General features: G+C 37.7%; 2 protein-coding genes across 2 annotated transcripts; both read left to right on the top strand.

The window, feature by feature from the left end:
• The first annotated feature begins 7,739 nt into the window (after nt 1–7,739).
• Nucleotides 7,740–17,585, top strand: LOC136266541 (protocadherin Fat 4-like). Its single transcript, XM_066061548.1, has 5 exons — nt 7,740–10,314; nt 10,725–10,847; nt 10,899–13,681; nt 13,734–13,889; nt 13,951–17,585. Exons 1-5 carry the CDS (start codon nt 7,740–7,742, stop codon nt 17,407–17,409), a joined length of 9,096 nt encoding a protein of 3,031 aa, XP_065917620.1. The 3' UTR covers nt 17,410–17,585.
• Nucleotides 17,586–20,982: 3,397 nt separating this feature from the next.
• LOC136265830 (11-beta-hydroxysteroid dehydrogenase 1-like) lies at nt 20,983–33,160 on the top strand. Its single transcript, XM_066060768.1, has 9 exons — nt 20,983–21,173; nt 24,429–24,519; nt 24,570–24,686; nt 24,738–24,840; nt 27,917–27,942; nt 27,991–28,085; nt 31,907–31,963; nt 32,018–32,172; nt 32,901–33,160. Exons 1-9 carry the CDS (start codon nt 21,080–21,082, stop codon nt 33,036–33,038), a joined length of 876 nt encoding a protein of 291 aa, XP_065916840.1. The 5' UTR covers nt 20,983–21,079; the 3' UTR covers nt 33,039–33,160.
• Nucleotides 33,161–60,948: the final 27,788 nt, after the last annotated feature.

Raw genomic sequence — 60,948 nt, 5'->3', positions numbered from 1 at the left:
AATTTAATGATTTATTGATCATCACCTTCCAATGAACACACCATATTTTAAACTGCATGCTACTAGAAGTACCTTATTAGTATGGTCAAAAACACTGGTTTCGTGACCAACCTTTGGCTAACAAAGTTTGATGGTTTAATATTGTACTTTAGGGTATTTTAAACAAAATGAGCTCCCACGCCGCTTTCAAAACCCCGGGGAAAGTTTGGTAGAGCCAAAAATCCAAAATAGCCACTGACCGACATCCGCAAAAATAAAGTATCAACAAAAATTCAAATGAAGGTTCTTTTTAGGCTAATTTGGGGTCAAGGAATCCATTTTTGATGTTATTTTGGTGACTAGATGTTCTGTTAATATAACATATTCTTAATAAGTGATATAATGCACATACGTAAAATAGTGTGTTTAGTCTAATTCAAGATTCATCTGATGACTCCAGCTCATTTGATGATTCAGATTCAGCATCAAAATCAGATTCAGATGCAGCTTCAGACTCTGAATTAGCCTCAGAGTTATAGCCATCCTGTTGCATTGATGAAACTGGAAGTGAAATTGGAAGGGCAGGCTTTGTGTGGCGCACTGGTCTGCAATAGCCATTCACCGATTCCCAACCATGACCTATAGGAGAGGGGTGTCTCCTCAGGTCAGGGTGACGCTGAATGTAGGCCAAAAAGTTGGCACGTTTGATATGCTGCTCAAGACTGTCATCATCAGGAAGCAAACGCATCAAAGATTTCTTCTTTAGTCTTTTCCACTTGGTTGCACGGGCTAGATTCAGAGAGGAACTTTGCGTGTCTCCATAAATGTAGCGGATAACAAATGACTTGAGGTCATTTAAGACATCATCACTCAGTGGAAGGCCTTCACCACACTTTGAGATGAGGCTACAGGCCTCAGTACTTTTCAGCAATTTCTCATGGAGTGATATCTTGCCGTGCCCAAAAAAACAGCTGTTGGAATCACAGCCAGTCAAGACATGAAAAGGTATAAGACATTTCGCAACATCTTCAGTACACATGCCTCTGCAGAAGAAAAGCTGCTTCTTCTTTTTTATGCAGAGAATGCCTGGAATGTCATGTGAAATGGCTGCAGCCTGAATGTATACATCTGTGTCTTCTGCATCAATTACTACGGGATTGTTGTAACCAGATGATCTTAAAGCTGCATAAACAGATAGCATAATAGTGTCAGCCTCACCCTGGCTAAAGCTCAGGCTGTCTTTGGTGTCCCCAGTTGACAGGTTCACACAATCCTCACCCACTGAGTAGACCAGTTCCAGACTGATGGACTTAGATCGTTCTGAGAGCTGAGTTTTGATTAGAGCCTGGAGGCGTTTCTTGTTGCCAGCACTGCAGAGAATTGTCTTAAATTTGCAGGCTGTGGGAAACAGGTCAGCCGGCTTCATATATACATTGGGTATGGGACCTTGACCCTGAATACGCAACTCACGCTCATCATCTTTGATGGACTCAGCATAGTCGTAGGGATCATTGATGCAAATGATGGTGGTAGCATTGACATGTCGTGCCAGGATTGCAGACACTATTTTGTTGGCATAGTCGCCCCAAGTGTATCGAGACCCATCACTCTTGACCCTTTCCTCTGCTGTAGGAGATGCTAGGCGCCACATCATGCCCATGTCCACCAATGCTGTATAGGAGTTGACATCAAGGGGCTGTAATGCCAACTTCTGCAAAAGTTTGCTCTTTTGAGTCTTTCTGAAAGTACCATTGGCATTGAACAGTGTTAGGCATTCTTCAGATATACGATGTTTCATGAGCTCAGGGAGAGACAGCAGACCACTGAAATCAACAAGGTTGACAACGGATGCTAGCGCCCTGCTTTCCATTTCTCCTTGTTTCATTTTTAGTGCTTCTCCAGAGGCTTTCCGTAATGGAATTTCTGTAAAGGCGAGACGTGAATTACGTTTTATACGATCGTGGATGGATTTTTCTTTTGAATAGATGCGCTCATCCATGAAAATTTTTAACTGAGTTTCCCCATCTTGCTTGGCCTTTTTGAAGTCTTGAATGAGCTCGGGTGTAGCTGAAATAGCTGATTGCAAGGTTCGTAGAGCAGGTGATGCTGGGTCAAATGGAAAGCAATCAAACTCTTTGAAACATGATATTAGATCTTGTACAGCTTGCTCATCTCTGCACAAACGTGCTGGAGCACATTCTTTGTGCTTTTGAGAGAGTTGCTTTCTATTCACCTGAATGTGAAGAGCAGCTCGAATTCGACTAATATTGTTGACATTTTTGGTGTCAGCCATTAATTGTTTCTCATTGCGAAGAATTGACAGCCAGCCAGCCTTCATTTTAGAACCCTTATTCATTGTCATCTCTATCCACATGTCCCAAGGGATGGATGAGTATGGTTTACCTGTCATAGACTGAGCAAAGTTTGAGCTGAAAAATTGTTTCTGCTCAGTATTTAATGACGAAAACTTTGCCCAAAAATCTGGTAACCAACGCGCATAGTTGGTCTGGTCATAGGCGACAAGCCAGGGCATCATTTCCCGCAGTGAGATGAGATACTCTTCCCAATTACATGTGTGTATAGCATATACATTCATCATCAGTATCTCTATAAAATCAATCCAGTAGTTGGCCATATCTGATACTTCCAGATCCTGAAACATGCTGCAGATCAGACTATCTATGGCAGGATCATTCTCAAGCTTTTCTAGAGCAGAAGCAAGACACTCTTGGGAGGTTGACATTGGCTCACGGAGAACAGCAAGCTGCGTCTTTGTAAAAGCATCAAGCTCTAAACCAGCAAGATTCTTATTCAGTATAAGATGCATGAGTGTTTCATACATTAAAGAAAGGCAACGCAGGGCACGCCTATAGTGCTTTCCTCTCAAGGCTTGATCAACTGAACCCTCAGCTATAACTCCAGCAGCTACCAAAACGTCAGCAATACCGCTTCCCTTGTAGCGCTTGTAGATAGCATAAATCATGCAGCTTTGAGTGTGAAAAGGACCAAGAAATGGAATAACTTTTTCATACTCTTGTGGATGCTCATTCTTGATCTCAACAAGCAGTGTGTAAACTGGCTGATCACCAACAACTACTGCAAAGGGCATGCTTTTTCTTTGAATGGCTTTCTTTATTTTCATCATGACATCATTAAGGACAGGCTTCTTGGGTGGCTCGGGGTAGGTCATGAAGTAGTAGGCCTTACTCTTCTCCACAGGAGCTGAGATCAAGGCTTGAAAGCCAGCAAACCCTGGAACTTTCTGATTGGTAGTTGCAGGTCGCTCACCAGTAACATCTGCGCGTGCCAGTACATGAATAGCACATCGCTTCCTGTGAGGTTCAGTACTTCCAACACAAGCCTGTATTCTGTTACTGACTGCTGGTTCTCCTCGTTTTGAAGTGATATATTGACCATGTGACTGCATCCCTGTTGCCAACTCCTTCAGGGTGGATGATAAGGTTTTGGCATCTTTAACTCGCTCATCACACTGAGGACCATGGATTTCAATGGAAACTTGCTGCAAATACATTACATTGGTACGATGTGATGTGTTACCCCCTGTCAGGGTATCATTCTGAAAATCATCATTGTCAACAATGATGACACCAGGCTTGTTCTCAGCAATTTCATTGGGACAGTCAGAGCAGAGCTGGAGTTCATGCACTGCCCATGCATCCTTCAGGAGAAGCACTGAGGCATAACTAATGCAAACTCCCACTTTATGAAAAACATCAACTAGCTCTTTGCTACGACTAAGTCCATGCAAATGCATGCCCAAATTGACAGAAGTTGTGGTTGCATTGCTAGTAGCATAGTATGTGAGCATTGAAGCTAGTGCAAGTACCTTCGCATCAGGCGTGACTTGACCAGGTTTTCTTAGTGAAGATATCAGCTGAACTAGAAGAGGAGAAGCATCTTCCTCCTGCTCAAGCTCTCTAACCTGTGGGGGCCAGGGAAGTATTCTTGCCTTTCTGATCTCCTCTCTCAACATACTGGCAACATTCTGTACTAGCTGATCATTGTCAATACCCAGTAATGTAATGACAGCCTCAATGTATGAGCTACTGTCACTAGTGTCATATACAATTTCACTTTGATTCTTCCTTGGGGGGGCATGAAAGCCAATGCCATCACCAAACTCAGGAACCAACATCTCCTTTAGGTAGCTTGACTTGACCCCCAAATTTGGTAAGCCATATGTTCCCATAATGTTTTTGTACTCACGCAACATCCCTTGAAGTGTGATGATCTCATGATCAACAAACACAACCTGACGAACGTGGTCTATGAACATAGTCTGTGCCTCACGGTAAGTCACATCATGCATAAGAGGTAGCTTTTCTTCAGCTGACATCTTCTGATACTGCCCTATGTACTTTAGCCAACACTTGTGGTGGTATCTAATCTCAGTTGAAAAAGGGTCAGTAATAGAATCAATGAGGCAGTTGATACGATCCCTCATAGCGTCATCTTGCAATATTACAGTGTGACTTCTAAAAACATTCCAAGCCGAGGTGTAAGAAAGGAGAACCCACCTACCAGTTCGTTCAGGGTGCCTTTCATCTTCAGGTTTCATGCACCAAACACACAAGCTTTTGTTATGCACTATACCTGTGCTTGATCTCAGATGCTTCGGTGTAGGTGATTCAAAGTCCAGATCATGATGACAGGCTTCTTCATGAAATGCTGATTCTCTATCTTGCTTCTGCTGCCTAACCTTGGATCTCTTCAGCTTGTCTGAACTTGATATGTCAAGTCGACAGGTTGCATGCAGATGTTTGCCTTGTGGTCCAAGCTCCCAATCCACACTATCATACACATTTCCAAACCTATCACACCCCTTCCAGTTTAGTGACTTTAATTTCATGCACCTCGAGTCATATTGTCAATAGAATCAGCTGACTCACATGGCTTTCCACATTGAAGAAGACACCCAAAGTGTGTAGAAGACATAGTCCTGAAAATAATAATGTCTAATAGGTTATAATTATGCAACATTTAAGAGCAACTAACCAGCATTGACATTGAAGCCAAATTTGCGGCCCTGTGATGTACACTTGTTGGAGACTTGAAGTGAAGGTAATTTTTAGTGAAGATTTAAAATAGAGCAAAAGTCTTTGTCTTATATAGGCCTTACAGTGATGAGTCAGCATTGCAAGTCTGTGCAGGTTTATGCAGCTAATGCATGAATCAGCAGTTCAAGTCTGTGCAGGTTTGTGCAAGTTTAGTTAAGTCAGCTAATTCATGAACCAGCAGGGCAAGTCTGTGCAGGTTTGTGCAAGCATAAGTAAGCTAACTCTGTCAGGAGGTGTGCACTGTCAAGAAAGGTACTACTGGCTGTGCAGCTAAAAGAAAGGTTTCCGTGAACAGTATTTACATAGCTGCCTGTTCCGATAGCTACCAAACTTGAATTTCTTGGTTAATGAAATATCCAATCACCAAAATAACATCATAAATGGATTCCTTGACCCCAAATTAATCTAAAAAGAACCATCATTTGAATTTTTTTATTACTTTATTTTTGCGGATGTCGGTCAGTGGCCATTTTGGATTTTTGGCTCTACCAAACTTTCCCCGGGGTTTTGAAAGCGGCGTGGGAGCTCATTTTGTTTAAAATACCCTAAAGTACAATATTAAACCATCAAACTTTGTTAGCCAAAGGTTGGTCACGAAACCAGTGTTTTTGACCCTACTATAACAAATCTTACTAGCTGCTCGACATTGAACAACTTCAAGTTTATTGATGATCCTCTGAGTGTGAGGAACCCTCACACTCACTGTGTATTCTACTATAGGTCTTACATAGTTTAATAAGATTCTATTTTGACCTTCCTTTGGCAATGGTACAAATTTTGTCCGAGGAATGATAAAGTACTATTAGTTTTTTTATAAGTCATGTCAACATGTTTAGTATTTACATGTTGAGTTGAGCCCTCCAATACATTAAATAATTCAAGAATGGAATTACAGCAGTTCTTGATATTTGGCTCATTTGTAGTACTGCTTGACTTGCCAAAAGTCTTTTTTTATTTGACACATTATTGATACATTTTCATTTGTTGACAACTTGACATATTATTTATGACCAATCAACAACGGGGAAGCCATGAAGTGCATAGTCTGTTACAACCCTTTTCCAAACTTGTAATAGAGCCAAACCACACACATCTCAGCAAAAATTTATGTACCGGATTCGTACAGAGGTATCTTGTTCACTCACAAAATTTGATTGATTTTTGAACTTTGAAACTTCACATTATCATTGCTTTTAATTGTCAGTAATTTTCCATGAGTGAGGCTACAATATTTGGCTACAATTTCATAAAAGAGAAAGCACTTAATCAGTGCAAGGAGTCAACTGCTGTAACCTTCAGTTTACTGGCATGTAAGATTTGTGGAAAAGGGACATTTTTGCAAATCTGGTCTCAAATTATTAATATTGTCCCATATGTACGCCTATTAGACACTATAACACAATGCCTTGTACGTGTTTATTTTGCAAGCATATTCTCACATAATAATATGTATACAAGAAGTAGTCAGGGAGTTAATGGACAATAGCCACATTATGAGCCCCATCAATTCTCTGCACCAGTGTATATTCAAAGAGTTGTTTACAAATAGTTATTTAGAGTTGTTTGTCATGTGCTGGTAAGATGCTTGTCAAGTCACATGCAAAAAATGTTTTGCATTGATAAATATCCATTGAAAACTGATAGTTCATTGAGAGATGCACAAACTTGTATTTACACTGTTGAATAGCATGTATGACTACTTACTTGTCTGTTGTTAATATTTCACTTTCAAGTTTTGTACACAGTATTTCACATCAACAATGACTTGGCTTAACTTACAATTGTGGCCAGCGATTAAAATTCTTCGTGGGTCTTACTTAATATGTGCATTGTGTTCACAAGCAATGTATGCATAATTAATTGTGTATGTTGGTAGGAGGTTGATATTCAAGTAGAATAATTTCAATCACAAATGGCTACAAAACGACTGTCTAGTTATATACTTCTAAATGTAGTAATAAGATACCCAGGCCAGTTAGCACCCAGCAAACTTAGTTATTCATTTTACTAAAAACATCTTCAGCATTGCTCAGAAAAGCAGACAAAACATAATGACAGCGCAGAAAATGAGATGGGTAGTGAAAGCAACGAGCATGCATGAAGCTATAATCTAGGAGAGCTAATTTAACAAAACTATGTATGTACACACAGCATTGTTGTTTGCAATAATGTTAAGTGATAAAGACTTGAAAAGGCAAACCTGATACAGCACTTTGCATTATCAACTAGAAAAAAATGGCCATGTTTTGTGACGGTTTGAGTCCAATAATCATTTAGACCATGTCAATAAAATCATACACCTTTAAAATGATGTGAGTGAACTCACTGTATGTTGAGTAGCTAAACATAAACATTTTAAAATCAAACTGTTGGCTATCACAAAACTGCTCAGATTTTAGTGGTGGTCATTATTACATTAAGTTTAGTATAAAAAAATGATACGTAGGTGTTGTTTGCCAATTAATACAATCTGTGGTTGTACAATGAATAAACTGCACACAATAGCAGTTTACCATATGCAAAAATAAACCTCAAACTGTGACAACAAATGTGGGAAACTTAACACGTTATTTCAAGCATAATAGGCTTAAACTTGCATAACATCCTGTATGAATACTATAAAAGTGTTGTTGGAAGCTTTCAGTTCTCACCATGATGTGTATAAGTCCTGTGCTGGCAAGCATGATTATTTTTGCAAAACCCTTAATATCACTCCTGATACTGTTTACCTTCCAAGAAATCAGAAGTGTTGAAGGAGTTGTGGTTGCTACTGATTTATGTGTTTACCTGGTCTATGATAATGGAAATATTGTTGATAATAATCAAGATGTGCTTTCATGTTGTTCCTCTGGAAACTGTGTCTTTAATTCTTTATCCGATGCACTGCTAGCTGCTACTGATAACATACTTATCAACTTAACAACTAACATTGACTTAACATCAAACGTAACTATAAACCATGTTGCTAACATTGTAATAGATGGGGTTAACAGCCCCACTGTACACTGTACCAATACTGGAGGTGTTCATTTCATCTCCTGCAGTAATGTTACCATTACAGGAATCATTTGGGAAGGATGTGGTTTCAATGGTGGAAACACTGCCATTACCTACACCAGTCCAGCTATGCAGTTTTACAACTCATCCAGTGTTACAATTCAAAACTGTTCTTTCCATAACTCAACAGGACAAGCTGTTGTATTGTCAATAGTGTCAGATGTATGGATTACCAGTTGTCATTTCACATACAACAACCAATATAGCGGTCATGGGGCTGCTATACATTACTCGTGTGGCACTGAAAATCATCACCAACTATCATTGATAGTTAATAACTGCAGCTTCACCTTAAATGGACCAGCTGAAAGCGTTCTATATTTTAATGGGTCAACTAGTGAAGTGTATGAAAATGTATCAGTACAAAATTCTGAGTTTTTTGATAACCAAGGGGTACCCATTAATATTTCACATATTCATCTACATCTTGGTGGTGATGTGTTGTTTGAACAAAACACAGCAGATAATGGTGGGGCAATTTGTGGTGCTGTCTCCACTATAGAAGTTGATAACGATGCTACTGTGTACTTCAACAACAATTCAGCTAACACCAATGGTGGGGCTGTGTACTTGCATAATTCCATCTTCTTGTTTAATGCAAGCTCATCTGTACAGTTTAAAGGCAACACTGCTAATACAAATGGTGGAAGCATATTTTCTGAGAGTAGATCACTAATCTCATTCAGTGAAAATTCAACAGCAACATTTACTAGCAATAATGCCACACAACAAGGAGGTGCTGTATATTTACATTATTCTGACATTTCAATCAACAACAACTCCAGTGTAACATTTAACAACAATAGTGCTCGGTACGGTGGTGCTGTGTGTTTATACTATTCTGATCTTTCGGCTAATAGCTCAGTGATAACGTTCACTAGAAATACTGCCATATATGTACCTTATCAATATAGTGGTACATATGGAGGCGCTATTTATGCAATTCAATACTCTGGTATAACATTTAATGATGCAGTGGCAACATTTGATGGTAATACTGCACATTTTGCTGGAGCTGTTTATGTCTACTACCGTAGTTTGATCTCATTTAATGGACACTCAATGGTCACATTTAGTAGGAATAATGCAAGACATTATGGTGCTGTCTCTGCATGGCAATACTCTTACATATCATTTAACAGGCACTCAATGGTGGAGTTTAACAACAACAATGTTGAATTTTATGGAAGTGCTGTCTATGCAAGTTGGTACAGCCAAATTACATTTAGTGGTGCATCAGTAGTAACATTCAATAACAATTATATTAGATATTGGGATGGTGGTGCTGTTCATTTAACATACTACTCTGACATGTCAATCAGTAATACCTCAGTAGTAACATTTAATAACAACAGTGTTAGATATGATGATGGAGGTGCTATTTATGCTTCTTCCTCCTGTCATATCTCTTTTAGTGGTGCATCAGTGGTAACATTTAATAACAACATTGCTAGAGATAGGGGAGGTGCTATTTTTGCTTCTTCCTGTCATGTCTCCCTCAGTGGTGCTTCAGTAGTAACCTTTAATAACAACATTGCTGGAGACTATGGAGGTGCTATTTATGCTTCTTCCTGTCACATCTCCTTTAGCGGTGCTTCAGTAATAACATTTAATAACAACAGTGCTAGATATGATGGAGGTGCTGTTTATACACAGTCCTATACTGACATCTCATTTAATGATACCTCAATGGTAACATTTGTTAGTAATCATGCTAGATCTGGAGGTGCAATTTGTGCAGTTCGTGTTGATTCTGACATCACATTTAATGGTACTTCAGTGATAACATTTCTCAACAATACTGCTACTCAATATGGAGGTGCTGTGTATATTAAAGATCACTCAAAAATATTCTTTGATGAACACACATCAGTAACATTTCACACTAACCATGCTACAAGAGGAAGTGCCTTGTATTCTATAAATGATTGCAGTTTGTGGTTTGAGGGAAATTCAATGGTCATGTTTACTGAGAACAGAGCTGGAGCACCTGTCTACATTAGTGATTCTAATGCATATTTTCAGAGCAACACATCTGTGCAATTTATCAGTAACAATTCAGAGACGGGTCACATAGCACATTGCACTGGCAATTCTCTTGTGTTGTTTATAGGAAACACAACAAACTTTCATATCAACAGTACCACAGGTGAAGAAATATTTCACACTCAACATCAATGCAGAATTATACACGTGGAAGGTATGTACCATATAATATACATAATGTACAGAACTTTAAAGGCTATGTTCCAGACTTCAACATTGTTTGTGAGGCATAGAACATGCATTGTACTAGTAGTGAAATGACATAAGTCAATTCTTGGACATTTTTATATAGCTTTAGTTGGCTGCATTGTCCATTCCTATACATAGTCACTACTACTACTTGTCTGAAATAGTCTGTAAGGCTTGTAGTCAGAAACTGCATGGCTTAAATCTATAACTGTACTTCAGTGATAATTTTGAAACTGTATGTACAATTGATGCAGAAAATCAAATGCCACCCACTCTTATAGAACAGTCAAATACTTTAATACAGCAATTATTTTAGAGTACCAGAAATTTGGGTGGTTTGGATTACTAATTCTGTAAATGTAATTTCTTTCACAGGAATTGATGAGTGCTTATCAAACAATGGAGGCTGTTCTCAAATATGTAGAAATACTGTCAATAGCTTTAAATGTGCTTGTTTTACCGGTTATACTCTTGCTTCTGATCAACATACATGTAATGGTAAGAACTAGTTAATCTAGAGTAGTGTTTTAGATCATTTTGTTCAAACAGACATTGATGAATGTGAAGATGGTAATGGAAGGTGCCAACAAACATGCACAAACACTGAAGGCTCTTATTTCTGCTCCTGTTCAACTGGTTACAGTCTCAATTCAGACCAGCTAACCTGTGATGACATCAATGAATGTGTAGTGGGTCATCCATGCACAGGAGACTGTGCTAACACGATTGGATCATTTCAGTGTTTATGTGGTGGTGATCAGACATATGATAACACCACCAATAGGTGTATCTCTCCGGATTATTGTGAGAGTGATCCATGCCAGCATCAGTGTGTAAGTGGTAGCACTTCTTACCAATGTTACTGCCTGTCAGGGTATAACATATCATCAAATGGTAGGAATTGTATTGATATTAATGAATGTCAGTCAAATAATGGAGAGTGTGATCAAGTGTGTGTCAACCAACCAGGATCTTATCAGTGTTCCTGCAATTCTGGATACGCCCTTAATGGTAATGGCCGCAATTGTAGTCATATACAATGCCCAGATCCACCAGCCATAGATGGATTTGTGTTTGCATGTTCCCCACCTCACCATGTTGGGGATACCTGTAATGTATCATGTTCACAGGGTCTTACTAATCTTGCTGGTAATGATACAATCCATTGTTTGATAACTGGGCATTGGGAAGCTGCTAGTGCTGCATGTTTCATTCCAATACCAAATGAACCACCATCAGGACTAGTGTTATCCACTAGTTGTATATTGGAGAATGTTCCAGTAGGAACTGCTATTGGTACTTTAATAGTTACTGATTATAATATTGATCAAAATCACACCTTCACTTTGGTAGATAGTGCTGGAGGGCTGTTTAGAATAAGTAGCACTAACTTGCTTGTTAATGGTCAGCTGAACTATGAAGCATTTAGACTTTACACAATACAAGTGAAAGTAACTGATAATGGGGTCCCTCAACTGAGCACTACATTTAGCCTCAACATTACAGTATTAAATGAGAATGAACCACCCTCTATTGCTACCATTTCAAACAGTGTAATAGCTGAAAATGCAGCTGTTAACACTATAGTAGGATCACTGAGTGCCACTGATCCTGACGATGGACAAAATGTGTACTTCAATTTGTTGACAACAGGTGGAGGTAAGTTTGGATTGTATAATTATTCTCAACTAATTACAACATCCAGTTTAAACTATGAAAGGCAAACTCAATTCACACTTGCCATTCAGGTGTCTGATTCAGCATCACCATCTTTAAGCACTATTAGTACCATCACTATAACAGTGCAGGATCACAATGATGCACCAACTAGGATTACTCCATTATACCTATCAGTTGCAGAAAACCCTTCGATTGGACAAACCTTGACTACTATAAGAATTGCGGATGAAGATACAAGTGGTACTTATTCAATAGAATTAACTCCAAGCCTTGGTTTAGCAGTCAATAATAATGTTCAGTTGATTGTTATCAATCCTAGTATGCTAGATTTCGAGGCTTACCTTAGTCACAGTGTAACGATTTCAATGCAGCTGACTGATATTGAGTTTACTCTGACTCAACAACTGACTATTCAGCTTACAAATATCAATGAAGCTCCCAATGGAATTTCACTGTCATCATATTCAGTCCATGAACACAATCCTGTGAGTAGTGTAATAGGAAGTTTGTTTGCTACTGATCCTGACATAAATGACACACATACATTTACACTGGAAGAAGGTTTACAAAACAACTTGGTAAGGATTAACGGAATATCTCTTCTTGTTAACAATGATATTAATTATGAAACTATCTCATCATTTTCCATAATGGTAACAGTTTCAGATAAAGGTGGATTAAACTATACACAAAGTCTAACTATATTTGTTATCAATAAAAATGAAGCCCCTGATTCATTTTCCTTTATTCCCTATTCATTGTACACTTGTTCACCAAGTAGAGCTAATACAGCTTGTCTACCAGAAAACACACAACCTCCTCAATCAATTGGTCAACTATTTGCAGCTGATCCAGATGGTGACCATATAGCATACACTTTCACGAATTTCACAGAACTTGTCTCGTACTTTAGTTTGAATGATACAACCGATCCTCCCCAACTAATGCTTTACAGGAATGCATTCAATTATGAAAGCAGCTCATATAGTAATGAAATTACAATCAGCATAGAGACTGCTGATGCATTTGGTCTGTCCTCGATACATACCATAACAGTTGAGATATTGAATGTCAATGATCCACCTACCACAATCACATTATCAAATACAGTGATCAGTGAGAATGTTGCAGTTGGTCAAATTATCGGAACACTTCTAGGGATGGATGAGGATGAAGAAGATCAGTTAACTTACAGGTTGGGTTATAGTCCTAATGGACTGTTTAGGATAGATGGAAATCATTTGATTGTTGCCCAAACTTTAAATCATGAAAGTGCCGTGAATGTTCACAACATTAGTGTAATCTGTAGTGATGGGATGGCTGAAAGTGGTCAGATTTGGTTTATAATTGAAATTAGTGATGCTAATGAACCACCCATTAACATAACACTTGACAGAAATACAATACCAGAGAACAGTCTACTGTATACTAATATTGGAGTCATCACCGCTCATGATGAGGATGTCAATGAGATTTTATTGTATCAGTTAGATGATGATGCAAGAGGAAATTTCAGACTTGTACAAGAAGGAAGCAATCAAGTATTGCAGTCTCTTGCAAGCTTTGATTATGAGAGGAGGAATACATATAGCATTACAGTGAGAGTGACTGACAGTGCAAGCCACTTCAAATTGCAAGTGTTTACAGTCCTGGTAAGCTATAGTGCATCCTAAAGTTTTCATATACAGTATATTTTTATTTTAGATCACTGATGTAGATGAACCTCCAGAGAACATTGTGTTACATTACAATCCAGTACGTGAAAGATTGAGTAATATTAGCATTGGAGTTTTTACTGCCATCGATCCTGAAAGAAGACCATTGATATTCCAAATCAATGACACCTCAAACACATTCAGGGTAGGTCAAATATTTTCATTAACAGCATTATTCATTAGGTTTTGTCATTTGTCTCCTGCAGGTCAACCAAGCTGCTCACGATGATATATTTACTTTACAACTCTTGAGACCTCTGGACTTTGAGGAAGCTGAGACACAGATATTGACAGTTACTATCACTGATGGTACAACTACACCAGTCACTCAAACCATAATGATAACAGTTTTAGATCAGAATGAACCACCAACTAATATTATAATAAACAACCAGACAGTTGAAGAGAATGTCCTTAGGGGTTTTAACGTCAGCTCTATTACTGTCACAGATCCTGATTTTACAGAAACATCTACTTGTACATTAATTGATGACAGCAATGGAATATTTCATATAAATGACCAATCTCTGATAGTACATGGTAGCCTTAACTATGAATGGCAATCATTGCACACTATTACAGTAGAGTGTGCAGACAAAGGAGAACTCACGTATACCAAAGTATTAAATATAACCATCTTGAATGTCAACGATCCTCCAACTGACATTGAGTCTGACACAGGATTCCACATTACTGAGAATTTGCCAACGGGTAGTCAATTTGCAGTCCTGACTACAACAGATGAAGATTTAACAGATTCATTTGAGTATCTACTTCTTAACCACACTGATAAATTTACTATTGCAGGAAATGTGATATCTACACTCGCTGCACTTAACTTTGAAGAACAATCCCTGTACCAAGTTGATATAGAGAGTACTGATTCAGCAGGTGCTAGCATTGTTGTAACCATCACCATCACTGTAGTAGATACTAATGATGCACCAGATTATATATTCTTCTCTACTGTCCCATTAGTCCCAGAAAATGTTACTATTAATACAACAGTCGGTCAGTTAATGGTCCATGATGAAGATGCCAATGACAATCACACATTTACAACAGTGGGCAGATCACAGTATTTCAGGATAGATCATCGTGGAATTGTTTACACTTCAGCATTGTTTGACTTTGAACAGTCATCAGAACTAGTACTAGATGTTGTGGCAATTGATAACGGAAATCTGAATAGTATTGAAAGTCTTGTAGTACAAGTGGTAGATGTAAATGAGGCCCCGTATGAAATAATTCTTTCAGACTACGAAGTTGCTGAAAACCTACCTGCTGGAATAACTGTGGCTACCATTACTGTGGAAGATCAAGACTATAATGAAACATTCAGTTGTCAATTGATCCAACCATCACCTTTCTTCTTTAAAGTGATACAAAATGGAACACACATTACTCTAGTAACTACTGACTCTGCAATTAATTATGAAACAACTCCATCATTTTTGGTGACACTGAGCTGTTATGATCATGGTGGACTAGAACATAGTGAAAATATTTCTATAACTATAATCGACAGCAATGATCCTCCTACTAAAATCATATTTGAGAATGCACAATACCCCACTCTAATGGATGATGAACAGTTTTCAACTGTACCAACTGTACAGATATTTGAAAATGCTTATGTTGGTCAAACTGTAACAGACATCATGGTTGTGGATGAAGATGTTAATGATATACACACTTGTATACTAATCAACAGCACCTATCCTAATGCATTTCACATCAGTGGACTCACACTTCAAACAAATAAGTCACTGAAATTCGAAGAAATCAATACAGTGCACCTACAAATCAACTGCTCAGATGGTTCAGAAATGATCATTGCAGATTTGTGGGTAGTCATTCTTGATGTAAATGATCCCATCAACAGCATCAGTTTGGTACCTAATGTTGTGTCTGAAAATTCTCCTTCAGGAACACCAGTTGGTGTATTCAACTTTGTAGACCCTGATAACTCTAACTCTCAGTCAGTGTATATCTTGACTTTAAATTCTACAAATGCTCCATTTGTGATTTCCCGTAACTCTTCTCATTGGTATCTGTCTGTAAGTAGACAACAAGCACTAAACTATGAGATATTTCCATCATTCACTCTTTCTATTCTGGTACAGGAGATCAACCCATATGCTAACTTTTCATATGTCCAAGTTATTGAAGTGTTTTTACAAGATGTAAATGAGTCACCAATGCATTTGACATTTCATGGTGGCTATACCTACATGGTTGTACCCAGTAGAACACACCCTGGAATTGTCATAGAAAACTTTACTGTATCTGATGAAGATTTAAACGACTTTCATACATTTGAAATAATTGGTGGAACAGTTGAAGACTACTTTGAAATCTCTGGTCCAAGCCTTGTACTCTCTAAACAGCTAACACCTGGAAGGTATGACTTGCTACTTGATGTAATAGCTACTGATCTGGGAGATTTGACAACAATACGACACTTCGTTGTGTCAGTTATAGATAACTCAACCTGCAACGTGACCAGTAATCCATGTCATGAAAATGCAATTTGTTTTATACAGCATCCTGATCAAGTATCTTGTGTGTGTGAACTGGGGTACTCAGGAGATGGACATTTATTGTGTATTGACATTGACTACTGTGAGAGTAGTCCTTGCCACCCCAACAACACCATCGGAGGTTGCATTGATGAAGAAGGAGATATTGATAGCTACACATGTGATTGCATAGCAGGTTATGATCCACCCAATTGTTTCAATGAAATTGACGAATGTGCAGCAATGCCTTGTAATCCTGTAGGCAGTTCAGGCTGTATTGATCTGTTGAATGATTTCAACTGTATTTGTCAAAGAGGCTACACTGGTGAAATGTGTGAAGTGTATATTGACAATTGTGCTAATAGTCCATGTTCAAATAATGGATCATGTACAGATCATCTTGATGGATTCACATGTACATGCATGGCTCCATACTGGGGTTTGAACTGTGAGCAAATTGATACAGTTTGTGATGCTGATAAAACTTGTCCTCACAATGGAGAATGTAATGCTGGGACAAATACCTGTCAGTGTACCATACCATACGTTGAGAATTGTCAATATTGTGTAGAAGGTTGTGTTGTTGACTCTATAACAGGTGGATGTGTTGACTATGATGAGTGTGACAATGATCCTCACCCTTGTGGTAAAAACTCAAGTTTGACATGTGTAAATTTTAAAAGCCGTCCTTGTAGTTATTGCTGCTTGGATGACAGTGGAGATGTACAGTTCTGTGGTCCAAAAGAAAGTGATAATCATAATAATGATCGTACCCATCAGGATACAAATCATTCAGACCCCTCATCAACAAGCACAATTGCAATATTATCTGGTTTATTTAGTGGTATTACTGGTATAGTCATTGTTCTACTAATTTTGTTTTGTATAGCATATGTAAGGCATCGCTATGCTAGTAAGCGGTTTGGACTTAGCAACAGTACCAGTCAAAACCAAGTAAAAATTTCTCAGACTTGCCACAGTTTTGAAAACCACACTTACATTGAACCCAACCCTAACCTGCAAAAAGAAGAAGAATATGTCAACACATTTCCACGTTCTGATCATCAGACTTCAGCTGCTACCATTGTATCATCGAAAATGGATGATGAAGTTGAAGAAGATGACATTTATACATACATTTAGCTTTTGAAACCGCATTTAGCCCTTGTGTTACTTTGTATATAATTCCTGACAGCAGCCAGTGCATTATATGCACCTAGGGCATAAGGTGGCATTTAACTGTACTCTTTGTAAAATGTTTGTAGGAAATTACCATGATTCGCTTTATTTTCGTGCAAAAAAATTCTTAATAAAAATTTCCGTGTAAAAATTTTTCATATGATTTACGTGAACGACTGCTCTATTAGAGTAGTTCGATCTTATCAAATTTTCGTGTTAGAAATTTTCAAACAAGCTTTGCATACAAACATTATTTTACAACAACAATTACAGTATATCATATTTGAATGGATGTAAGCAGTATTTATAAAATGAAGGATAAGAGCCAAGTCCAGTGATGTTTGTGTGGTCTTGAATTTTGGATTTGGACTGCAAAAGACAGCTGTATGCATATGAGGCTGATACAGCTCAGGGGTGTGCAACCCAGGCAATCACAAACTCATACAAATCAATAATTACTTCATATGATATTGGGTACATTCTCTAAATTTTTGGTCTAACCCAGCAGTGATCATATCTTGCACTGCAAACTAGATCAGCACGCAAAGGCATAAATCCAAAGCATGCAGGCATAACTACCCCCAAACAAAATTTCAAGTGTGTAAGACAACAGATCTCTGTGACTTAAACATATTTGAGTAGTCACTTATTTTAATAGAACAATCTCTCAATACATGTAATTCTAACAAGGTAGCTATTTATTACCATGAAAAATTAAAAGAGAGAGAGAGACGTCTTACTGTGTTAAGACAATTACAACATAAGTACAGGGGTCTATATTCACGGGTACCATGCACTGGGTGGACAGTGCAGGAGCCCTGGCAAGACTCACACTATTAAATTACAATACAAAACCTCTTATTAGTCAAGTAAATCAGGTTTCAGAAATAATAAAAGAAGTGAATCCACCCTACCATCTGTGGTATATAGATAGAGCACAAAGTTAGCAATTTTATTTTAATTCATGACTATAGCTATGACAGTCTGGTTGATTATCCAAAACCAGCTGCACAATTGATTCTACCTTAACTTTTAAACTTTCTGGTTCCCAAACCTTCTAGCATTGTTTCTGCAAGAATCTTTACTTTTTTGTTGAGCCTATGCAGTACATAGCAGCTGTACAGTATTGATCCCTACCATCAACTATGTATTACCTCAATAGCAGCATAGAAGAAAGATGTGCACTCATCTTACACTATCAGGGATGTGGCGATTATACTGGCATAATTTTGAGCATAATATTATAGGTATGTATGTGTGGGAATCAGATTATGCTTGCATTTTGTGGTGATCATAAAGTTTTAACAGAATGTGGATTGCACAATTCTGTAAAAAAAAGGTTGAGGTATCTAATAGAACAGTCACTGAATGAGTGGTGAATCCAAGGAGGGACATGCCCCTCCCTTCTCCCACCATCCTCCCAAAAAACATTATACCAGATCGAGATACAGCATTCAGTCAATTACTCTAATAGAACAGTCACCACACAAAACACTATTAAGAATTTTCCATAGTTGCTGGGTATGAAAAACTAACATCTGCAGCACTATCTCATGCATGCATGGACACACTTAATCTGGCAAAGATATTTTATCAATGAGTCTTGTGTATGCCATTCTTTAGGTCCATAGCTGTAGCTATATATACTCATGACTGTCTATCCCTACACAACTCTTGATCAATGAAATCCACTTACAAAGTAGTATGACTTAGACATTTGTACATAAACCACAAATCTTTAGTCCTAAAACATATGAAATAGCTAAATCTTCTTGCAGGCTGCACCTCCCAGACCCCCTGCTCCAGCTCCATATACCTACTACCCTAACGTACTCCTCCCCTGGATCCGTCTCTGTGACCATTATTACTCTAATGAAAGAGATCTAATACAGCAACCAGCTTAAAAAATAGAAAACCGTCTGAAGCTGAAACATCAATGTAAGTGCTCTAATACAGGAATTATTGGTCAAAGATAGTGCACAATTTTGGACAACGGGCATTTCTCATAAGCATAATAGGTGATTTTTTTGAGTGTTACTCAAGAGCATAATGCTCAGTATAATAGTCTCATGCCTATAGAAATATGCAGTAACTTGTGTTCTCAAGTTCTTCTTAGGCTTCTCTGTTCTAACAGTTATTAATAATTAATCTCCACAATCCCTTGATATTCTCCCTCCACCTTGATAACATCTATACTTTATATAAGCCACAAAATTGACTTGCTTCAATTAAGTATTTTCACTTTATTGCCATGTGACTTCTTCACAGCAAAAGAAATCCCACCGGGATTTCCTAAACTTGCTCTATAACAAGGATATATTTGCTAGTTAACAGGTACCACTGTTCAACTCAACACACACTTCTAGAAATCAACAAACATGCAAGAGCATTTTTGCACCATGTGAAGAAAATCAAGTCAGAAACAGCTATGACAATGGGGTACAGAAGTTGAATCAATTATTGCTATAAACAGACTTATATAGCTACTGAGCAGCTGAATAGCTATATATCTGCATGTGATGTGCCTTATTAATTTTTAATAATGCACCTATCAATATTAAGCCCCACTACCCCCCTGCCAGGTGTACATGGAGAATAGTGATCTGATTTGACCTTAAAATCGCCCTACTAGTGGGGCATATGATTGTTCAAAAATTTGTAGTACTTACTTGAATTTAATGGCTATGCACCTCCCACAAGAATAACCTGTTTCCCACAGTACACTAGATGGGAATTTGATGACTTAATTGTCATACCCCACGGGTGGGGAATTTGATTTTTGAAAAAGTTAAATGTCAAATTCCCACTTTTCCCCTCACTGTTTCCTGGGGGGGTTAACCGGATAACATTGAAAGTGCATAACTTGGCTAAGGCTTCACTTCACACCCATACCTATTCTTGTCCTCATTTTGATATTCAGTAACTTGTACTTTCTTGAGCTTACCTTTTTTACAAGATCACCCTCCGGTAGCTACCTAACTGGTAAAGTGGACAGCTAGTAACACATGATTAGTGTTTTTGGATAGGGACTAGCTAGCTATCATTAGCTGTGAGTCGGGTCTCCACTAAGTCTATAGCAGGATGCTTTGATGACAGCAGCTTTTTGCTTCCTCGAACGGCCAGTACTGAGCATACCACTGTAGTGAGGTGGCACAACTCATAAATTCAAGAACTGCACTGCCAGGCCTGGCGCTAAATTACAGTGAGCGAGTGTACGGTGTGTTGGAACATCTACTACATGGGCATAAAAAGTGAAATGTACAAGTTGTCCTGTCTAAAGTTTGATTTAAAAAATGTGACCATATAGAAACTTATATATTCTTGTCTATATGCTTCAGCAGATCGACTGGGACTATATACATCCCATCTGGCCATGATGCTGAAGCCCGATACAAAACTGACTACAACATTAACATGCTACATTATTATTATTAGTGATTATACAGAACTCAAAGTTGAGTGTAAAAGTACAAATTAATTATAAAGATTACTTAAACTATATGCTCTATTATACCTTCACATTACCATTACCTTCGCATGTGCACAACACAGAGACGTCGAAGACCACGCCCTACTAATTATTGCTCCACGCAAACTTTTCCCGTGACGAGACCAGACCATCTGTAGGGGCATAATGGGCTGCGTGAAGTGGACACTGATCTTTACTATTGTTATACTTCCATTATCAGCTGTTGTGGTACAGTGGATGAACTATGTGGACATTGAAAGTGAGTAACGTACTTAAAGTACCTACATACATGTAGGATCTGGAGTCTTCTAAAGACAGGTGACGTGATATAATTATTATGCTGGTTCGCCTCTCAGTTCTGGTATTCATTGGCGTCGAGTCCACTGTCACGTGTGTCTAATAACAGGAAGCAAGGGGGTGTCACGTAGTTAGGTACGCGCTGTAGCTAGATCTACGACCCCGGTTAAAGTCTTGGCTCGCCGAAGTTTCGATTTGACCTGTGACTAAGAGCCTTTTTCAATCGGCAGTGACCTAGCGACAGCATTTCAGTACTTTTCGATTGTGGGTTGGATATTTTTGCCCTTACCTAGATTAGATTAGTTTGTCAAAAGACATGGGTACACAGAAGACATAAAAACCTGTTAACGTGCTCCCCACACAAAGTACATACACACACACACATGAGAACAAGCTTACAATTACAACAGATAAGACGCATCATAGCTAGTACGAAAAATAATAACAAAACAGTTATATCATACAGCAAGAAAACGACGAAGTGCAGAGTGAGATGCAGGATGGTTTGACAACTGGAGAATATGATGGGGAACAGAGTTCCATAAAAAGGGAGTGTTAACGAAAAAAATGGCAGTAAGGATGGATGGGATTGTGTTTTGGCATATTGGAGAATTGAAAATGCTTGCTAAATGGGATGGAAATTCGTTCATGTAGGAGAATATCATGGACTAAACTAACAGAAAAGTAGGATCGTCTAGAATGGAGTGAACTCTTATAAACAGGAATCTGAAGATTTAGACCAGCTGCGGGTATCAGGGTTCCACCTACTGTCACACACCCAACGTACAGTGTGTTGCAGAAATGATTCCAGCTGTGATATATCTTTAAAAGTGTATAGTTAGACACCAAACAGGTGAAGAATATTCGAGGATTGGCCTATAACCAAAGACCTGCTTTAGTATATGCTGGACATGAGAAGAGGGTGTGTCGTAGATAGTTAAGAGAACAGATTTCCTTAGCTGCCAGATATTTAACTTGGTCTCCCCAGTTAAGGTGAGAGTTGATGCTCAAGGATTCCTAGATAGCAAACTGATTTTAGAGGAACACGTTGACCAGCCAGGGTATAGTTGTATGTAGGTTGACTGTTCATTTGGCATGAATTTGGCCTTGACTTTTGACTTGCACTACATATGACCAAGGTCACAGATCTACCTACAGTGAGTGTCTGTGTGTCGATCATCACCCCCTTGAGGAAGTGCTGCGTGAGTATATAGTGTCCCGCTGTCGGACATAAAATTTTGAACTTATCTGAAACTTAATACAACATTGCAGAAGTCCAGATGGTGACTTGATCCTGGTTGCCAACTAGGCAAGAAATTCTTGCTGTTCAGTATGCAACCCTAGACTATTCAATCAGACCTGTCAGTTAGTGAAATAGTTTACCACCAACTGAAATTGTGTATTTAATGTTTCTCTGTACATTTATTATTGCTGCAATCAGTCCACAAAGCTATGAACACAGTAGACACCCATAAAGATGTATCTTCACTACTACTGTAGCCACTTCGAAAAAAACCAATGTCATATACCGTATAGCAGGTAATTTTTGAAGGGATTTTCAGATATTTTGAAGAGGCTCTTCTCTTTGAAAAATTCTCAAGTCTTGTTGTTCTTTGAAAATAAATTCTCATAAATAAACTATCCTTCATGTGATCCAATGTTTTACCGTGGATGCATATTCACTTGCATATTCACTCGTATATTCTTCAACTTTTAGCTCAGTATTTATGATAAACAGTATCATTACTGTGTCAATAGCCAGATCTAGAACGGCAGCAGTTGTTGAAGATTAATGCCATCTGCTGCTATTCTAACGTAGGTACGATCGAACATGTGGCTGATTAAAATTTATTTCACTTGAGACTCCCTAGTCTTCTCTCTGTGCACACAGAGGTGGGAATTATATTCCATCAGTAAGTCAGTTATGGCAAACATGCACATACGTACCTTAATAATTTGTGACATGAATTTCCGTTTATTTTTAATCCACCCAGACTTCGAAATATGTATGCTTCAAAGTATGCATTCTTCGAAATTAAATTCAGATATAAATTTTCTGCTTTGAAATAAACTGCTATATAGTGCATGAAAACTGACATGTTTAAAGAGCTGTTCATACCATATAGTGGGTTATTTTCAAAGTAGAAAATTTTGCAGAAGAGGCATAATCTGAAATTTGAAGGGTTTTAAATTTCAAAGAGTGCATCATATTTCAAAGTTTGGGTAGATTTCAGGAAATTTGTGTCACAAATTATGAAGATGCGCATGCATACTTGCCAACAACTGGCTACAATCCCATCCCTATCCACACTGGGAGAATACTGAGGGACAACATTGAAACCAGGTCAATAGTGCTGTAAAGTACATAAATACCACAAAAAGTTAAGTCCCCGGGTCCTCCGTTTTTACCAACCCCAGTTCTCATTGTAATTGTGATAACTAGCTGGAAGTTGATAGGACATACCAACAAGAAGTATAGTGATGTGAAGGTCCAAACCTAGTTGATAATTGACCACTGAAGAACTGCACTTCCTTCAACTGCTATATTCCTTTGACATTCCTAGTGGCATGACTCCACAAAAAACACACTTAAATCTTGAAAACACACTAAAATACACAATTAGCATTATAAACTTACTATATAAACCTTATTGTTATAAAGCAGAGTAATTTAAAAGGGTGCCATATGTACATGGTAACTTTGAAAACTTTCTTAAAAGCTGAATAATATTATGATGATTGATAATTCATGTGTCAATAATATTATTGGCAACCTATGCTATCCAGCATCAAGTGTCATTCACATAATTAAGTACCGAAAAGCAAGGCCCGTAAACAGATCCATGAGGCACTCCATATAAGCACATCAGCCTACTAACCTCTTATTCTTGCCCAGATGGTAGTACTAGATTCCTTGAATACACTATATCCATGTCAGTTTAATTTGAGTTTTTAGGGTGTTTGTCATCTGACATTGTGTCCAAGCCTAGCTGAGTGGCTTTATAAGAGTTAGCACAGAGATTGCTATCTTTCTTCTAGAAGTGCAGTAGCTATCAACAGATCAATGTACTAAAATGGATGACACAGTTGTTTGGTACTTAGGGGACAGACTATAAGCAGAATATTAATCAAATGAGAGGTCCCGTTTGTTTTCATCCTCTACTGTTATATTTTAGGAATTAAGTTTTTATGAAATATAAATGAATGTTACTCATAGATTACTACAAGGACAAGAGGATTATAATCACTGGAGCATCAGAAGGTATTGGGAAGGATCTTGCCATTAGACTATCTCAGTTAGGAGCTAGGTATGGTTAGTGATTGTCCAGTAATGTGAAGTTGATGTCACTGTGTGTAGACTGGTGATAGCTGCTCGTACTGAGAACAAATTGAAGGATACTCAAAAATTATGTCAGAAATATTCACAAGATGTGTTTGTGGTGAGAGCAGATGTTGGGAAAGAGGAGGACAACAAGTGAAGATAATCATGTAGTAGTGATTTGTGTGTGTAGTGTGATATTTGTAGGTTACTAGTTAGTGAAGCTGTTAAACATTTGGGAGGGATTGACATCTTGATAATCAATGCTGCAATTTGTAATATAAGTTGGTTTGTAGATACTGAGAATCCGGTAAGTCTTTACATATTTAGATATACCATAGAACAATTTCCTTTGATGTCTGCAGCTTGATGTCATTACTATCTAGATTAGAAATACGCTGTCATGCTACTTAACCCATGGTTTTGTATATGTGCCTTGAATTGTGGCCTTGGGAGTTTATTTCATTTAAGTACTTATCGCCCATCCAAATGTAATAATGTATCATTATTCCTATTGCTGCTCATTGTTGAGTCACATGATTAAGAATTATTGCCTCGTGCTATCAATCAGTGGTATTGATCTTTTCACATTAGTACTGAAACCCAGGAGAAAGTAACTATGACAACTGGTGGAGGACTAGCGTTATACCTGAACCCCAAAGACTTGTGGTCTTGGTTCAAGAGATTTAAAGTATGCGGGGTTGGGATGTAGTGAAGATGTTGTTACTCCTCCCCACCTTTCTAAAGGGACGTGCCTGGGCGATATTTGATTCCATGGCAAAAGTGGAAACAGACTTGTACAAGCATCTGAAAGCTGCACTTCTTAAATGCTTGAGCCCAGACACAGAGGAGGATCATTTGACTGCCCAATGAGCAACTATCTCAGTGAAAATTTTGAGCATCTTCTGGGGCAGAGCACTCTGACGTACCTGGGCTTTCACTACTTTGCTAAAGGAGTGGCACCATTTGCAGACAAAAAAAAGACTGTAGACACCCAAGACCTCCAAAGCGAGCTTCGGTCTTTTCTGGGCCTTGTTAACTTCTACAGAAACTTTGTCCCAGCATAGCTCCCCCACTCAATGACCTCACTAGGGACATCCATTCATCAAACTGCACTTGACCCTCTCCCCCAGTCTCTCTTATCGCCACCTATCTTGGATTACCCCAAGAGACAACACCATTTGTAATACATCTGACGTAGGATTGGGTGCTGTGCTTCCTACCTCCAGGAAGACTGTGATAGAGTTTGCAAGCTGCAATAGAAAGACCAACAAGATACTGAGAATCAATATGTCAAACTGTACTGGGCATCAGTATGTCAAACTGTCATGCTATGGTTTTTGGATCAAGACACACAGTAGTGTGTCGTGCTGCCATGAAAGCTGACACACAATACCGTGAGTATATTGACAAGAAAGAAAACAGCTTTTTCACATGTGCATAGCTCCAGCACACCATTTTTGCATTATAGCTGTCTGCCAGATAGGGTGGGCCACACAACAAATTTGATTAATTCGCAACAGCCATTTGCGAGTTATGGGTGTTCAAAGTTTTGTTTTAATTTCTTCGTTTTTTTTCTTATGCCGTACAGCTTCAATTTATTTTCGCACACTTTGTACAAATTGCTATAAAACTCAAATGTGTAACTCGATTGTCTAGAGTTCCAACCAGGGACCTCCATACCTAATACCTGCATCCTTAACCACTGAACCACTGCTACCTTGGCAGATCAATTTCTGCTTTAAAAATGAAATTTCTAGTTTAAATTTGCTTATAATCAAATGTTTGTAATTTCGTAGATCTACCAACAGAAGTACTAGATTGTTCTAGAACATTCTATGTATGTTCTATTAGAAGTCCTCAAAAAATGTGTACTCTATTAGAGTATTACAATAATATTATCAAATTTTGAATTAAATCATGCAATGAAATACATTTATAAGTTTGTCTTCAATAATCATCATTGTATCTGCATAGAAAAGAAGAAATATGAGTAAAAACAAACCACAGAGTCAGCCATAGGCTGGTTTTGGGGCCTTATACAGTACAAAAAGCAGTGAAATCCACACAAAACAGCCAAGCTGTGAAAAAATGGTGCGGCCTTAAAAGCCTGGGTGAAAAAGTTGTGAAATCAAAGATGGCGGCCAAGAAATGGCTGCAATGATGTTGATGCAAAAAAAATTAATAATGGCTGTGTGCATTGTTAAAATTTATAAGCATTAACATCATTGCAGCCATTTCTTGGCCACCACCTTTGATTTCACAACTTTTTCACCCAGGCTTTTAAGGCCACACCATTTTTTCACAGCTTGGCTGTTTTGTGTGGATATGTGTATACTTGGCCGAAAGAAAATGATCAAAGCAGCAGCAGTAGTAAAAAAGCCTTACTGCTGGATTAATTCCTTGCTGTAAGATCAACAACGATGGTTGATATTAGCTGCCTGGAGCATCAGAGTAAAAGTGAAAGTGGTAAGGCTCAGTCTGGGGTCATGCCCCTAGGAAATGTTAAACATTGCACATTATTAATTTGAGATGCCATTTGGAGGCTCTCTTTGGGCTGTGCATGGTGCTGTGTGCAAGGTGCTAGTTAGCTACACTGTAGCTAGCTAGAGTGTAGCTAGCTAGCTTGAACCCTAACAAAGATGAATGGGACACAAATGAGGACACAGGCAAGTCCATGATGCCTTCAGCCAAGCATAACTCAATAATAAGTTAAGGTTATTGCTCAATTTTTTCACTGTTTGACATCACTTCAGCCTGACATATGCGTTTTGGCATAACGCAGTATGTACAATGCATGCATCATGGACTTGCCTGTGTCCTCCTTTGTGTCCCATTCATCTTTGTTGACAGCTCAAGTGTCGATTCGTAGTAGCGCCTCATGCCGGCTTCCCTACATTTGACGGGAATTGTCCGAGTTTTCCGTTGTGACTGGATTGATCACAGAGGTCCTTCTCCTAATGTTCTTCATCTGTAACAGGCTGAACATACCTGAAAACAAAACATAATGGCCACTTCACTATTTTAGTAATTGATAGTTGGGGCACGTGTTCAGATGAACGTAATAAGCCTGGCATTCTAATGCAGTATGCATGAATTCACCAGTCATAATGATGTTACAAAAAGTAAACAAAGAAGTATAAGAAAAACTTAAGAGTTTTAAGCTCGATTAGGGATCATAGAAATAAAACAAAGGATGTCGTCTACATCTGAAGATATACTAGTGGCCATTTAATCCCTAATTTAGTTGTGGGTATAGGGATTTGATGTCCACTAGTATATCTTCAGGTGTAGGCTTGTTTCACTACTCTTTATTTCTATGACCCCTAATCAACTTAAAATTATTAATACTTGTTAATCATATCTATCCTTAATTTTACTCATAGGGAAAGTTGTATGAGGATACGTTCAGGTGTGTCACACTTTCATGAGTACAATTTAACTAATACTTGACATTCAGAATCAACACACTACAAGGAGTCTACCTTACTCAATATTCTCTGCCTTACTTGAGGGAAAGTCATGGTACCATTGTAGCTATTTCTTCAATAGTAGGTATGCCACTTTTAGGATATTGTATGATGCTTAGTAACATGTATATATGATAATCAGTAATATGTAAGAAGTCTAAGTAGCTATATTATTATAGTTAGCACCAAAGTGTATAGGATTATGAATCAGGTGTACTCATGTAGCTGGCTGCTAGGTTATACGTAGTTTGCTGACTGTTTTCAGAAAGTTTTAAAGGTATATAGAGCATGGCAAATGCATACCTTCTTTGTAATTATATGTACGTAAGTATAGTCAAAGGTGATTGTAGGTGTTTTCGTTGTCCCTACTTGTGGGGAATCTATGTTGTGTAGAAGTTTCATACATGTTATTAGTCTGTTATGTTAACAGAAATATCAACAGTGGTTAGGCTTATAGTGTCAGCTCATGAACTAAATGTGGGTAGGAGTTCTACTTATTGGGTTCACATAACAAAACATGACAAAGAAACCATAATATGTACAGCTGAAAAGACACTTCCTTTGTGTGTATTTTGATTTTAAAATATAAGAAGAAGTCGTGTACAGTGCTAAACTAGTGGTATTGCCCTCTAATTCTCTACTGACAGCACTTTAAAGCTATAAATAGGTTCATTTGGCACCCTTTGAATGAATCTTTGGCGTCTTTTTTCTTTACTACAAGAACGAGAAATATGAATTAAAGCAGTTGAGGATATAAACATACATTTTTTTATAATTGTACACAAACTTGTATGTATATGAACTTTTCTCAACAGGCTAACAGTATATGTAACTATCCAACTTGTTACTATTTTATAGACCGTTAATCCTTGTAACAAATTACTATGTAACTAGTTATATTACTATAGTTACTTTAATCTTCTATGTAACTTAGTTACAAAAGTAACTGAACTCTCTATAGGTGATTTGTTTGTAGCTGAATGCTCTACTAGGTAAGTTGTTTGAAGCTGAGTTCTCTACCAGTGACTAGCTTATAGCTGAACTTTCTACTGGGCAATTTGTTTGTAGCTAAACTATCCACAGGGTGATTGGTTTGTAGCTGAAATCTCTACGGGGTGGCTTGTTTGTAGCTGAACTCTTTACTGTGTGACTTGTTAGTATGACTCTCTAGAGTGTGATTTTTTGTAGCTAAACTCTCTGGTGACCTGTTTATAGCTGAACTCCACAGGTGACATCTTTTGGATGGCTTGCTTGTAGCTGAACTCTTTACTTGGTGATTTGTTTGTGGCTGAACTCTCTATACAGAGTGATTTGCTTGTAGCTAAATTCTACTGGCTGACTTGTTCATAGCTGAGCTCTCTACTACGTGGCGGGCTTGTAGCTGAACTCTCTACCTTTTTGTACCTGAACTCCCTACTGGATGACTTGTTTGTAGCTGAACTTTCCACAAGGTGATTTGTTTGTAGCTCAGGATCAACTCTATACCAGATGACTTGTTTGTCTAACCAGATAACTTATTTGTAGCTGAATTCTCTACTGAGTTACTTATATGTAGTTAAACTCCTGACGGTGTAATTTGTTTATAGCTGAACTCTCCATGCAGGCAGCATCCATGCAGTTTATCTACAGTGTATTGTGCTGGTACCTATGGATATCACTTCTTTTCCTGTGCTGTTTTTTCTTCAACAACAGAAACAGCATCAAATGAATGAAATCATCATTATTGAAAATAAAATACAATGAACTATTTATGTAAGTAATTTTAACTGCATACAACTGAATGCTCTAATAGGGTGACTGTACTATTAGAGTATTTTGATTGCACACTTGTTACATATAGTTGGATTTTGCATTATAACTCAATTTTAAAATACCATCTGGAAATTTTGGCAAGAAATTTGTGTTCGACCTGGCCCAGCTCTTTCGTTCAGCAGGGGAGGGTTCTAGTCTGTAGTCAATTGCTTTGAAAGCTGCCTTTACCTATTGTACCTTTGTTACTCAGAAACCAACCCGCACATCAAAATCAAAAGATCACATACCTTGTTTTGAGCAAAGACTGCTGTTATGGAATGGTGGCAATTTGAATGAGTTGTTATTGGAAGGCAGAACCATTCAATGTCATCTTCGATCCAATGGTCAGTTAGGCACAATCTTTTGCCAAATTAATGTTTTCTGGTAAGACTGCTGCTGCTCTCCAGCTTTTGTCCTCTGCACCAGGGAAGGACGCATTCTTCGTTTGGATGACACTGTACCTGGCCAGATTGGGTAAAGTGTATGACATCCTTAAATCAAAGCATTTACCTGCTGCTCCATTACATTCTGCTGCTTTATTACCTGATACTGCTCCTACAACTACAGTACACTCAGTCATTTTTAATGCATTGGATAGTCCAGTCATAAGAGCTGCTGCACTATGAACTTCGGGTGCTGCTGGACCATCTGGCATTGATGCTCATGGTTGAAGAAGACTGTGCTCCTCCTTTCGTTCTGCTTCAGATGAACTATGTTCTGCCATAGCCTTATTGGCTCGTCATATGTGTACTACTTTTGTTGATTGTATGATTCTTCCCCTCTGATGACTTACTGGCTTATATCTTTGGACAAGAAACCAGGTGTCCAACCTATTGGTGTTGGTGAACAGTTTGACGTATTATAGCTAAAACTGTCTTGCATGTGATCGGTGAAGATATTCAGTTTGCTGCTGGCTCTGTGCAGCTATGTGCTGGGGAGGGGAGGCTGCTGTCCATGTAATGAGAGAAGCTTTTTGTGATGAGGACACTGAGAGTGTGTTACTAATCGATACTACTAATGCTTTCAATTCCCTTAACAGAGCTGTCAGTGGCTTTGTATAATATTCAACAATTGTCAGCTATACAATGTATCAGAGGAGCCCAGTCTTCACAAGGCCTCTACATAAAGTGTGCTCCGGTTGACCTGATCCAAGCAGAGACTCAGTTTTCAATGTAATTGTGTATGTTTGTGTTTGTAACCTTTTAAGAAAAGAATTTTCCATTTCTCTGAAGAAAATTTTTGCCCTTAAAAATAATATTAAAAGGAAGAAAGAAAAGAAATTATTGGCCTTTACTCCGATTCTTCTATACTACTGCAAAGACCTTCTATGATGATTATTCCATCTACATACTGGTTTTCAGCTCACTCTTCTAAGCGGTTTGCCTGATAGGCGTGAAAACTGATAGTTTTTTATTTATTCATAAATTTCGATTGCATAATTGTGACACAGATTGGGTTTTGTGTCATACGTATCTACATGGTCTTTATCTCGATTCCTTTCAAACCACAAAAAGGCACTCTTACAATGGTTACTCCATCTACATAGCAATTCTCAACTCATTCCTTCAATGGGTTTACCCTGTTGGGCGTGACAGCAGTTCGATCTTATTTTATGCAAATAATCAGTCATAACTCCATGAATGTTCATTGGATTTCCACCAAATGTGGTACTGAGATTCACTTTAATGAGCCCTTTCAAATTTCAGCCTGATTGGAGTACACATTAATTTTGTGTTTTATGGCAGATTTTGCAAAGTGTGTGAAATGAAAAAAAAAAAACTAAGAAATTAAAATGAAACTTTGGCCACTCATATCTCGTAAATGGATGGGGAGATTTTCTTCAAATTTGGTATGTAGACTCCCCTACCTGGCGGGCACGTATGTAACAAAGTTGGTTTCAATTGGAGAAGGGATCATGGAGCTACATATGTGTGAAAATCATGTTTTCCTTCTTCCTGTCAATATACTCACGGTGTAGCATGCTGGCTTATTGGGCCGCACGACACACTACCATGTGTCTAGATATGCAAAACAGAATTAATGTCTTAAGATGCAAATAAACTTTTCTACTACTGCAATCATAATTTGTATAATTTTGTGATTGTTTTCTAACAGGTATAATGAATGCTCCTTCAATGGCTGCATATGTTGCCAGCAAACATGCTTTACAAGGTCCATAACATACAAGTACAATAGTTTGCAATTTTTGTGCTGTTCTTTTAATAGGTCATTTTGGCAGTCTCAGTCTGGAGTTTGAGAAGAGAAATGAAAACATTTCTGTCACTATAATGCCGTTAAGTATAGTGTACACAGAGAATTTATTGAAACAGTCTAGAGATTTGAAACCTGGCGGGTTTTTTGAACCTGGAATAACACCTGTTGTAAGTCACTTTGCATGCACTCAAGCAAATAATACTAAATGCATGTACTTGAAAACACAATCACACTACACAGCCAATAGAGCAGAGCATTGCTTTGTGGTTAGCCAGCAGACAAATAGTACTGTAAACATATTCCTTCTGCTAGTTTGGCCATAACATGCATATTACAGAAATGACCATGGGTTCCTCCTGGTTGCAACTAGCGCAGTGGTAAAATATACTGTTGAACCTCATCTTCTGTTCAATAAGAATAACATAACATTTCTTCTATATTTCATGTGCACTATCGTCTGCTGTATCACTATCACCTTCTTTAATTTTGTGTCAAACTTATTGACAATTAACTGCATAATAAAATTTCTTTCATTACATGTGTCATAGAATGTTTTATGGAGAGGTCAAACCTTTTATAAAACAATTGCCTCCAGAAAAATATTCTGTAATAACAAAATCTGAAAGATAGTGTGTATATGTACATACGTGTGTTTGTTTGTCTGTGCTCATGTGAGCAAAATATGCAGCCAGTAGGTGAGAGATGAAAGCTTAATTGTTCCAAGATGGTCTATGATATATGGGAAAGAGTGTCTTAGTTCTATATGCATTAAACAAGCAAATAACTACATAATATAATAGATGTCAATACTGCAGTGTTGTTCTCTTGTATACATTAATGATGTCTTCATTTAGTACATACAATAGCTATACCAGTATTGTATTTTACTTTTTAGGACTGTGCAGATAGGATAACTAGAGGAATACCACTGAAGAGGGTCTACCACTACATCACTTGGGATGCTTTTATTATCACCCATCTCTACTTCCTGTGTCCAGCTTGTGTTGATCACCTTATTGCTATGGCGATGTAGTTGAATCACACATTGAACTTTTTCAGACTACACATACTAATCTTTGTTTAATATGCATACATCTAGGTTAATACTGTTTTAATAGTATGTCAAATTTTCTCTAGTGGAAACACCAAACTTGATGTAAATTACCAGGTACAGTAGTGAGAGAATTCCGTGTCCTTTTTATCTTGAGGAATTATCGTAAACTTGGTGAATTGATGGTTTATATTCCACCAAAAACTTTCATCATCTATGATAGCAGAAACAAAATACTTTTAACATAGATACTATAGTATGTATGGTATATAGGGAGGAAGATTCTAAACGAAACAGTTTAGGAAACCCCCTTTAATTAGGTATAAACACTCTAAAATGTCCAACTTTAAAAATGAGTATGCAAGCGTGTGTTTTATATTTTTGTGTGTGTGTGCTTTTATCCGTGTTTATGCATGTGCATTTGTGACTAAATTGGGGGTTCCACATGCACACACATTATGCTGTAGGTAACTTTTAAGGTTTATACATTTTGGCTTGATTATGCTTTAAAGATCTATATGCCACATACACTCACACAAACAACAACAAACATATATACACACTATAATTATAATTATTGCTCCCCAGAAACCCCTGATAATGTATGGCACAAGAAAAATTCATTTATGTGTTTGTGATGGCTGTTTGGTAATTAGCTACACATACTGTATCCTCGTGTTTTTCAACACAGTGTGTTAATAGGATAAATAGAGGAATACCACTGAAGAAGTTGTACTACTTCATCACTTGGGACACTTTCATTATTGGTCACCTCTCTTCCCTGTGTCCAGTTTATTTATCACATTAGTAGTCTACATAGTTGCTAAAAACAGTGTTTGATGATCGAACTGAACGTACGTATAGTGAACAAATGCCAGCTTGTAGGATGTATACAGTACTTTGTACTGTAATGATGACATGCAAACCGCTTAGAGCAATGAGCTATTATTATTATTATTATTATTATTATTATTGCTTTATGGTGTAAACACACCAAAGGTCTGTTGGTAACATGTACCAACAGCCGCGAAAGTACATTACATTACATTACTTATTTACCTACTTACTTACTTACTTACTTATATACACACATACATACAGATTCTACAAGTAGTTCAGGTTTGAGGTGGGTGGACGCGACTGGTGGCATCTTGAGCAAGGACAGAGATAGTGCAATGAGCAATTGTTGTTATCTTCAAAGTTAGTTATAAAATGATCCCAGAGAAAAGTTTTTAGTTTTGATTTTAGCAGAGGAAACGTTAGATCCAAGTTGAGGATAGGCATGGCATTCCAGAGAGTTGGTAATCTATGGAAATAAGAATGTCTAGATACGTTATTTAAATGATGAGGGATGATCAATTTGTTGCTGGTGCCGGATCTAGTATTAGCTGAGCTGAAGTTGATATGATCATGAATATTGAACTGTTTAGATTGTACCTTGATTGATTTGATTGCAAATAATATATCTTGTAACTCGAACAGGTACATCAGAGGAAGGATCCTTAGTTTTACTAGACGGGTTTTGTAACTACTGGTGTAATCATTTAATAGATACTTAGTGGCACGGCGCTGGATTTGCTCAAGAGTTAAAATGTCTTTCATCAGGTGTGGACGCCATAGTTGCAGGGGCGGATCCAGGGGGGGGGGTGGGGGGGCTTTGGGGGCTGAAGCCCCCCCCCTTCATATTTAGGCTTTACTTGATCAATATGCTGAGTATTATAATGAAATTTTGTCTTAGCATAATTATATGATCACTAATAATACAAATACTCATAAAACCACCTTATAAACGTCTTTCCAAGGTATTATCAGTGGATTTATGCTAAAATTTAGGCAACAAGGACCCGGAATCAGCATTGGAGGTTTACAAGATCGAGATACTCTAATAGAGCAGTCAGCTAACTACTCTAATAGAACATTCACTGGAAACATGTAGTTGGTTCTGTTATGGAATTTTTCCAAATCTGCCTGTACCTATACATGCAATGAAGTGAATTGGTCTGTTTAAAGGGCTTCATTCATCTACTTGTGTAGTTAATATGTATGACAATACTTAATTCAGGTTCACAATTTCCATTGAAAATGCTCTCAGATTCAATCTTGTATTGTTCAAATTTCAAAATTTTCCACTTTCAACATTATTATTCTGACATGCACCTATTTAGTGCTGTGCAATTGTGAGAGGGGTGCATCATGTACTTGGTTGTCTGTACCTACCCAAACTTTTCCATTAGCAAAATGCTTCAGAGAGCCATACCTATAATCTAAAGGCAGTATATAAAATATCTACAGGCAGAAAATATTATGAATTTTATGTGGAAATGTCTCCAAATTGCAGTGTTTTAGCATCTATTTTTCAAAATTTTCCTGGGGGGGCATGCCCCCAGACCCCCCTAGTTCCAGCATGCTTCGCATGCTGGGAAGTGTGCTTCGCTACCTCTACCCAAGAGATTAGTACTTTGAGTTAGCCCCCCCCTTTTATAAATCCTAGATCCGCCTCTGAGTTGGGTGCAATAGAGCAGCTGAGATCGAACCATTGAAATATATAATGTGACCAATGTAGAAGTAGAATGGGTAGAAGCAATAGTACGACGTATTAGTCCCAATACCTTGTATGCATGAGCAGAGATTGATTTGTAGTGTTTGTCCCAACTTAGATTCTCAGATAATATGAGCCCTAAGTCCTTGTGTGAGTCATTATGTGGTATAGTAATATCCGAAATGGTGTAGGTGGTTTCTAACTTGCATTTAAATGATAAATGTACGATTTTTTTTAGATTAAAATTCAGATCTGTCTCTCTGGACCAAGTAAATAAAGCGATGATATCTTCTTGCAGAGCGTTGTAGTCAGATATAGTACAGATGTGCATGAAACACTTGGTATCATCGGCAAATTTTAGGAGTTGGCTTTGGTGTATATATGATGTCATGTCATTTATATAAATTAGAAATAGCACGGGGCCAAGTATGCTGCCCTGGGGCACACCTGAGAGAACTGGCAGTAAATCGGAGTAACAGTTGTTGATGCAAACACGTTGATATCGATCAGTCAGATATTCCCGGAACCAAGCCCAGAGTGTACCAGTTATTCCAGCAGACCAAAGCTTGTTGAGCAAGATGGCATGAGATACGGTATCGAAAGCTTTACTGATATCAAAGTACACCACATCAGTTTGTGAGGGGCTGTTAATTATGTAGTCTAGGAAAATTAGCATTTGTTGTAAGGTTGAACAGTTTTTAGTGAAACCAAACTGAGAACAACTAATATATTTACTAATGTGAGTGATAATTTTGTTGTAGATTAGTCTTTCAAGAACTTTAGATGTGTTGGATAGGAGCGAGATGGGACGATAATTTCTTACAGAACAATGGTCGCCAGCTTTGAAGATGGGTATTACTTTGTGAATTTTCCAGCTAGAAGGTAAGGTGGCATGACGTAGTGACATGAAAAACAGATGATGTAGTGGCTCACACAGAGGTCCAGCACAGCTGTGAAGTACTTTAGGAGCAATTCTGTCAATGCCGCAAGATTTCTCAACATCTAATGAAATGAGAGCTTCGAAAACATCAGTGACAGTAATAGTTATGGAGTTTAAGGATTCATGTGTGGCTGGGTAATTGTCATGGTTAGCTGGTGAAGATGAATTGTGAAAAACAGAGTGGAAATATTGATTAAACAAATTGGCCTTGCTGGAGTCAGTGCTAGCAGATGAAGAGTCAAAGTTCATGATAGGAGGATTAGTATTAGACTTAGTGATAGATTTTAGATATTTAAATATTTTGTTGTTGTTAGTTGGGGCAAAATCGTTTATGAGGTGAAATTCATAGTTCTGTTTGGCTGCTTTTATTTTGTCTTGAAGAGAATTCTCAAGGGAGTCAATGATATGGGAAATGTGATATGTTGGGTGCCGCTTATTTCTACGTCGAAGAGTTCTGAGACGTTTGATGCAGTGCCTTATTTCTGAATTGAACCATATGGGGTGTCGGTCTGAATGAACTTTATTTATAGGAATGAACAGTTCCATGGCTGTAATTATCTGATATTCAACAATGTGCCATATATACTCAACGTCATCACTTGAATAGCATGATGTAAAGTCAGAGCAACATAGGTAGTCATGTAAACCTTGGTAGTCACCTTTGGAATAACCAAATGTAAAGTAAGTGGTTGGCTTAGAAGACATTGTAGTACTTGTAGACAGTGAAAAGGTAATGTTGAAGTGATCAGATGGTAGTAGTGGAGTTGAATGGACTTGTAAATTGGAAACATTGTCATCTAAATTAGTAAGAACCAGGTCTAGTATGTGGCCATGATTATGGGTAGGTATGTCGATGAGCTGACTTAAACCTATAAATCGGTGTGCAGCTGGAATAATTATCGTAGAAAGTCCTTGCAGTAGTACAGAAGAATCGGATTACAAACCACTGAGTTATGATTCGAAAGCCACAGTAAAAACTAAACTAAGCCAACTACGACGTGCAGATCGATATACTCTAATAGAACAGTCACCCTAATAGAGCATTCAGCTATACGTTTTTAATTTACTCCATTGTAAAATTATATACACTACAAGTTATTATGTAGGGAGTTCAGCTACAACAAGTCACTCTGTAGAGAATTCAGCTACAAACAAGTCACTGAGTAGAGAGTTCAGCTACAAAGAAACTACCCAGTAGAGAGTTCATCTGTATACACAAGTTAGCTAACCTATTGAGATCAGCTACAAACAAGTTACTTTATACAATGTTCAGTTACAAGTAAGTCACTCTGTAGAGAGTTCAGCTACAAAAAAACCACCATGTAGAGAGTTCAGCTGCAAACAAATCACCTGTAGAGAGTTGCTAGAAACAAGTCACCCTGTAGACAGATCAGCTAGAAACAAGTCACCCTGTAGACAGATCAACTACAAAGAAACCATCCTGTAGAGAATTCAGCTACAAACAAGTTACAAACAGATCACCCTATAGAGAGTTTTCTTTGTAGCTGAACTCTCTACAGAGTGACTTACTTAAGCTACTTCTAGCTTAAGTAAGTAACTTCTTCTAGCTACTTACTCTCTATAACCCTATAGAGAGGTTTCTTTGTCTCTAGAGAGATCAGCTAGAGACAGATCATTTTGTAGAGAGTTCAGCTACAAACAAGTCATCCTGTAGAGAGTTCAGTTACAAACAGATAACCCTATAGAGAGTTCAGCTAGAAACAAGTCATCCAGAGATCAGCTAGAAACAAGTCACTCTGTAGAGAGATCAGCTAGAAGAAGTTACCTTGTAGAGAATCCAGTTACAAAGAAACCATCATGTAGAGAGTTCAGCTACAAACAAATCACCCTGTAGAGAGATCAGCTAGAAGAAGTTACCTCATAGAGAATGCAGCTACAAAAAAACCATCATGTAGAGAGTTCAGCTACAAACAAGTTAATCTGTATAAAGATCAGCTAGAAGAAGTTACCTTGTAGAGAGTTCAGCTACAAAGAAACCATCATGTAGAGAGTTCAGCTACAAACAAGTCATCCTGTAGAGAGATAAGCTAGAAGAAGTCACCTTGTAGAGAGTTCAGTTACAAATAAACCATCACGTAGAGAGTTCAGCTGCAAACAAATTACCCTGTAGGAAGTTCAGCTACGAACAGATCACCCTGTAGAGAGTTCAGCTAGAAGGATCACCTTGTAGAGAGTCCAGCTACAAACAAATCACCTTGTAGAGAGTTCATCTACGAACAGATCACTATGTAGAGCGTTCAGCTACAAAGAACTATCATGTAGAGAGTTCAGCTGCAAACAAATCACCCTGTAGAGAGTTCAGCTACAAACAAATCACCCTTTAGAGAGTTCAGCTACAAACAAATCACCCTGCAGATAGTTCAGCTTCAAAAAAGTCACCCTGTAGAGAGATCAGCTAGGAGAAGTTATCTTGTAGAGAGTTCGGCTACAAAGAGACCACCATGTAGAGAGTTCAACTGCAAACAAATCAAATTGTAGAGAGTCCAGCTACAAACGAATCACCTTGTAGAGATATCAGCTAGAAACAAGTCACCCTGTAGAGAGATCATCTAGAAGAAGTCACCATGTAGAGAGTTCAGTTACAAAGAAACCACCATGTAGAGAGTTCAGCTGCAAACAAATCCAATTGTAGAGGGCTCAGCTACAAATAGATCACCCTGTGGAGAGATCAGTTGCAAACAAATCACCCTGTAGAGAGTTCAGCTGCAAACAAATCACCCTGTAAAGAGTTCAGCTCTGAACAATTCACCCTGTAGAGAGATCAGTTAGAGAAGACAGTTCAGCTACAAAGAAATCAAATTGTAGAGAGTTCAGCTACAAACAAATCACTCTGCAGATAGTTCAGCTCCACACAAGTCACCCTGTAGAGAGATCAGCTAGAAGAAGTTATCTTGTAGAGAGTTCAGCTACAAAGAAACCACCATGTAGAGAGTTCAGCTGCAAACAAATCAGCCTGCACAGAGTTCAGGTACAAACAAATCACAGATCAGCTGGAAACAAGCCACCCTGTAGAGAGATCAGGTAGTATAAGTTACCTTGTAGAGAGTTCAGCTACAAAGAAACCACCATGTAGAGAGTTCAGCTGCAAACAAATCCAATTGTAGAGAGTTCAGCTACAAATAGATCACCCTGTGGAGAGATCAGTTGCAAACAAATCACCCTGTAGAGAGTTCAGCTCTGAACAATTCACCCTGTAGAGCGATCAGTTAGAAGAAGTCACCTTGTAGACAGTTCAGCTACAAAGAAATCAAGTTGCAGAGAGTTCAGCTATAAACAAATCACCCTGTAAAGAGATCAGCTAGAAACAGGTCACTCTGTAGAGAGATCAGCTAGAAACAAGTCACTCTGTAGAGAGTTCAGCAATCATCCTATAGAGAGATCAGCTAGAAAAAGTCACCTTGTAGAGAGTTCAGCTGAACAGAAACCACCATATAGAGAGTTCAGCTGCAAACAAATTATCCTGTAGAGAGTTCAGCTACGAACAAATCACCTTGTACAGATTTCAGCTAGAAACAAGTCATCCTGTAGAGAGATCAGCTAGAAGGATCACCTTGTAGAGAGTTCAGCAATAAACATGTCACCCAGTAGAGAGATCGGCTAGAAAAAAGTCACCCTGTAGAGAGGTCAGCTAGAAGAAACCATCATGTAGAGATTTCAGCTGCACCCTGTAGAGAGTTCAACTGTAAACAAATCACTCTGTAGAGAGTTCAGCCATGAACAAGATCACCCTGTAGAGAGTTCAGCTAGAAACAAGTTACCCTGTAGAGACATCAGCTAAATACAAGTGATCAACTTCACCCAGTATAAGTGCTGGAAACAAATAACCATGTAGAGAGATCAGTTAGGAGGAGCAAATCACCCAGTAGAGAATTCAGCTAGAAACAAGTCACCCTGTAGAGAGATCAGCTAGAAACAAGTTAGCAACCATATAGAGAATCAGCTACAAACAAATCATCCTGTAGAAGTATGCTCTAGAAACAAATTACCATGTAGAGAGTGCAGCTTGAAACAAGTCACCCTGAAAAGAGTTCAGCTACAAACAATGAGAATTTCAGCTACAGTTCAGTTATGTAAAAAGTCACCTTATTCAGTGTTAAATATACAAATATTGAATCAGACAAAAAGCTATACAAAGAATTACTTCTTTTGTTCCACAATTCCTGCAGTAAAGGAAAAACAACAAGTTAAAAGAAAGCACCAAAGCCAGTTTATGGCCTGGCTTTGTGGCTTGCAATACAAAAAGAAGTGATATCTAAACCAAAACAGCCAAGCTGTAAAAAGAGTGCAGCCCCCAAAAAGGCCAGGGTGAAAAAAAGATGTGAAATCCAAGGTGGCGGCCAAGAAATGGTTGTGATGGTAGGTTAATAGCAAAAACTTTAATTATGACAATTCAGGTGAATTTGGTGCCGAATCTTAGTGGAAGAGGTAACGCAAATTCACCTGAATTGTCGTAATTAAAAATTTTGCCATTAACCTACCATCACAGCCATTTCTTGGCTGCCACCTTGGATTTCACATCTTTTTTTCACCCTGGCCTTTTTGGGGGCCGCACTCTTTTTTTACAGCTTGGCTGTTTTGGTTTAGATAATGTACATATAGCAGTAGTGTGTGTATTGTTCAGTCATCCAGTTACGTATGTTTATAGTCCACATATGCTCAAAACTTTGCCGTAAATGCTTTCAGGAATTTTCACCTATTATGCTTTTCATTGTACCCATTTTACTTGTATTAATATGTTGCTAGGTTAACAACATTTCTTAACAATAATCTTGTAACATTTTAATCAGTGAATGCTCTTTTAGAGTAATTCACTACACAGTGACTGTTCTATTAGAGAGTATTGATCTAAGGAGCTACGTATGTACAATGTATTTGAGTGTTCTATTGCAGTTCACATTTCCACTGACTGCTCTATTGATCTATTTTCAAGGAATTAAGCTCCATAGGTTGAAATATCCACTTAATATGCTACATAGCATTATGCTGACATAACACTCCAGCCTATTATGCTTTTCATTATGCTGGCATATTAATTTTGCTGCAGGCCTTAATCCATTTATAACCAAATCTCACTCATTCTATATGGATTCTGTAAATGCTGTGGATCATAGGCATGGGTTACTTTCTCTTTATTGCCAGAACAAGCACCCTCCTGTAGTTATTAATTATCAATTGTTTTGTTAAAGTAACAATTTTTAAATTTATGTACTACATACTAACATCTTTGCAACTCCAAAGCTTAGCATTTTTGTACTGAGTTAATTCCTCACAAGTATACAAAAAATTTGGAATTTTCGACTAGAGTAGAGACCATAGCACATTGATAAAATGTACTGAAACAAGCTGGAGTAGTGCATGATATTAAATCACAGTAAAACAATAAGAAGTGTTATATCCCTACTGTGCTCAAGATAACATAACAACAAATGCACAATAGGGATATAACACTTCTTATTGTTTTAGTGTGATTTAATTAATATTATGCACTACTCCAACTTGTTTCAGTACTTTTATCAATGTGCTATGCTCCCTACTGTAGTTGAAAATTCCAAAAAAAAATTTGTGTACTTGTTTGCTATAATAAGTTATTATAACTGTTTTGTAAATAATTATCTAATCCAAAACAGCCAAGCTGTAAAAAAAGTGTGCGGCCCTCAGAAAGGCTATGGTGAAAAAAGATGTGAAATCCAAGGTGGCGGCCAAGAAATGGCTGTGATGGTAGGTTAGTGGTAAAAATTTTAATAATGACAATTCAGGTGAATTTTTGTGCCGCTTCACAAAAATTCACCTGAATTGTCGTTATTAAAATTTTTACCACTAACCTACCATCACAACCATTTCTTGGCCGCCACCTTGGATTTCACATCTTTTTTCACCATAGCCTTTCTGAGGGCCGCACACTTTTTTTACAGCTTGGCTGTTTTGGATTAGATTTCATTTCTTTTTGTATTTGTATACCCCAAAGCCGGCCTATGGCCAGCTTTGGGACTTTTTTAACCTATGTTTTTTTCTTTACTACAGGAAGAAGAAAAGATGAAGTAGATGTACTTTAAATATTTTATCAGTAAATGTACAAATTATATATACTGTATAATACATATGTGACCGGATTTGCGAAAAGGGGTCCAATTTGCCAACTTTGACAATTGATAACTTCAGATTGGAAAGAGCTATTGCCTTGATATTTGGGCAGTGGTGAGCACCACTATAGCTGAATACATGGTGAAATGTTCAGGTTAATATGTTACTTGAACACTGAGTTATGGTCTCCAACATTTACGGAATTGGATGTGTGTGGAAGACCCCTTTTCGCAAATCCGGTCACATATTATATTGATTACAGAAATCTCCATGGTGGTTTCTTTGTAACTGAACACTCTACAAGGTGACTTCTTCTAATTGCTCTGTGAATTGGTTGTAGCTGAATGATCTACAAGGTAACTTCTTCTAGCTGATCTCTCTACAGGGTGATGTGTTTGTAGCTGAATTCTGTATAGGTGATTTGTTTGCAGCTGAGCTCTTTACAGAATGGTTTCTTTGTAGCTGAACTCTCTAAAAGGTAACTTCTTCTAACTGATCTTTCTACAGGGCAATTTGTTTCTGGCAGAATTTTCTACAGGGTGATTTCTTTGCAGCTGAACTCTCTACATGGTGGTTTCTTTGTAGCTGAACTCTCTACAAGGTAATTTCTTCTAGCTGATCTCTCTACAGGGAGATTTGTTTGTAGCTGAACTATCTACAAGGTAACTTCTTATAGCTGATCTCTCTACAGGGTGATTTGTTCGTAGTTGAATTCTGTACAAGTGATTTGTTTGCAGCTGAGCTCTTTACAAAATGGTTTCTTTGTAGTTGAACTTTCTCCAAGGTAACTTCTTCTAACTGATCTTTCTACAGGGTGATTTGTTTGTAGCTGAACTATCTACAAGGTAATTTCTTCTAGCTGATCTCTCTACAGGGCGATTTGTTTGTAGCTGAATTCTGTACAAGTGATTTGTTTGCAGCTGAGCTCTTTACAGAATAGTTTCTTTGTAGCTGAACTCTCTACAGGGTGATTTGTTTGTAGCTGAAATCCCTACAAGGTAACTTCTTCTAGCTGATCTCTCTACAGGGTGATTTGTTTGTAGCTGAACTCTCTACAGGTGATTTGTTTGTAGCTGAACTCTACAAGGCGATACTTCTAGGTGATCTCTCTACAGGATTCCTTGTTTCTAACTGAACTCTCAACAGGGTGATCTGTTCATAGCTGAACTTTCTACTGGGTGATTTGTTTGCAGCTGAACTCTCTAAATGGTGGTTTCTTTGTAGCTGAACTCTTTACAATGTGACTTCTTCTAGCTGAACTCTCTACAAGGTGACTTGTTTCTAGCTGATCTCTCTACAGGGTGACTTGTTTCTAGCTGAACTCTCTACAGGTGATTTGTTTGTAGCTGAACTCTCTACATGGTGGTTTCGTTGTAGCTGAACTCTCTACAAGGTAACTTCTTCTAGCTGATCTTTTTCACTGCATATTTGTTTGTAGCTGAGTTCTCTACAGGGTGATTTGTTTGCAGCTGAACTCTCTACATGGGAGTTTCATTGTAGCTGAACTCTCTACAATGTGACTTCTTCTAGCTGAACTCTCTACAGGGTGACTTGTTTCTAGCTGAACTCTCTACAGGTGATTTGTTTGCAGCTGAACTCTCTACATGGTGGTTTCTTTGTAGCTGAACTCTCTACAAGGTAACTTCTTCTAGCCGATCTTTCTACAAGGTGATTGAGTTTTTTGCAGCTGAACTCTTTACATGGTGGTTGCTTTGTAGCTGAACTCTCTAAAAGGTGACTTCTTCTAGCTGAACTCTCTACAGGATGATTTGTTTGCAGCTGGATTCTCTACGTGGTAGTTTCTTTGTAGCTGAACTCTCTACAATGTGACTTCTTCTAGCTGAACTCTCTACAGGGTGACTTGTTTTTAGCTGATCTCTCTACAGGTGATTTGTTTGCAGCTGAACTCTCTACATGGTGGTTTCTTTGTAGCTGAACTCTCTACAAGGTAACTTCTTCTAGCTGATCTTTCTACAGGGTGATTTGTTTGTAGCTGAATTCTCTACAGGGTGATTTATTTGCAGCTTAACTCTCTACAAGGTGACTTCTTCTAGCTGAACTCTCTACAGAGTGATTGATTTTTTTTGCAGCTGAACTCTCTACATGGTGGTTTCTTTGTAACTTAACTCTCTACAGGGTGATTTGTTTGTAGCTGAACTCTCTACAGGGTGATCTGTTCATAGCTGAACTCCCTATAAGGTAACTTCTTCTAGCTAATCTTTCTACAGGGCGATTTGTTTGTAGCTGAGTTCTCTACAGGGTGATTTGTTTGCAGCTGAACTCTACATGGTAGCTTCTTTGTAGCTCTACAATGTTACTTCTTCTAGCTGAACTCTCTACAAGGTGACTTGTTTCTAGCTGATCTCTCTACAGGGTGACTTGTTTCTAGCTGAACTCTCTACAGGTGATTTGTTTGCAGCTGAACTCTCTACATGATGGTTTCTTTGTAGCTGAACTCTCTACAAGGTAATTTCTTCTAGCTGATCTCTCTACAGGCCGATTTGTTTGTAGCTGAACTCTCTACATGATGGTTTCTTTGTAGCTGAACTCTCTACAAGGTGATTTCTTCTATAGCTGATCTTTCTACAGGGTGATTTGTTTGTAGTTAAACTCTCTACACGATAGATTCTTTGTAGCTGAACTCTCTACAAGGTGATTTCTTCTATAGCTGATCTTTCTACAGGGTGATTTGTTTGTACCTGAACTATCTACATGATGGTTTCTTTGTAGCTGAACTCTCTACAAGGTAACTTCTTCTAGCTGATCTCTCTACAGGACAATTTGTTTGTACCTGAACTCTCACATGATTGTTTCTTTGAAGCTGAACTCTCTACGAGGTGATTTCTTCTAGCTGATCTTTCTACAGGGTGATTTGTTTGTAGCAGAACTCTCTACAAGGAAATTTCTTCTAGCTGATCTCTCTACAGGGAGATTTGTTTGTAGCTGAACTCTCTATACATGATTTGTTTGCGGCTGAATTCTCTACATGATGGTTTCTTTGTAGCTGAACTCTCTACAAGGTAACTTCTTCTAGCTGATCTCTTTACAGGGTGAATTGTTTGTAGCAGAACGATCTACAAGGTAACTTCTTCTTACTTATCTCTCTACAGGGTGATTTGTTTGTAGCTGAACTTTTTACAAGGAAACCTCTTTTAACTGAGCTCTGTACAGGGTGAATTGTTTGTAGCTGAACTATCTACAAGGTAACTTCTTCTAGCTGATCTCTCTACAGGGTGATTTGTTTGTAGCTGAATTCTGTATAGGTGATTTGTTTGCAGCTGAGCTCTTTACAGAATGGTTTCTTTGTAGCTGAACTCTCTACAAGGTAACTTCTTCTAGCTGATGTATCTACAGGGTCACTAGTTTGTAGCTGAATTCTCTACATGGTGGTTTCTTTGTAACTGAAGTATCTACAAGGTGACATCTTCTAGCTGATCTTTCAACAGGGTGATTTGTTTGTATCTGAACTCTCTACAAGAAATCTTCTTCTAACTGATGTTTTAACAGGGTGAATTGTTTGTAGCTGAACTTTCTACAGGGTGATTTGTTTGTAGCTGATCTCTATACAGGTTACTTATTTCTAACTGATGTCTTGAATTCTGTTCAGGGTGACTGCTCTATTAGGATGACTGCTCTATTAGAGTATCTCGATCTCGCACTTGCTACACCAAGTTGGATTTCGTGTTATAACTCCGTGGCTTTAAGTCTGATTCTTCTACACCATTGAAGAGCCTTTCTAAGATGATAACTCCATCTGTACAGCGATTTTGAAAGCATTACCCCAAGCGGTTTACCTGGTAGGCGTGGCAAGCATAATAATAATAATAATAATAATAAAAATAAAAATATTAAAAATTAGCTAATCTCGATTGCGTAATTGTTACACACTGTTGATTTTTTCGCTGTATCTTCCTGGTTTTTAGCTCGATTTCTTTCAAACCACAAAAGGTTTGAGGTTCAATAGTTAACCTATTCACCCACCGATTTTCAGCTTCTTCCCATACGCGGTTTACCCTGCAGGCGTGACAACTTATTGGTGTTATTTTTCGTGCATAATCGCTCATAACTCTGTTTATGGCATTCCAGCCAAAGTTGGTACCGAGATACGCCTTTATACCCCCCTTCTGTGTGCCAAATTTCAAGGCAATCGGATAACGCGTTCGAGTTTTATAGCAGTTTTTGTAAGTGTGCGACAAGAAAAAGAAAAATAAGAAGAAAAAAAAAACGAAGAAACTCAGCCAATTTTTGAAGTCGCATATCTCGGGAACGCGCGAAGCGATTTCGCTCAAATTTGGAATGTAGAGTGCTGCAGTTGGGGGGCATGTCCACAGCAAAAATCGTCTTGTTTCATCAAGGAAGCACAGAGCTACGGAGGTGCGAAAATTGCGTTTTCTTTCTTCCTGTCAATATACTCACGGGTGTTACGCGCCGGCTTCTTGGGCCGCACGACACACTACCGTGTGTCTTGATCATGGCTGGTAAATCCACGTATACCACATCAAAAGAATGAAATGGCACGGCGCACCCCAACTATATCAATTATCATCTAAAAGTGAAGTATTCATTATTATACTTCATTGTCAGCTATGTTCAACCTGTTACACAGCATTACGAATCAAGTACTGTTCGAAAAGCACCTCTGCAATTGAAGTAGCCACTATGAAAAATTAGTATTTTTAAAAAATTAAAATAAAGTAGGGATCTATGCAATAAAAGTAGTGAACCAAGAGATGATTGATGGTATTACAGCATAGCTCAGTGGGAAAGTCCCTACTTTGGCATTGAACAAAATTATAGCTATTGTGCCAAAGTAGGGACTTTCCCACTTGGCTATGCTGTAATACCACTACTTTTCATTGCATATATCCCTACTCCATTTTTAAATTACTAGTTTTTTGTTGTAGCACAGCTAGTTACAGTGTAACTTGTGACTGTTCGTATTAGAGTGACTGTTCTATTAGAGTATCTTGAGTCAGCCAATGGGTGTGCAGCTAGCTAGACCAATAAGAGGTGAAGTCATCTTGTTTACTGTTAAAGTAAATAGCTAGATTGTTAAGAGGTGTGGTCTCCATACTGTATCGCTATTAGTCCACCTAGATCTTTATTTGATGGGTGTGATCGCAAACATATCACAAACGGGATCCCAATTGCAAAGTTGCAGATATCTAGCTAATATACCTCTTATAGTAATGCCCAGCGGCGGAGGAAGTAGTTGATATGAGGGGGGGCTCCGCTGGGTTGACCCAGACTTATTTCTATAGTTTGGTAAGGTGAGACCAAAAAAAAAAAAAAAAAAAAAAAAAGGTCGCAACCAACTGACAAGAGCTTTCCACCTCACCAACTACCATTTCTAGCTGATAAACTACATAAAAATCCTTTCATAGCTCGCTACACACTGACTACTTTATTAGAGTGACTGCTTTATTAGAGTATCTCGATCTTTATCACGGTTTTCAGCCCCACTACAAGAAAGATAATTTCGGTGTGATATCATTCTGAGGGGGGGCTAAGCCCCCCCTCAGCAGACCAAGGGGGGGCTTTAGCCCCCTAACCCCCCCCTTTCCGCCGCCTATGGTAATGCCAGGACTGAAATGCTTCTGAAATCCAGCTCTGAAATAATTCTGTGGTGTCTAAATATGCTAAGTGTTGATACAGAAAATTAATACTTCGATATGGTTTCGTTGGATGAAGAAGAAGACAAGCAGCCTGATTGAAGATAAAAGGAACGACAAGGTGCAGAGGGTCTACACTTGTCAGAACCCCAAAAGCACATACCACTGGTGAGTTTGTTATTGTGATGTAAAATAGTGGCTGTGCACTGCTTCTTTTGGCCTCTAGCCTTGCGACTGTGGTCAGGCAGTGTGGCAGTGAGACTAAAATTTGAGTTTTGGCGACTTTTAAAATTCTATATCCGGCCACCTGTAAGAGTTTTGTTATATTTAATGTATTATATGGATTAGTACTAGGGACCCGCCGATTATGCTGGCATAATTATGAGCATAATAGGTGTCTGAAAGCATTGAACATAATGCTAGCATAATAGGTAGAATATTTGTGTAATAGTATGAATTCTTGCTTATCAAATTAAAACAGCTATCACAGAAAGATCGATATACTCTAATAGAACAGTCAGTAAAATTATATAACTGACTGTTCTATTAGAGTATATAGATTTTTTCTGTGATATGCACTTTGACAACTAAGTTTGTGCTGCAGCCACTTATTATTTATCCATAAATTAGCATGAGAACTGAGGCATAAATAATTGGGCATAATTTGAGCATATTAAATGGGTAAGTATTGAGCATAAATTTAAGCATAATAGGTAAATTTTTGAGCAGTGCAGCATAGCATAATAGGTAAAATTATGAGCATAATCGGCTGGTCCCTAATTAGTACTATTCCGTAAAGGTGATTTTCATTGCATGAGATGTCTCTAGGATGACTTTTAAAGGCAGAATTTTGGGTGGCACACAAAACTTTTGGGGCAATCCCTACTTATAAATGGTACTACTGTACCATTTGATATGGACAATTTTCATTACGAAGGGAAGCCATCATTCGCTACTGCCAAATTGACACCTTTGCTGTCAGCAAAGATGAATGGGACACAAAGGAGGACACTGGTAAGTCCATGATGAATACATTGTACGTACTGTGGTATGCCAAAAGGCACATAGCAACATCAAATAGTGAAAAATCAAGTCCATACATAACCTTAGCTGTTTAATATTGAGTTATGCTTGTCTAAAGACATCAGTCAGTTACTCAGTCAGTCTGTCAGTCACTATAAAATTCCGTTTAATTTTTTTTAAATTCCACAGAAATTTTCTGAAAGCATTTCGGATCAATCTGAAGGGTTGTTGGGCTTAGTTTACCTAACCAATACTGCCTCATCGTTATCAGGAAAAAGTGAGACTGGTTTTTGGGTGATGTTTTATTCAAGTGCCACAGTGAAACCTTTGTGGTCCCTACTATACAGTACTATTGTACTGTATGATACTTTTACAGAACCATTTGTGATCAGTTGATAAGTTCACAAATTTTGGTAAATATGGTGAATGAGTGATTTACTGTATACATTTGCAACAAATTTAATATGTAAAACTGAACTACCATAATCACGTATAAAGCAAGAATACATGTGCACAATAATCTGAGCACCAGCTAACTTCAATTGTACAATAAACTTAATAGCTTTGTCAGTATTTTGATTGTTAAGATCCTAACGTCTACTCTTGCTTCTCTAGGTATAGCAAGTGTTCCCTCAGCAGGTGCATATAGTGCCAGCAAACAAGCTTTAAGAGGTGATCAATGCATAACATAGCTACATACAGTATACTCTGTTTATTATGTTGTTAATTTTTGTTAGGTCATTTTGGGAGCCTCAACATGGAATTTGAAATGAGGAAAGAAAATGTTTCAATCACGATAATGCCCTTGGGTTTAGTGCACACTAAAAAGGTATTATCAAGAATGCCTACAATTACAAAGAGACAACATGGGGAATGAAACCTGGAATTACATCAGTTGTAAGTGAACAAACGTAGCTATAAATTACGATCCAGCATGGACCAAGCATTAAACACATGAACACAAGTAAGTCTGGTTGGCAAGCATTTAGCTAACCAATTTACTGCAATATTTTTTCCTTGTTAAAGTTTGCCGCAATTGTTTAGCTTGTGACCACCAAATGCTACAAGATTAGTAGCAAATTTCTCCTGATTGGTGTATACTATGCTGTTCTGACTGAACGCCATCTTCTGTATGTTAAGTGCTGCAATTATTACTTTCCATGCATTGTGAGACTGTTCTGAATATTATCCCAACGGTCATATTATTGTATGCTTTTCATCGGCATACAGTATTAATACAATGTCACCTGTGAATATATGGCACTGCATACATACAATGTTAACTACCCACTATCATAATACTATTACTTAAAGTCTATTAATAAAATACTAGTGTTTGGGTTTATTATGACCAAACACTGTTGTTACATATCAATTTCATACTTCAAAATAGAAAGCTGAAAATTAACTTTGTGTGTATATTATGTGTTTAATGGTTGTATTTTGATTAGGCTTGCACAAAATATGCCAGCATAATAAAATACATAATAAAAAGCATAGTAGGCTGGAGTGTTATGCCAGCATAATACTAGCATATTGTACTTAATACTCTCTAATAGAACAGTCACTTTGTACTAAGTGAAATACTCTAATAGAGCATTCGCTGATTAAAATGTTGCAAGATTATTGTAAGAAATAATGTTGAGCATAATGAAAACACTTAAGTGCTTAACAGGTGAAAAGTTGGGAATATCCCTGATAGCATTTTGGGAAAAATTATGAGCATATTTGACTTAGGCCTACTTTTGATCAGTATACTTATACTTGATTAATATTAATGATTTTGTCTAATAAAATATTATTCAGGATTGTGCAGATAGGATAACTAGAGGAATACCACTGAAGAAGTTGTACTACTTCATCACTTGAGACACTTTCATTATCGGTCACCTCTCTTCCCTGTGTCCAGTTTGTTTTGATCGCTTGTTCACTAACTTTGTTTTTGATGAATGAATAGTACACTTTTTGTTTATTGTACTAATTGTACAGTGAACTAAATAGGTATACTAAACTAGTGTGGACTAACTAACTAACTACAATGCATTGCACCTTTCAGTTTTTTTCATTCGGTGTTCATCTATGAAAACTAACCAAATTGCTGTAGTTTATAGGGATTGAAAATTTCATCCCCTGAACACCATGACAGACAAAACTGACACATACAGCTATTCAGTTGCTCCCTACGTGACAGTGCACAATATATCAGCAATAGTGTATGGTTAAGACCATCATCAGATGTAAAGTGCATGAATACATTATAATAATCCATAGTCCATTAGTAGTTGTTTATATACTCCCAACCTGAAAGTGAAACCTGGCTGGAAACCCAGCCATACTAATCAACAAGATGGTTATAGCAGAATGGTTATAGCAGTGTTCCACATCATTCTCTATATAGTAGACCATGTAGCCATTAAGGTAGCTGGCACCTCTGACCAACTAAATCCTACACAATATTTTTAACTGCAAGAATTTTTTGCTAAGATTTCAGATTCTGAACCAAGACTTGGATTCCAGGTTGTAATTATTGATAGCTATTCTAGATTTCAAAATTTTTGAGAATTCATTTGCCAGATTCCACAAAAGATTCCATGGGATTACAAATGTTTTGTAGCTGGTGTCAGACCCTTTAGTTTTGACTGTATTACCCTATACCAATAACTCTTAAGTAAGAACCACCAAAAGTAATAGTACAGACAGAATCATGTTTCAAATTGCAATGCCAGGAGAATTAAGTTGACCACAATCCATCCCAAAACACACAGTCAAGAAAGTGATCTGGTTAAGAGAAGCTAGTTGGACATGTCATCAAATCTCGAAGCAGCTAGTAGGGACAGTGCAGCCATTCTTTATACCTTGGTAGACATGATCAGACCAAGAAATAGAAAAGATTGATGAATATCAGGATTTGTGTTTTGAGATACAGTGGAAGATGAGAACAATTGTAATCCAAATTGTGGTTGGTGTGTCTACAGATTTTAAACATCATAATAATTATGTAAATAAATTTAATTTATACCTCATTGGATAATGCTATTGCTACAGAAGACAGCTTTGTTAGGAACAGCCAAGACTTCAAAAGATGTTCATTTCAGCTCTTTGTCTTTGTTTGAGTGTGAGCTGTTGTATTTACATTACTAGTATTGTAAACTGTTAACAATACCTTCAACAAAAGACTGCCTTAAGCACAGCAACCACTTTATGCAAAGTTCTTCAACTCCCAGGGTGGTAGCATCTCAAGGTGGAACAGAACGTTTATTATTTTTTTTTGCTGGTTCATGCAGTTACATGTTTCAATAGTAATAATAATCAATACTGGTACACAATTAAAGTAAGATTACCTATTAGTCCAGGTATGTTTCCTCCTAATGATCAGCAAATCAATCTGGCAGCCTCATGATGGCATTGATGTAAGACCCATGCATGTGTATATCTGCTCAACAGTATAGATCTGAACTATGTCCAACATTTGTGAGAATGTGCATGTACTGTAGCTATAATTAGTTATATAACAACTACCACATGATGTTGTCAACTGAATACAAGCTGTAAGCTCATATTTGATAAGTAGTTACTTAAAGTTGATGCAGTGTTTGGATTGGTCCAGTGGTTTGGGTTCTTATCCCCAACTGTTGGACATGTGAAGTACATATTGATGTGTATGCAACTTGTGGCTATAGACCCTTTGCAGGTGAACTGCTGCCATAGCAACATCCACCATTTTGGAGTACAATTCGTTTTGCAACCCTGATCGCATAGGGGAGAGTGTATGTTTAAACTGGTCAACCTTTCCAAGATGGCAGATGTAGATAGGGGTTAGAACCCCATCATTGTTATTGAGAGGACTACATGCAGTGTTTCTCTTGTAGAGCAATTAACTATTCTATTAGAGCTGTTGTGTACTCTAAAATACATCTGAGGGAAAATTCAATATCAGAAGGCCAGTAAATTTTCAAAAGTTCACTCTGGGCATCCCTATGCATACAGCATGCAATACACAAATTGTATCAATCAATTAACTGTTACTCTTCTTAGCCCTTCACTTAAAGTTTTGTTGCTGCATAATTTAAATGGTATAATCATCATCAATCAGTCTCTATAAGTGGCAATTTGATTATAGAGCTGACATTTGGTGGCCGGGCATAGTGTAAATAAACAGTATGGTTTAAATGTTATATATTAACTGGGAATAAGAGGTGTGATCCCCAGAAAGTGTAAGATTTTTATATCAATAGTTACTATAATGCAAGACTGTGCTTAATTCACTGTGTAGCTATAATCTGAACATCTAATTTTTTTAAAACGTTCTGACACGCACCCTTAGAATGCTCATCCTTTGTATTGTGCTTTGCACACAGTGTGATCATGATGACCTATACCAGTATGTACCCCCTTAACAAAACCCCAGATCCGGTAGATACTTGCAATTTGTGTTTTTAAAGAAAGTACAACTTCTATTGAAGCTTCATTTATTAGTGCATCTCTCCCTAAACCTCTGCTGGACCCCCCTGAAACATCAGCACAAAAAGTTAGTTTAATTTTCGTTGTGATGAAAGTACATCACTTGTACTTGACCATTTTGTAGTGTATGATCATATTCCCTAAAAATCATATATACTGCTACTAGTTTATGTATGTAGCTACTTAGTTTGCATCATATTAGTTGTTGTCTGTAATGATGTTTTATATACTAAGTAACTTGTATGCTATTGTGGTGAAGGATTGACATGATAGCATTTTGTCAAAAGTGTTAAAATTGATTTCAAATGCAGTATCACTTAGCACAGGATATGAATGTTCAACCCATTTTGCTCTGTATGTTTGTACTCACGTACTGTATGTACAGGTATATCACTGTGGAGGTTTCTTGATTGCTAACAAGTTTCATTATTTAAATCATTCATGCTGTTACTATTACACATTCAATTTAATATAGATGTCTACAAGATATTTGATGAGCACTTGAGTTCCATCCAAAATTTTATCACAATGATGTGTTCTGTTGACCCATGGTGCTTTAGCAACATCACAAGCTTAGTTCTGCCAGGAATAGTCCATTACTGGACTTGCTATATATAAATATATTAACTTGTAATGATTATCAAAATTATTACCAGGAACAAATCATCATTTTTGTAGCAACGATAAATGTACATGCAAATAAATAAGTACATGTACAGTAGGTAAGTGATAAATGTACATGATGGTGTACATCTTACCTATGGAAGTGATCAGTTTATAACAAGAGGAAAGTTATTGATTTGGATCGTTTTGCACATGTCCTTATCACATTGCATGTACATGTTTGCTGAGCCCTGAGAAAACATCCAAAAAAGAAAAGTGATTTTTTCTCAAGAGAAAATAACAGCATTTCAGCCAACCAGATGGTTAATAGTGACAATAAAGCAGTCAAGAGCAGACAAAGCTCCATTATAGGAGTTGTAACAGACTATATGTGATATGGCTTCCCATGGTGAAAGCTTTGATTGGTCATAAATAATATGTCTACAATGTGTCAAATATCACATTTTTAGCAAGTCAAGCAGCATTTTTGCAAATCCAGTCACAAAATATATTGTGTATGTGTTAGACACTGTAACACATCTACATGTTTGGTAATCAGTTTGGTCTACTTCTAAGTCCTGTGATTTTGCAAGCATATTCTCACAGAATAATATGTATAGAAGTAGTCAGGGAGTTAATGGACAATAGCCACATTATAGACCCACCAATTCCCTGCACCAGCATATATTCAGAGAGTTGTTTACTAATAGTTATATGGAGTTGTTTGTCATGTGCTGGTAAAATTCTTGTCAAGTAACATGCAAAAAAATGTTTTTATTGATACATATCCATTGAAAACTGATAGTTCTTTGAGAGACGCACAAACATGTATTTACACTGTTGAATAGCATGTATACAGACTTACCTGTCTGTTGTTAATATTTCACTTTCAAGTTTTGTACACAGTGTGCAATTGTGGCCAGCAATTAAAATCTAATCCAAAACAGCCAAGCTGTAAAAAAACAGTGCGGCCCTCAAAAAGGCTATGGTGAAAAAAGATGTGAAATCCAAGGTGGCGGCCAAGAAATGGCTGTGATGGTAGGTTAATGGTAAAAATTTTAATAACGACAATTCAGGTGAATTTTTGTGCCGCTTGGTCTTGGCACAAAATTCACCTAAATTGTCATTATTAAAATTTTTACCATTAACCTACCATCACAGCCATTTCTTGGCCGCCACCTTGGATTTCACATCTTTTTTCACCATAGCCTTTTTGAGGGCCGCACTGTTTTTTTACAGCTTGGCTGTTTTGGATTAGATTTCATTTCTTTTTGCATTTGTATACCCCAAAGTCAGCCTATGGCTGGCTTTGGGACTTTTCTTACCTGTCTTTTTTTCTTTACCACAGGAAGAAGAAAAGATGAAGCAGATGTACTTTAAATATTTCTGATTTTATCAGTAAATGTACAAATTATATTTAAATAATACATTTATTTATTACAGAACTCTCCATGGTGGTTGAACACTCTACAAGGTGACTTCTTCTAGCTGCTCTCTCTACAGGGTGAATTGTTTGTAGCTGAACGATCTACAAGGTAACTTCTTCTAGCTGATCTCTCTACAGGGTGATTTGTTTATAGCTGAATTCTGTGCAGGTGATTTGTTTGCAGCTGAGCTCTTTACAGAATGGTTTCTTTGTAGCTGAACTCTCTACAAGGTAACTTCTTCTAACTGATCTTTCTACAGGGCAATTTGCTTGTGGCTGAATTTTCTACAGGGTGATTTCTTTGCAGCTGAACTCTCTACATGGTGGTTTCTTTGTAGCTGAACTCTCTACAAGGTAATTTCTTCTAGCTGATCTCTCTACAGGGAGATTTGCTTGTAGCTGAACTCTCTACGTGATGGTTTCTTTGTAGCTGGACTCTCCACAAGGTAACTTCTTCTAGCTGATCTTTCTACAGGGTGATTTGTTTATAGCTGAACTCTCTACAAGGAAACTTCTTCTAGCTGATCTCTCTACAGGGAGTTTTGTTTGTAGCTGAACTCTCTACAGGTGATTTGTTTGCAGCTGAACTCTCTACATGATGGTTTCTTTGTAGCTGAACTCTCTACAAGGTAATTTCTTCTAGCTGATCTCTCTACAGGGAGATTTGTTTGTAGCTGAACTCTCTACAAGGAAACTTCTTCTAGCTGATCTCTCTACAGGGAGATTTATTTGTAGCTGAACTCTCTACAGGTGATCTGTTTGCAGTTGAACTCTCTACATGATGGTTTCTTTGTAGTTGAACTCTCTACAAGGTGACTTCTTCTAGCTGATCTTTCTACAGGGAGATTTGTTTATAGCTGAACTCTCTACATGATGGTTTCTTTGTTGCTGAACTCTCTACAAGGTAACTGATGTCTCTACAAGGTAACTGATGTCTCTACAAGGTCACTAGTTTGTAGCTGAACTCTCTAAATGGTAGTTTCTTTGTAACTGAGCTCTCTACAAGGTGACTTCTTCTAGCTGATCTTTCTAGAGGGTGATTTGTTTGTAACTGAACTCTCTACAAGGAAACTTCTTCTAGCTGATCTCTCTACAGGGAGATTTGTTTGTAGCTGAACTCTCTACAGCTGATTTGTTTGCAGCCGAACTCTCTACATGATGGTTTCTTTGTAGCTGAACTCTCTACAAGGTAATTTCTTTTAGCTGATGTCTCTTCAAGGCCACTAGTTTGTAGCTGAACTCTCTACAAGGTGACTTCTTCTAGCTGATCTTTCTACAGGGAGATTTGTTTGTAACTGAACTCTCTACAGGTGATTTGTTTGCAGCTGAACTCTCTAAAATAATGATGGTTTCTTTGTAGCTGAACTCTCTACAAGGAAACTTCTTCTAGCTGATCTCTCTACAGGGAGATTTGTTTATAGCTGAACTCTCTACAGGTGATTTGTTTGCAGCTGAACTCTCTACATGATGATTTCTCTGTAGCTGAACTCTCCATAAGGTAACTTCTTTTAGCTTCTACAAGGTCACTAGTTTGTAGCTGAACTCTCTACATGATGGTTTCTTTGTAACTGAACTCTCTACAAGGTAACTTCTTCTAGCTGATTTTTCTAGAGGGTGATTTGTTTATAGCTGAACTCTCTACAAGGAAACCTCTTCTAGCTGATCTCTCTACAGGGAGATTTGCTTGTAGCTGAACTCTCTACAGCTGATTTGTTTGCAGCTGAACTCTCTACATGATGGTTTCTTTGTAGCCGAACTCTCTACAAGGTAATTTCTTCTATTGATCTCTCTACAGGGCGATTTGTTTGTAGCTGAACTCTCTACATGGTAGTTTCTTTGTAGCTGAACTCTACAAGATGATTTCTTCTAGCTGAACTATCTCTTTCCATAGTTGCATGAACTCCCTACAAGGCAACTTCTTCTAGCTGATCTCTCTACAGGGTGAATTGTTTGTAGCTGATCTCTATACAGGTTACTTGTTTCTAACTGATCTCTTGAATTCTCTTCAGGGTGACTGCTCTATTAGGATGACTGCTCTATTAGAGTATCTCGATCTCGCACTTGCTGCACCAAGTTGGATTTCGTGTTATAACTCCGTGACTTTAAGTCTGATTCTTCTACACCATTGAAGAGCCTTTCTTAGATGATTACTCCATCTATACAGCAATTTTCAAAGCATTATCCCAAGCGGTTTATCTGGTAGGCATGGCAAGTAGTAGTTTTTTTATTAGCTAATCTCGATTGCGTAATTGTTACACACTGTTGGTTTTTTCGTTGTATCTTCCTGGTTTTTAGCTCGATTTCTTTCAAACCACAAAAAGTTTGAGGTTCAATAGCTAACCTATTCACCCACCGATTTTCAGCTTCTTCCCATACGCGGTTTACCCTGTAGGCGTGACAACATATTGGTGTTATTTTTCGTGAATAATTGCTCATAACTCTTTTCCTGTTTATCGTATTCTAGCCAAAGTTGGTACAGAGATGCGCCTTTATATCTCCCTTCAGTGTGCCAAATTTCAAGGCGATCGGATATGGCGTTCGCGTTTTATAGCAGTTTTTGTAAGTGTGCGAAAAGAGAAAAAAAAAACGAACTTGAGAAACTAAGCCAATTTTTGAAGTCGCATATCTCGGGAAGGCTTGAAGCGATTTCGCTCACATTTGGAATGTGGAGTGCTGAAGGTAGAGGGAGTATCCACAGCAAATATCGTCTTGTTTCATCAAGGCAGTACAGAGCTACGGAGGTGCGAAAATTGCGTTTTCTTTCTTCCTGTCAATATACTACGGGTGTTGTGCGCCGGCTTCTTGGGCCGCACGACACACTACCGTGTGTCTTGATTCTTTAGACACCCACATAATTATACAGTATTTACCAAAATGTGCATGCATATGCATATTAATTTTGTATGTTGGTAGGAGGTGAATTAAGTAGAATAATTTCAGTCACAAATGGCTACCGTGTGACTGTCTAGCTGCACACTTTTGTTCTAAGTGTAGTAGTAAGTTACTAAGGCCAGTTAGCACCCAGCAAACTTAGCTATTCCTCATTTTACTAAAAATCTTTAGCATTTCTCAGAAAAGCAGACGATAACACAGGAGTAATGACTAGTGAGAGCAACAACAGGAAGCCATTAACTAGGAGTTCTGATTAAACAAAGCTATACATATAGTATTTGTATACATAGCATTGTTGTTTGCAATAATGTAAGGTGATCAAGTAATGAATAGGACAACTGGAAAAAATAATGGCTATAAAAATAGTTGGAAACATTGAGTTTAATAATCATTTAGACCATGCCAATAAAGCCTACACCTTTAAAATGATGTGAATGGACTCACTGTATGTTGAGTAGCTATACATAAATGCTTTAATCAAAACATAGCTATTATCACAAAATTGTCATATCATATATAAAATTAGTGGAGGTACATTAAGTTTAATATTAAAATTTGGTGTGTACTATTTGCCAATCAGTACAATTTGTGGTTGTACAATGAGCAAACTGCACATAATAGCAGTTTACTGTGCACAAAAGTATATACCACTTTTTAAAAGTGTGACAACAAATGTGGGAAACTTAGACACATTGAATTGTTTAAAGCATAATAGGCTTAAACTTGCATAACATCCTGTATGAATACTATAAAATGTTGGAAGCCTTCAGCTCCCACCATTACGTATTTGTTGGCAAACATGGTCACATTTGCAAGACACCTAGTATTGCCCTTGATTCTGTTTACCTTCCAAGATTTTCAAAAGTGTTGAAGGAGCTGTAGTTGCTACTAATTTATGTGTTGACTTGGTCTATGATGATGGAGATATTGTAGATAACAATCAAGATGTGGTTTCATGTTGTTCCTCTGGAAACTGTGTCTTTAATTCTTTATCTGATGCACTGCTAGCTGCTACTAGTAACACACTTATCAACTTGACAACTAACATTGACTTAACATCAAATGTAACTATAGACCATGTTGCTAACATCACAATAGATGGGGTTAACAGCCCCACTGTACACTGTACCAATACTGGAGGTGTTCATTTTATCTCTTACAGTAATGTCACCATTACAGGAATCATTTGGGAAGGTTGTGGCTTCAATGGTGGAAATACTACCATTACATACATCAATCCAGCTATGCAGTTTTACAGCTCATCCAGTGTTACAATTCAAAACTGTTATTTTCAAAACTCAACAGGACAAGCTGTTGTATTGTCAATGGTGTCAGATGTATGGATTACCAGTTGTCAGTTCACACACAACAACCAATATGGCGGTCATGGGGCTGCTATACATTACTTGTGTGGCACTGAAAATCATAACCAACTATTGTTGATAATTAATAACTGCAGCTTCACCTTAAATGGACCAGCTGAAAGTGTCCTATATTTTAATGTATCAGCCAGTGAAGTGTATGAAAATGTATCAATACAAAATGCTGTGTTTTTCGACAAACCAAGGGGTACCCATGCATTAATGTTTCACATATCCATCTGTATCTTGGTGGTGATGTGTTGTTCCAGCAAAACACAGCAGATAATGGTGGGGCAATTTTTAGTGCTGTCTCCATAATATATAGATGTTAATAACGATGCTACTGTACAATTCAACAACAATTCAGCTAGTACCAGTGGTGGGGCTGTATACTTAGATAATTCCAACCTCTGTTTTGGTGTAAAGTCATCTGCACAGTTTATAGACAATACTGCTAATGTATATGGTGGAAGCATATTTTCTGAGAGTGGATCACTAATCTCATTCAATGAAAATTCAACAGCAGCATTTACTAGCAATAATGCCACACAACACGGAGGTGCTGTATATTTACATTATTCTGACATTTTAATTCACAACAACTCCAGTGTAACATTTAATAACAATAGTGCTCAATATGGTTGTGCTGTGTATTTATACTATTCTGATCTTTCAGCTAATAACTCAATAATAACATTCAGTAGAAATACTGCCATACATTATACATATAGTAGTACATCTGGAGGTGCCATTTATGCAAATCGATACTCTGATATAACATTTAATGATTCAGTGGCAACATTTGATGGAAATACTGCATATCATGCTGGAGCTGTTTATGTCTACTACCGTAGTTTGATCTCATTTAATGGGAACTCAATGGTCACATTTAGTAGGAATAATGCAAGACATTATGGTGCTGTCTCTGCACAG

Source organism: Dysidea avara, chromosome 9 (assembly GCF_963678975.1).
Source record: "Dysidea avara chromosome 9, odDysAvar1.4, whole genome shotgun sequence".
Classification (NCBI taxonomy): domain Eukaryota; kingdom Metazoa; phylum Porifera; class Demospongiae; order Dictyoceratida; family Dysideidae; genus Dysidea; species Dysidea avara.
This window is presented reverse-complemented; position numbering and strand designations above follow the sequence as displayed.

Bases quoted from the DNA above. Each gene is read 5' to 3' on its own strand.
- LOC136266541 (XM_066061548.1), top strand. From the start codon at position 7,740: ATGATTATTTTTGCAAAACCCTTAATATCACTCCTGATACTGTTTACC. The intron at 10,848-10,898 runs GTAAGAACTAGT...TTGTTCAAACAG, and splicing joins TGATCAACATACATGTAATG to ACATTGATGAATGTGAAGAT. The intron at 13,890-13,950 runs GTAGGTCAAATA...TGTCTCCTGCAG, and splicing joins ACACCTCAAACACATTCAGG to GTCAACCAAGCTGCTCACGA.
- LOC136265830 (XM_066060768.1), top strand. From the start codon at position 21,080: ATGGGCTGCGTGAAGTGGACACTGATCTTTACTATTGTTATACTTCCA. The intron at 24,687-24,737 runs GTGAAGATAATC...TGATATTTGTAG, and splicing joins GGGAAAGAGGAGGACAACAA to GTTACTAGTTAGTGAAGCTG. The intron at 24,841-27,916 runs GTAAGTCTTTAC...TTTTACTCATAG, and splicing joins TTGTAGATACTGAGAATCCG to GGAAAGTTGTATGAGGATAC.